This window comes from Mustela putorius, unplaced genomic scaffold (assembly GCF_011764305.1).
Source record: "Mustela putorius furo isolate JIRA1106 unplaced genomic scaffold, ASM1176430v1.1 tig00003845_pilon_pilon_pilon, whole genome shotgun sequence".
Classification (NCBI taxonomy): Eukaryota; Metazoa; Chordata; class Mammalia; order Carnivora; family Mustelidae; genus Mustela; species Mustela putorius.
The window spans coordinates 94,919,387-94,990,101 of record NW_025421998.1 but is presented as its reverse complement, the minus strand read 5'-3'; the positions used below and the strand labels follow the sequence as shown (position 1 = coordinate 94,990,101).

The 70,715-nt window shown below is 47.9% G+C and overlaps 2 protein-coding genes and 1 gene segment (V, D, J or C); all 3 read right to left on the bottom strand.

The window, feature by feature from the left end:
• Positions 1-27,644: 27,644 nt before the first annotated feature.
• On the bottom strand, positions 27,645-33,274 carry LOC101686008 (M1-specific T cell receptor beta chain). The gene is made up of 6 exons (XM_013050448.1): positions 33,265-33,274; positions 32,608-33,183; positions 28,962-29,351; positions 28,407-28,424; positions 28,151-28,257; positions 27,645-27,878 (listed from the first exon to the last, which is right to left on the bottom strand). The coding sequence occupies exons 1-6, from the start codon at positions 33,272-33,274 to the stop codon at positions 27,858-27,860; spliced, it is 1,122 nt and encodes a 373-aa protein (XP_012905902.1). The 3' UTR covers positions 27,645-27,857.
• A 3,341-nt stretch (positions 33,275-36,615) lies between these two features.
• Positions 36,616-41,247, bottom strand: LOC101684255. The segment is given in 5 exon segments: positions 36,616-36,881; positions 37,197-37,303; positions 37,453-37,470; positions 38,008-38,397; positions 40,803-41,247. Coding segments are annotated over 5 exon segments (561 nt in total).
• A 7,939-nt stretch (positions 41,248-49,186) lies between these two features.
• LOC101683959 (anionic trypsin) lies at positions 49,187-52,765 on the bottom strand. The gene is made up of 5 exons (XM_004781428.3): positions 52,657-52,765; positions 51,460-51,619; positions 50,158-50,411; positions 49,692-49,828; positions 49,187-49,392 (listed from the first exon to the last, which is right to left on the bottom strand). The coding sequence occupies exons 1-5, from the start codon at positions 52,694-52,696 to the stop codon at positions 49,240-49,242; spliced, it is 744 nt and encodes a 247-aa protein (XP_004781485.1). The 5' UTR covers positions 52,697-52,765; the 3' UTR covers positions 49,187-49,239.
• Between the last annotated feature and the right edge of the window lie 17,950 nt (positions 52,766-70,715).

The following is a 70,715-nucleotide window of genomic DNA, read 5'->3' as shown; positions in this document are numbered from 1 at the left end:
CTTCCTGAATGCAAGAGTAATCAAAATCCCAAAGCCTAGCCAGGACACAGGAAAGCAAGCAAATCATGTGCACAGCATCTGAGCTTGGGGGCGGGTGGTAGGACTGACCCATCACTGAAGAAGATCAAAGACCCCAACAAAGGATTGACCTCAGGCAATTTACTTCCCCTTGGCCAAGCATTCAGATTTCCTTTTGATTACAGATTTATCTGAGCATCTGTGTGTGGGCCATTTATCCACCAGACTGCCATTGTCTCCTCCCTGTGCTTCATTCCCGTGGCTAAGTGATTTTCTGCTCGCCCCCACTCCCACTGAGTCTTTATAGGAATATGACCCAGAGACCGGGAGAGGACACATTTCTGGTTCACTCAAGAGCTCTGGGGGTCTTGATAACAGTGGGCAGCAAGGAAGGGACAGAGTTTTGAAAAGAATAAAGAGGAGAGAACCAGCATAATAAACTGTGGGTATTTAAAGGGATAATCTCGGATATGGAAAGATAAATATAAAATTATTAGAAAGTTAGGTCCAGAACTTATACACCAAAGAGAATTTGGGTTGAACAGATGAAACAATTGACCAGATATACTTCTGCATTGAGCTTTTCTATAAATTTGGGGGTCTTTGGGATCACATATTGGCTACACGAAACATTTTACTTTTTTAAAGATTTTATTTATTTATTTATTTGACACAGAGAGAGAGATCGAAAGTAGGCAGAGAGGCAGGCAGAGAGAGGAGGAAGCAGGCTCCCTGCCGAGCAGAGAGCCTGATGTGGGGCTCCATCCCAGGACCCTGAGATCATGACCTGAGCCGAAGGCAGAGGCTTAACCCACTGAGCCACCCAGGTGCCCCAAAACATTTTATGTTAAAAGCCTTATTTCATCTTCTTATCTTCCCTCTCCCTGCGCTTTCCCTGCCCTGGAGTACACCCCACTCAATTAAATGAAACCATTGTCTTACATGGACCATCAGCTCTAAAGTATATTCGATTCGGAATGAATGTCACTAGACCCACTCACACAGTCTGTGTGTCCTGCTTTGCCTCCTACTTGTGTGCCCCCAAATCAGCTCAGCATCTTCCACGGTATCGCCTTGTGAAGTAAATGAGCCAGACAAGTGTCTAAAACAAGTGTGTCCTTTTGGAGTTTATATCAATCAGGTTATGCATTCTTCTGCAGGTAGGAGATATTAAATCACCATGGCTTAAACAAACAAAGAGTTGTTGTTTTCATTTACATAAAAGAAGCCCAGAGTGAGGCAGCAGAGAGCTAGTAAAAAGGCTGCAGAGTGGTTTGGGCAAGAAAGAAGTTTATTCTCTTTTGCATAAAAGCCTGACTAGCAGTCATTCAGGTAGGTTGTAGAAGCTACACACTGTCTAGGACCTGGAACAACTATCTGCTTTGTTCTCCCCAGAACATTAACAGTCCAAAGTTGAGTGAGGGCATTCCACTCAGGCACCAAGGAGCAGAATAAAGGAAGAACAAAATCAATGTATTAACTTCCTTTTGGGACTTCTAGTGAAAGTTGCTTACCACACTGGAGCTTACATCCCTAAGTCACATAAGCAAATCTGGAAGAAGTGCTTTTTCAATTTCAGAATTTCCATATGCCATTAATTCCAAATTTCCACTTTTTTTTTTTTTTTTAATTAGACTCCATATCCAGTGTGGAGCCCAATGCAGGACTTGAACTCACAAGTCTGAGATCAAGACCTGAGCTGAGGTCATGAACTGGGCGATTAACTGACTGAGGCACCCAGGCATCTCCTATATGCCTGACTAAATATAATTTTGGTTTATTAGAGTAGAAAAGTGGAGAACAGATACTGGGGGACAACTAGCACTTTTTGCCACGATAGAATAATTCACCTGGTAGACAGCATGGGAAAGTAAGTTGAAAATATGATAATTTGTCAACTAATTAAAAAAAAAAACCAGAATTCTAATTCCAGTAAAACCAACAAAAGTTATTCAAGAGAATAATTGCAATTATACCTGTATGACTTCAAAAAATAATTATTTGTGAAGTCATGATAATAGAAATACTATTTTAACTTTTCAGCTTTTAGAGTCAACATTATAGACAAAGCACTTAATACTCAGTCATGCTACAGAATAGAATGTAAATGGTGTCAACGTTGACATTGTATCAATAAAATCATAGATGACAAGTTGTGTTCATGGAAGGAAGGAAAAGAAACAAAGTTGAAATTGAGGACACCAATGACATCATTGGTATTATGGTGTATTGGTATTATGATGTACATTATGATGTAACCGTATGTAGTAAGGAATCAAGAGATGGTATGGATTTTTAAGGGATAAAGAAAGATGTAAGGATGTGTCAATTGTGAATATTGTTTGGAGGTACAGAAATAAATCATAGAGAATTTATATAAATAATAATATAATTATGTGGGAGTATTGGGGTCATTTAAGAGAAGGGATAAGAAAATTAAATATTCGGGGCACCTGGGTGGCTCAGTGGGTTGAGCCGCTGCCTTCGGCTCGGGTCGTGATCTCAGGGTCCTGGGATCGAGCCCCGCATCGGGATCTCTGCTCAGCAGGGAGTCTGCTTCCTCCTCTCTCTCTCTGCCTGCCTCTCTGCCTGCTTGTGATCTCTCTCTGTCAAATAAATAAATAAAATTTTAAAAAAAGAGAGAAAATTAAATATTCATCTGTGAAAACTATCCCACCACACTCTGCTTAGGTGTCCCTTCCCAAATGGTGATATTGTTTAATATGAGTGTGGGGGTGGCCCTTCTATGGACTGAGGAGAGAGACAAGAGGATGTCACTGCGATCTGAATGGGTAATATAAAAGTTATACACCAGATGAATGAATGAATGAGGGGTCCATAATGTAGGAAAATTCCTCTTGTTCAAGTAGAGGCACCCGACTAACCGAGTGGATACAATAAACCATTTGAGCCACCTGTACTCCCCATGTGACCTTCCAGTTATCACCTGCCTGCCTATAAGGCTTTCTCCCAAGGAAACTCTGTGCTGGCTAAGGAGCCTGTCCCCAGAACCTGCGATCATTTCTTTTATATTGAATTTTAATTTTAAATTTATAAATTTAATTTTATAACTTTTAAAAGTTTATAAATTTTAGTTTTAAGTTTATAAATTTTAAATTTATAAACTGGCATTCTAGTTCGCCGAGCAACCTTTGAACTTGGATAGACAATGAGAGACTGAGCTGCCTTTTCTCTGCTGGGATGAACTTACAAGGTTGGAAAACTTGGGATTGCAGCTGGGGCTCTGATGGCCTCATTAAGCAGTGGGGCACCACAGAGAAGCTGTTTGGTGGTCAACAAAGCAGATCTCCTGGAGATGTCCTTCCTCTATTCCTTCCTTCCTGTCATCTAACAAGCAGGACTTTTTAAGGAAGTTAAACCTTCACTCTCAGAAAACTGGGTAAAGCTGGCTTCTACCACTGACCAACTAACTGATCTCTCTCTCTGTACTTCTGGGACATTTTGTGGGTCCCTTCATAAGCCTCTTTGTAGCCAAAGATTCCTTCCAAAGAAAAGAGGAATCCTTTTCTTTTCTTGTTGACATCCACTCCTGTTCCAGCTCAGTCCGTGAAGGCTTGGGTTCAAGTCCCAGCTCCACCACGTACGAGCTATGGGTGTCAAGTGATGAAAATTACTGAAGAACTTTAGGACTCCTTATTTCCATCCAGAAATATAATGGATTAACCTTCATGAACTATGAGACCTCCCATTATGGGAATTAACGATCTATGGGCTCATAGGTGGACTTACCTAAACCAACAGTTCCCCATATAACCAACTAAAGAGAAGATTTTACTTTTACAGAATGACAGTAACTGTTTAGTGGATTTATCCTGGAAAGAAGAGTTGACACTTCGCGATGATTTCCCAGATTAGAAACCCAGTGCCCGCCCTCTTGTAAGCTCTGTTGACCCAGTTCACTCCTTTAATAAGATCCTCATAACCGCTCTTACTCCCCAGGCCTTCGCCTGCATGCCTGTGTCTGCTGCCCTGCCTTGAGTTGGAAGCTGCTCCTAAGGCCTTTCCCTCTGCCCTCTGCTGCTGTGGGCAGCCTCACTGGTACCTACTGCTTTTACGCTTCCTTCCTCCCCTCCCCCATCTCTTCTCTCTTCCCTTCTCTCTCTCCTTCTGTCCTTTTCCTTCCTTCCTTCCTTCCTTCCCGTTCCCCGCCCCCCCCCATCCCCTTCTATCTGTATTCGGCACACTCGGGCTACATTTTATCTAGTCGTATGTGTGTCAGAAGTCACTAACTTATTTATCTATATTGAGCACATCTTAAGAATACAGCCAAAGTCCCAGAAGCTCTTTCCCTCTACACTTAATTTCTTTACCTTCTTTATTTTCTCTCTGGTCTCTCTAACAGACTCTCATGTTCTTACATTAGATAGGTAATTTACAGTTATGTGCTACTTCTTAGTATGGCACAGGCACAGGACAAATATCTTTTAATTCCTTTCTTCTCGGTTTCTCATTCCAATGAAATCTTTGACCTCTAGGTAGACCAGCTGTTCTGTACCAGCTTCTTTGTCTTTGTCTTCTTATCCTTCACTTTCCTCGGACGTGGGGACATTGTTTGAAAGAAATATGGGAGTTCACCCGACCTAGACAAACCTCAGCTATTAGTGAAAATACCTCAATAGGAGCTGCTTCGGCGTCACGTTTGTCACTTCCTTAATTATAGTTTCATTAGGCCCAGAGGTAGTGGCCACACCTAGGGTTATTATGAATGGTGCAGAAGCCAGCTCTCCCTTTCTTTCTCAGGGTGTGCCTCTGTGTGTGTGTGTGTGTGTGTGTGTACACGTGCACACACGCATGTGTGCGTGTGTGTGTCCCACATGGTGACACAGCCTTCCAATGCAGAACTTGCTTTAGCTTCTTCACAAGGACCTGAGGGGTGGTGTGGACAAGAGCTGCAGTGGGGGAGGCGCTATCTCTGACAAGGACCTTATGCACCCGTGATGGGTCTTCTCTTCGCCTTAACTCCCTCTGCCTTTCAACCCCTTAGCGGAGGATGGAACATTGAACCTCCAAAGACCATACCCTTGCCATGCAGGAACTCCTAGGTTATTCATTGATCATCTTGCTTCCATCAATCATTGGGTCATATTAAATGTAATGTTCACATCCTTATGGGTAGAGAGATATTTGAAATATAAGCAAATATGCTTTGAATATAGAAATGTTCATGAGGGAGGCTCTGCAAACACACTTACCTACTATGCTTATTGTTTTTTTACTACTGTGATCAAATGAAGTAATGGTGTCATTAGGAGACTTCCAGCTGAAGAGAAACAGGTAGAGGAAGGTTCTTCTCGAAATGCATATCCCGAGGACCTACTGGGGCATTGGGTATATCTTTCACTGACTTCCAGCCGCATCTTACGCTTCCTTAAATAAGTACTCACTGCAGGTTTATTAGTGATAGTAGCAGTACTTTTGTAGTCTGATTTAACTCATTTGGGACTTTTTTCTCTTTCTCACATTTCCTGATCTCTTCACAACGGTCTTCCTTTGACATATTTGGCTTCTCTTGGAGACCCTTCGTTCAAAGATTCATTTCCTGAAATTCCCAATTTTTGTGAAATTCCCCTTGTCTTTCAAATATTTGAAATTCTTAACGCTGCAATTGCATACTCAAGAAAACTCCATCCTATCTTGTCTTTTGTTTGTTCAACACTCTTGGGAAGAGGAAAATTAAAAGTATTTAATCTCTTGCCTCCCCTCCGAGCTTCCCCCTGTAGCAAGCATTTACACTGACACAGTAGGGCAGACTGTCATCACTGGAGCTTTGGAGCCAGATGACCTCGGGTTGGCCTCTTGGCTCAAGTACTCGCTCATCTTGTGATGGTGGGCGAATGATGTAACTATTCTGTGCCTCAGCTTTCTTATCTGTGGAGTGGGGTTGATAATCAAAGCCCCTGAAACATAGGGTCTTTATGAGGATAGAGCTGTTAAACATTTCATCACTAACAGCAGTGCCTGGGGAAGCATAGACAGGGATAGATAGTCAGGGGGCCTAGGGCATGCCTCTGCACACCCATGACGTGAATCCCTGCTGTTCCCGCTCTCTGGTGAGGAATAATGTAGTGTAGTAGCTTAACCACATGAGCTCTGTACTCGGTCAGCATTAGACCGAACCCAGATGATGCCTGCCTTGTGTGACCTTGGACAAGTGATTTAGTCTCTCCAAGCCTCAACACCCTTGCAAGTTACATGGAACAGGGTGATGCAGCTTTACTTTAAGGGCAATGATACATGGAAACAACTAGATTGCACCTGAACACAGCAGGTGCCCATGCTATGTTCTCTGTTAGAAGAAAGAAACTGCCCATGCCTTCTATCTCTTTAATCCACTAATTTTAAAACTTGTTTTAGGAATTTCTTTGTCATTTCTTGTTTCTTTTTTTATATATATATTTTTTAAGATTTTATTTATTTATTTGACAGAGAGACACAGCGAGAGAGGGAACACAAGCAGAGGGAGTGGGAGAGGGAGAAGCAGGCTTCCCGCTGAGCAGGGAGCCTGAAGCGGGACAAGATCCCAGGACTCGGGGATCATGAACTGAGCTGAAGGCAGATGCTTGATGACTGAGCCACCCAGGTGCCCTGTCATTTCTTTTCAATTTACATATGTAGCTTATCGTTTGTCATAAGACGCTTTCTTCGGTAACTCTTTATTTTCCTGAAAATTTCCCCACTTGCTTCTGTTGCAACTTGCTCCAGCGAGAGACACTCCATCATAATGGAGGACCCACCTTCAAACCGAGCCCTGGAAGATTCTAAGCAGAGCTGCGAGCGAGGCTTTGTCATCTCCTCGCTGTAGTCGGGAGTCAACACCCCCGACAGGCCAGATCATCATCGCCGTTGATGTGACTCAGCCCTGGGCTCATTGCGTTGGAATCTTAGGGTGTGTGCAGGAGAGAAGGTGTGCAGTGTGTGTGCATGTACATTGGCTTCTCCCATCCAGAGCCTCATTTTCCGTCTTTGGGACACCTTGCTCTAGGAGTGACAGCAACTGGACGCCCCGGTTCTCCTTCTGACTTTCCCCCGAATGGTTATCCTTTTTACCACCTGCCAGGGTTTCCGTGATCCCAGGAGCCACACGGGGAGCTCAGTGCACCCACTTCCACCAATGCCACCCTTGTGACTTGGTCCCCACCCTCTATCCTCTTGGTAGCTATTGACTTTACAAAGCTCGTGTCTGCTCTGTGGTACAGTTTCCTTTTTTCTCAGCTTTTTTTTTCTTGAAATGGCACCTTTGCCCTGTCTAGTTCTCCTCTTTCCAATGCTGCTGCTCCTGCTTCTCTCTGCCGCTGGGAGCTCTCTGACACTGGCACGACCTGGGAAGGGCAGGAGAGGCTGGGAGGGTGGTGGCCGGACTGAGTGGGCTTGGGGCATTTCTCCTACCCTTCTTCTGCTCCTCATTATTCGAACTCCACACCCCTCTTGAAACAACTTAGGTTCCTCTGCGGACCTGTATCTCATCCTACAGTGATCCAGTAGCTGATCTATGCTCTTTTCTCCAGAGCCCCCCGCCCCACTCCACAACCAGGTAGGAGCGTAGTCTCTAGATTACGTAACCCTGCAAAGTCTTAGATGGCACCCCCCCTGGGGCCAAGCACTGAATGTGCCTTTATCTTACAAGATGGTTCATTCTCAGCATCTTTTCCTTCAGCATCTCCAATCCACATACTCTCTCTCTCTGTCTTGGATCATTCACTCATGCCATTCCTTGTTTCTTTCATGAACACATCTGCAGATGGGTCTCCCGACTTTCTGTGAGTCTGAAAGGTTCCGGCACCATTTTAGATGCTTTTCTCAACAGGCATTCAGCATGGACTGAAGAAAAGAAGATGGGGTTCAAACCTAATGACCTGAACTCATTTAGTTACCTGCTCAAGATAAGGGGAGCGAGACTTGGGTCAGTCAATGGTACTCAATACTGTTATATATATACATTTAGCTCCAAAAATACACACACTGCAAATCAGACAAAGGCTCTCTTGACATTTTTGCTGCTTTACTTTTCAGAAGTAACTATTAGTATCAATCGGGTGTTCATTTTTCTAGTCCCTTTTTTCTCTCTCTACATCCTTTCCTAAAATAAGCCATGCGAGAATGGTTAGCAGGCACTCCTCGAGGACGGGTGGAATGAATGAGGGTGCTTGGGCACACACGCGTACACGTAAACTGCTTTGTGTATGTGTTTGTGAATGTGTTTTGATACACATCGTACTGCTTTATACATATCATTTGGCCACTTGGTTTTTTTCTACTAAACAGCAGGTATCTTGGGAATATTTCCATGGTACCACAAGTTGCCTTATTTCATTCAACAATACCGCTGCCCAGTATGGTATGTTATCGATAGTTACTTTCCTCCCGTTTCCTGATGGGTAGGTATGCGTTTCCTACATTTATAAACAATGCTATTAACATAAATCCTAGCAAAATTGACTGCCCGCATGTACATGTATTTTTACGGAATTGTTTCTTAGAAGAGAATTGTTCAGTACATGTTACGTACATTTTTAATAAATATTCCCCAATTACCCTCCACAAAGACTGTTGCCACTCCCACTCCAGCTGTGTAAACTGAGTCTGCATTTCCCCACACACTCGCCCATGTCAGAGATTATTGATTCTTTTAATTTTGTCAATCTGATGAGTGAAAAGGTGTTTGTTTGTTGTTTTAAATTCGCCTTTCCTGGTCACGCGTGAGAGTCAACGCCTTTCAATAAGCCTCTTGGCTCTCCTCACTGCAGGTCTCTCCATGAGACATTTTTTAAAAACTTCTTTTCTCTTATTTCAGAGGAAGAAGCTCCCTTCCCTTGGTGCCTAAGAGTGAATCGCCTCCCGCTTCCCTTGTTTCTCAATTCCCTTCTCCTTCAGCCTCTTTCATTTTCCTGTCTTTGCAGATTTCCTCCTCTTGCCTTTCAAACACAAACCAGATTGCAATCGCCTTGGGAAAAAAAGACTTGCCTCAATGCTGCTGTCCCGCCTTAACTCCCCTCTGGCTCCCCACCCCACCCCCCACTTGTCACAGGAGCTCTCCACACCCGCAGCTTTCGAAGCCTCCCATCAAGGATACCAGTGATTTCACTCACTCTAGGTTTTATTGACCTTTTTATGACCTTTAAAATATTCTCACTCTCTCTTTCTGGTCACTCTCTCCTCTTAGCTCCCAGCTTCTGCCACCCCACTTCTCTTCTTATTTCTAGAACTACCTTCTTTCTTTTTCAAGCTTTTTTCCCTTCCTTTGCCAAAAAGTGTGTGGGTCTTCATCAGTTCTTGGCTTTGGACCCTGTTCTTTGTTCTTTTCCTTCGCTTTGGAGATCTCATCTGTTCCAAACATTTCTTTTTTTTTTTTTTAAATATTTTATTTATTTACTTGACAGAGCAATCACAAGTAGGCAGAGAGGCAGGCAGAGAGAGAGGCAGAGAGAGAGGAGGAAGCAGGCTCCCTGCTGAGCAGAGAGCCCGATGTGGGGCTTGATCCCAGGACCCTGGGATCATGACCTGAGCCAAAGGCAGAGGCTTTAACCCACTGAACCACCCAGGCGTCCCCTGTTCCAAACATTTCAACCTTTATGTCTCTGTCAAGGACTCCCAAATCAGGCCTGATACCTCATGAAACTTTAATCTTTTGCTTGGACTTTCCCTCGTTGAATTGGATCACTGTCAGGCAAGATCTGAGCCCTAAATTACACTTACCACCACCCAACCCAACAATCTTTGTAATTTTACCAATTTTTGTGGGTAAAGACAGGGAGAAGAATCTTATTTTCTAACTAACAGACTTCTCCCCAGATAGAGAGCTACTTTGTCTACTTTATGAGTCACTTTCAGTGAAGGGGCCGGGAGAGAGGGTGACCTCAGAAACAAAGACGCTTACGTAAAATGAGGTGATGATGAAACCGCCTTCCCAGCGGGGCTGATCCAGTTTGGTTTCGCTGGCTACGCTCCTCAAGACCTGAACGGTCTGGGACAGTAGGAGTGGCTGTGGGAAGAGGAGGAAAAAGGTAGTTGTCATCCTGAATGGAAGTTTGACATTTAAGAAAAATTCTATAAAGCTTTTCACTTGATATAGAATTATAGATAGACACCATTTTTCTATTACCCTCAAAGGGTTGCTTGACTGTCTTCCCACTTGCGTTGTGTTCGTCAAGAAAACTTCTGCCTCCTTAATCTTATTCTGCTGTACCAACTATGTCTTTATTCTCTGGCAGCGTTTAAGATCTCTCCAACAATAGTTTTGAGCAATATGATTACGGTATTCTTTGGGGTGTGTGCATGTATCAGTGTATGTGTGGTGCTTGGGTTTTGTCAAGATTCTTGGATCTGAGGATTTAGTTTTATCAAATGGGGAAATTTTTCAGTCATGATTTCCTCTAATATTTTTCCTTCTTTACACCCCTCTCCTTCTCCTGTGGGACTCCAACAAGAAGTATATTGGGCCATTTGAAGTTGTCCTATACCTCACTGATGATCTGTTTATTTTTCAAAAATTCCTTTTCCCTGTGGATTTCATTCTGGTTTGTTTTGAATGCTCTGCTTTTGAGTTCATGAATAGTTTTCTCCTGCCTTGTCTGATAGAGAATGGATCTAATCCAGAGCAATTTTTTTTTTCCATTTCAGACATTGTAGTTTTCCTCTCTAAAAGTTCAACTTGGGGCTTTTAAAAAATATATTCTGTGTTTGTATTTAACATCTTTCCTCTAGCCTCTTGGACATATGGGATACACTTATAATAATTGTGCTAAGGTCTTTGTCCTGTAATTCTCATATCTGTGTCAGTTCTGGGTTAGATTTGATGGATTCATTTTTCTCCCATTATGAATTGTATTTTTCGGCTTTTTTGCAAACCGCGTAATTTTTTTTAGGGCATGCCACACACTGAATTTTACTTTTGTTTTGGGATTTTTATACTCCTATAAATATTCTTGGGCTCTATTTTAAAGCACAGTTAACTTCCTTGGAAACAATCTGATCCTTTTGTGTCTGGCTTTAAATATTTGTTAGGTGGGACCAGACCGGCATTTAGGTGAGGAATAATTACCCTTTCCCTCTGAGGCAAAGCATTTCGAGTACTCTACACAATACTCTGTGAATTTTAAGGTTTTTTAGTCTGTCTGGTGAGAATACGCACTATTTCTGGCCCTATGTGAAATCCAGTCGCCGTTCTCTTTAATCCTTTTGGGTGGTGGTTTTTCCAACCTCAGATAGTTTCCTCACATCCGTGCTCTGATCAGCATTCTGCTAAACACTAAAGATCTAAAGATTTCTGAAATTCTCTTTGGACAGCTCTCTCCTCTCCCAGCTCAAGGGGTTTGCTGGTCTCTACCTGGGTTTCCCTCTGTGCGCCACAGCCTGGAAATTCTCTCAAAGGAGCAGCTTGGGCAATTATAAAACTCACCTGACTTTTCCTGTCCTTCCTTGCCTGATGTCTAACATCTTAACCACAATTATTTTGTGTATTTTGTCCCTCATTTCATTTTGGCTGGAAGTAGAAAATCAGCTATTTTGAAAAATATTTTAAAGATTAAAAATGTCATTTTTATATTTATCACATATTTACTATTGATATTCTATCAGTAATCTTCTGTAACTGGCTTATAGCAGCTTACAAGACCCAACTGTTAAATATTCAGAAATATCCTGACTTTGCTGTTAAACTGTTGACAGTTTGAATCTGGCCATGGAGGAAAGATTTATGTTCATGATGTTGGATGGTGCTATCCATCCAAGCTTTTCCCCCCTTTTTATATCATGGCCCCCCATGTCTCCCCAACAACTGCCTTACCAAGTCCCTCTGGACTTTTTAAAGAATTCCTGCCTGAAAGAGAATCTTTAACATTTCTCATAGTGTGTATCTCCTGGTAAGGAATTATTAAAGTTTTTCCAAGATTTTTGAAAGATCTTTTGAAAGATTTTTGAAAGATATTTTCACTGGACATAGGGTCCTTGCAGATCTAATTAGTTGGGTTAGGATGAGGTCATACTGGAGTCCCATGGACTCCTAATCCGATAGGACTGGTGTTCCTGCAGGAAGACAGCCATGTGAGGAGAGCACCATGTGACGACCGAGGCAGTACTGGAGTTCTGTAGCTATAAACCAAGGAGTGCCAAACACTGAGCGAGTCAACAAATGCAACAGATGAGGAAGGATTCCCCTCCAGGTTTCAGAGGGAGCATGGCCCTGCTGTCACCTTCATTTTGGACTTCTAGACTCCAGAACTGTGGGACAATAAATTTCTGTTGTTTTAAGCCACACAGGGTGCCATACTTTGTTACAAGGAAATGAAGACAGAGGACTAACTGGATACCAGTGTCTTCATCATGGCGGGAAGTGGAGGTTCCCATTCTCCTCTAGCCTTGCTATCTGAAAGATTTTCCCACCAATTGCTTTCCTCAATGGATAATAAGTTATTGGAAAGCAAGTATCACATCTTACTTATTTTTTGTGTTTTCCAAAGCTCCTACTTACCATTGGATTTAACATGCATGCCAGTTGCATATGAAATCTGTGGCTTCAGATATTGGGTAGGCAAAATAATTTTATTTTCTATAATTAGGATCATTTTGTTTTTTAAGTTCCCATTCTGTTGGGGTACACATGGTACATTCAGGGGTTTCTTAGACAGATTTGTGGGACAGTGCTTTTCTCCTTATCTTTCTTCCTGGGGGTAGCTAAGTTCTGGGGGTAGTTTACAAGGTGTCCAGGCAATGTCCGGGAGTGATTTTTGTCTTTGGTCATTGTTTATCTTTTCTTCAGAATTCTTATTCATACGCTTTTCACCTCTGTCCCCACTGACAGCTGCTGCCTCTTTGGTATGTCTGTCCTTCAGTCCCTGTTGATCTATGCGGGATACCCTATGTCTTTCATATTTCAACCAGGAGGTCTCTGCAGGCTTGATGGCTTCTCTCACTTCATCTGTTTTCACATGAATGAGAGCATGGGTATTCCAAATCTATCCTGAGTGCCTAGAAGGTCCCTAGAGAGTGTTTCTGGTATCTCTGTCAAGAAGCATGGTAGAGCCATGTGTTTGTTCTCAATTGTTGCTATAACAAATTACTACAAACTTAGAGGCTTAAAACAACACACATGTACTATCTTATGGTTCTATAATTCAGAAGTTTAACACAGACTTTGCTAAGGTGATGTCAAAGTGTCAGCTGGGCTGTGTTCCCTTCTAGAAGTTCTAGGAAAGAATCCATTTCTCTGCCTCTTGTAGCTGCTGGAGGTCATCCACACCCCTAGGCTCATGGCCCCTTCTGCCTTCAAATCCAGCATCTCTGTGACTCTGTTTCTGGCACCACACCTTTCTCCAACTCTGTTCTGTTGTCCCCTTCTATGGTTAAGGATTCTTGTGCTTACATTGAACACACCTGGATAATGCGAGATAGAGTCCTTATTTTAAACAAAATGTATTAGAGACCTTAATTCCATCTTCAGCTGTAATTCCCCTTTGCTATGTAACCAACAGGCTCACAGGTTCTGGGAATCAGGATGTTGATGATTTGGAAGGCGCACTATTCTGCTTACAAAAGCCATTTCTACTATACTGGTCTGTTGTGAGTGAGATGTATGGATGGACTCAGGAACCTGGTTCTCCTCACCCTGAAAATTAGCATAATCCTCCTCTTCAAGAACCTCTGAGCTTCTGATTCTACACCCACCTCTCATTTCTTTTCCTGATCAGTGTGGAGAGGCCAGGACACAGAGAAAGAGAGATTAGGGAAATGCAGGAACCCCTCCTTGGCTGACTCTCCTCTCTTTCCCCTAGTCAAAGTAATTTTTAGCTCACTCATAGAGGAATAGATCGACCCTGCAAGTGTCTTTTTCCAAATCCATCATTTAGGCACAGATTTCAGTATTAAAACTAAAAAGAGAAGAGTTAAATTTATTGTCAGTCTCTTCATGTATAAAGCTTTCTCCTGTCAGTAGTGATTCATTAAGAATCTAGTGGGGAGAGAGAAACCCAAAATGGTAACAAAAGGATTTGAGGGGAGGCTTGCCAGAGAGGCGGGCACCCACCTAAGAAAATTGCCCAGAAGGGCAAGGAGACAGCAGAGCATGGTTCAAGCCAGCCTTCAGTTCAGCTTGTCTGGCCGACACCTCCTCATCCGGGCCAGAGATCCGTCTGGTTCCTCTCTCAGCTGTAACAGAGTAGAGGAATCATATTCTCATCCACATTTCAGTATATGAATGACTTGAATGAATTGAATGAATAAGCGATATTACAGATGGGGATGGAGAGTGAGGAGCTATTTTCCTAAGGCATGAGCCATATGGAAGTTGCTCCAAGCTACTGAATTGTGACAATCATGAGAGAGTCAGGAGCCAGCTGGCTTCCCTGATCTGGCTGACATGTCTGTTCGCCCTCCAGTCTGTTGTGCCGTCTCTAGGGAGGAAGACCACGTCGCTCTCCATGCGTGGTGATGACACTGAGCCAATGCAGGCAACGAGTTACGTCAGCTCCCATGGGCTGGGCAGGACCCACACATCTCTAGCTGGTGTGAAAGCCTGCCAGCCAAACGGAGAGATGACGTGATCTCATCAACAAGAACGCTCCCTTCACCCTGTATCTAGCTGTGGTCACCCCCTGCCTCCCTCCCTTCACTCGCTCAATAAAAATTCCAGGGGCAGGCATGAAGGAGAACAGAAAGGGAAAGGAAAGGAGAAAAGAGGCTGTGTGTGTGCGCCTGTGGGCATGTGTCCCCCTCGGACTCACTCCCTCCAAACCTGACATGCATACCTTTGATATTGGGTTCCCTCAAAGGACTTTTGAAAACTGAGAGTGAACAACTAGTTGGCGATAGCAATTTTTCACATGTTCTAAATGTTCACAGAATGCACCCTAGGTTTAGCACTTGATTTACCATTATTTAAATATTATAAAAGTATTCATTAAACATGGAAAGGATAAAAAAACCACAATAGTCTCTCACAAATACAGTGTTGCACCTGATACTCTGTTAGAAACTAGAACCCCAACACTAACTTTGAACTGTGTTACTGAGGCATTGGCAATAATAACAAAGATATTATGTCATTAGACACCGATGAAATGGTGTTGGGTCCCAGATGCCTGATTTGCCTCAGGTTCCTTCTCCCTGTTAGGTCACTTCTACTACTTCCTTTCCTAGGTACTCACCTTAAAGTACTCCAACAGCCAACCCAAAGAGAATAATTTTTTTGAAAATGAATCCTTCAGAGGACATGGCATGGCAAAGGAAGAGGAAAGAGGAGGTTGGCGGGCCCGCGTTGGCTGTCCTCCAGGCATCGTGGGGTCTCATGGCTCATTTCAACACAAATGAGGTTCTACCAGCTGCTTAGCCAATCTTCATCCTCAGCTATTATGAACTGATGGCTTGGCAGTGCTTCTCATGTGTCATTCCTTCAGCCCCCACCCTCCATCCCGTCCCACTGTAAATCTCCCAGGCTGTGGCAGGCGCAGGCTCTCCCTCGAGTCCAAAAACCAGCCAACGCTTGTAAGTGTTGCCTGCACCAGGCAACATGCATCTTTCAAGCGTTTGGAGGTATTCTAATCCTTCTCTTAATCTTACAGATGAGAAAACTGAAGATCAGGGTTTCCTAAACCAGCAAGGAGTAGAACTGTGATTTGAACCCAGGTCCATTTGATTTTAAGTCCCCATGATGTTTCCTCTAACCCATGTTGCATTTGGAGCACAAATGAGATGTAGGGAGGTCATTAGAGGCACATGGAACCCAGAGTCCAACTTTGATTAGTTCAGTAGTTGACTCTGCCTGTCCAGGTCTCAGATCCTGTGTGCCAGGGATGAAGAGGATCTAGATGCCTTGGTTGGCTGTCAGAACAGCTTCCTTCCCGCAGAGCTGAGCCTTTTTTGCTTTGACTACCCCGAAGACCTAAATCTCTTGAGCTCTGATCCACTTTTATCTCCTTTCCAGCTACCCAGGTGACATGTCCTATAGCTGGTTTCTAGCTTCAGAGACCGAAATATCCCTTTTCATCAGCCAGCCGGTGTCACTTTCTCTGTTGGTTTCCATGACTCTCAGTGGTCTCCAGGGGGAGCCAGAGAGTCGTCTTTTGTTTACTGGTAAATAACAAGTCGTTGGATATATTTACATACTAGGACTTCCTCAGGATTTCAGCGGAGATAAGGCAGCAGGGTAAAGCTGGTTCCCAGGGAGGATGGAGTGATTCATCACAACTTAAGAAAGGACCAGCCTGCTTTCCTCCCCAGCTTGAGGGGAGATGATCCCTCCGCTCTGTGGCTGCAGATGTGAAGAGGCAGGAGGCCCGCAGCCACTGGCCCAGAGGAGAAGGTGTCAGCCCCACTGACTGAGCTGAGGTTGGCTTGAACTATGTCCTGCTGTCTCCTTGCGCTTCTCCTGGGCACTTTCGTAGTGGCTGCTCTTCTCTCTGGCAAGCCTCCCCTCAAGTCCTCCCCCTCGCGCCAACCCTACGAATCCCAGAGCCTCAGCCGGCTGGAATGACTCCCTTTAGTACAGTCCTTCCATTCTCTGGTATCATACAGGACTTGAATCCCAGTGGCTGGCATGCCGAGTCTTGGTTTCCTCTTACCTTCCGGGAAGGGGTTTGCTCTCTTGGTCTCCCCTTGCCCAGGGCCCTTCTGTATCCTTTGCCCTCTCAGTCTACTTCCTGCAATGGATCCCATATGCCTGAGCCGTGGAAGGACTTGAGCCACCCCCGGGTCAGGACGGAAGGCAAGCTTAACTGGGGTTCTTCACTCTAAATGGCCTTTTACCCTTCCCTCAGGTGTCAGAGCTCCAACCATCCACCAAGGGCCGCCTGTCAGCGTGCAGCCTATAGGCAGCCTGCTTGCCCTGGAATGCACTGTGAAGGGGACATCAGTCCCTTATCTGTATTGGTACCTGCGGTCCCCGGGAGGGACCCCAGCGTTGCTCTTCTCCTCTGTAAATGTTGACCAGATAGTTCGTGAGACACCGCAGAACTTCACAGCCCTCAGGCCCACGGATGGCCAGTTCATCCTGAATTCTGAGAAGCTCCTGCTCAGTGACTCCGGCTTCTATCTCCGCGCCTGGAGTGTCGCACAGAGGTGGGTGGGGCAGACATCTGTACAAAACCCCACCCTCTCCCGGAGCCCCGACTCTGGGGCTGGCTGGAGGATACTTGGGGGCCTGGTTATCAGCCCCTGTGAGAACAACAGAATCAAGCCAGACTCTTCCAGAAGAACTTTACTAAGTTCTCAGGGAGAACAAAAAGATATTTCGGCGCCGGACCTGTGAGTTGAGTAGACGTCGTCCAATTCCCAGTGCATGGACACGCTGTCCTGGGCTGTCACACTTAAACCCTCAAAGTGAGCTGGGCCTCGCCTCACACTCTCATCTCCCCAATTCCTATCTGTCCACACTGGAGAGGGAGAGAGGCGGGACAGGCCCCTGGCGGGAGGTGCTGTGGTGACAGACAGGTGGGCAAGGACGAGGATGCCAACTCGGGTGATTTCAGTGGCTAATCTTCCTCACCTGGAGAGTCTCCTTCTGTTGATCTTTCTGCAGAGACAGACGTCTTGGGGAAGCCTGGATGAGGCTTTTTGTCGGGGAAGGGGCAAGGTGTTCAAGTAGGCTCTTGCGGACTGAAAGTGAGCTCCTGTTAGTATCAGAAACCACACGTAGGGATTGTGATTCTTGTTTTGGATTTTAGGCTTTTTAATTCATATTCTACTGTGTCTCATCCCTTTTCTTGTAGCAAAAGGGAGCACAGAAGCAGATGGTGACCAAAGACATACAAAAGAGAGAACAAGATGAGGGCACACATGTATCACGGTAAAACCCTAAAAAAGAGAAATTACTTGGATGAGAATGAGGGAGAGGAAAAGGCTTCTGGGGGTGGCTGGGAAGAGATGCTTCGGTTCCCTTGGCAACCGAGTTTCCTTCCGCAACCCCCCCATCCTCTTTATTCCTAACAAGCTTTCTTTTCTAATGTCCTCTGTGCTCCACGAGGGGGCACAAGAATCTTAAAATACTCTGTTCTGGCATCACTTCGTCTAGGACAGTTCAGACATTTATTTATTTTCAGTACCTTACGATCTGCAGAGGGAAATCTGAGACACAGATGCCTGGTGATCAACACAGTGTTTACAAATGCCCAAGGGCTCCTGCTGTACCTTGAGGATCTGGTTCTGTATCAAGCAGCTCGCACTCACTGGGCACTCCGAGCCATTATAGGGACCAGCAAGAAAAACACAGGGCACTCAAGACGGTGCTGGGCGTAGTCGTCCCAGAGTGGCTTCCTCAAGGCACTTGGTTGGCTTTTTTCTCCCCCATGTGTGAAAATACTAATTTACGAAGGCAAGCAGTAGTGCTCCCATCACAAAAGCAAAGATGCGTTTGCAACTCAAGTTTGGTTCACGCTTAAAAGTAAACAACGTTTCAGGCTGACGTTTGTTCGCTGATCGTGGAACATTAGCAGAGTCAGAGCTCTCCCTCAAACAGTGCTGCCGGACTCCTTTCAGTTCGTGGACTTCAGGATTTAGAAGAGGCTTCGAGTCACATCAACACTGAGCGGGCGGATAGCGGAGCCGGTCCTCACATTTGTCCCTCTGTCCCCCCGGTTGCCGGTTATTAACCTCTGACACTGGTGTGGCACCTTTGTTACTTTTCAGGCTGTACCTGTCAGTGGTTTTTGACAAAGAGACCAGTGTCCTGTGAGCGATTCTACTGGCCCACATGTCCTGTGCTTCCCTTAATCACTTCTCTCCTCATTCCCTGACCTTTTCTGTCTGTATTTTTATTTTTTATTTTTTTAAAGATTTTATTTATTTATTTGACAGACAGAGATCACAAGCAGGCAGAGAGGCAGACAGAGAGAGAGGAGGAAGCAGGCTCCCCACTGAGCAGAGAGCCCGACGGGGCTCGATCCCAGGACCCTGAGATCATGACCTGAGCCGAAGGCAGCGGCTTAACCCACTGAGCCACCCAGGCGCCCCATCTGTCTGTATTTTTAAAGCACCTTGGTTTTTGAGTCTAAATTTACCAGTTGGTTTAAGCCTTGGGCTAATTATCTCATCTCTCTTTTTCCTCACCTGTCAAACTTCCCTCACTGGATTCAGTGTATTAAATGAGATGTTGGTGTTTGAAAGCCCTATCACAGGGTCCAATTTTCAACAGACATTGTATTCCTCTCTTAGCTTACAAAGATATTTCGGTCCCAACTCACCCAAAAGAAAGACTTATTAAAAAAAAAACACATGAAATTTTAGGCTATGTACCAAATATTTAAAAATGCTGAATATTCTTGGATGGCAAGCTGGTGAAACTTGTACCCTGTGTGGTACGCATTCACATGCTAGTGGCTTCTGGAGGGGTTTGATGCAGCTTCAGAATCCTTCACAGGGAGCTATTCCTGGTAATCCCTACTCGTCAAGGGGTAGGAGAGGTAAGACAGGTTTTCATTCCCATAAGATATTCAGAAGTTCTGGAAAACTTCACAAAAGAGAGGTTTTAGTGATGGTTAGCTTTTCAGGAGGCTAGCGTTTAGACAAGCAAAATGACATTCTCAGCTGGAGAATCTGTTTGAAGAGAAACGTGGGGTGCCCCGTGAATATTGTGAGTTCTAGAAAAGCAGAGAGTGGACACCCTGATCATTGCACAGAGTGGAGTGACAGAGAGACAGGAGGGCATTAATAGGTAAGGGGAGACTTGTCAAGGAGAGGCTTGAAAGCCATCCAAGTTCATCAAAACAAGTTAACATCCTCCATGTTATCTGTCCTTATTCATGAATAAGAGTCCTCAGTCCCTAACGGTTTCCCTATGTCTCAGGACTCAGAAATCTGCCATCACCTTAATTGCAGGGACAAAGGGAACCAGCTCAGGATGGCAGATGCTGCCAGGAATTCATCAATCTCACTTGTGCCTGGAGCAGATGAATCTGGCTCCTTTATAGGAGAGCTTCCAGGACCCCATTCTTGGCTGACTTTGGAGGCCTGCCAGGATCACAGTCCCATGCATGTTATTCCTAGGCCACTGCCACGTGGAAGATCCAGAAGCCACGTGCTGGGGGCCAAAGGAGCTCCTCTCAAGTTGTTTTGCCTAGATCTCAGGCACTCATGGGATTGATAGGGAATGAGCCAGGAGCTCTCAACAGCTGAGGAAGACAGGAAGGGCCGGTGTTGGAGAGCTGGTGGTGCTGAAAATGGGCTGCTTCCTATTTTTGTCCAGGATGATATGCTTTGCGTTGAGTATAGTGTAGCCCAAGCACCCTTAGCCTGTGACATAGCCTGTCATTTCCCACTCCCTTCTTCAGGGGATTCTCTCTGTCTGGTTTTCTGTTCTCTCTGCAGTATGTTCTCCCTCCTCCTCTTGGCCAGCTGGGATAGGAAATACCCATCACACAGTTCTCGCAGGCCTCAGCGGGACTCTCGGGGAGTCCAGCACACAGACACCAGCTCAGATACCCAGGGACTGCCCATGTTCAGTCTGTTGATTATCTGGGCTGCATTTCCTGTGACTCATTAGCACCTCTCATTAGATGAATGGAAGGAAGTAGGAGGGCGCAATCGGGGAGGGGGGAGGTGGTGGGGGTGTACATTGTGGGAGCAGGTGGGAGGAAGGAGTTGCTCAAGTGATGTGGAGCCAAGAGGGACCCCAAGTGGGTCAGAGCGGTTTGCAGCTGTTTTCATTCTTCACTATCTCCATGGTGCCTGCTGCAGCCTCTGATCTCGGGGTCACCTCCAGCAGGTGCAGATGTGGAGTTGGGGGTGGGGTGGTCTGCACGGGGAGCTGAGGTGCCCGGATCCCCCTCTAAAGGGCCTTTCCTCTCCCTCTGTGGTTCTCTTTCCACTGCCCCAGTGCTCACGGGAGGCTCAGCAGAAAGAGTGGCAGGGAAGGGGTTGGGGCAGGATGTGGTGAGTGGTTTTCATTATGCTCAGAAGGGGGGTGAGGGGGAGGGCTTTCACAGGCCCCCCCAGATGCAGGACCTACTAAATGTCAAACCGCATCCTGTTGTGAGCTCTTGAGATGAGCTACGGGCAGCTGGGAAGCTGTTGTGATGTTGCTCAGAGATAAAGAGCTCAGCTGCCAGCCCTGGGCTCGAACATCCCCAAACCTGCCCCAGTTGTCTCCTAAAAGACCCCAACCTGCACCTTTTTACTTCCCGCCTTGGATTCAAGGCCTCTGTCCTTCAAACACTATTTTCCTCTCCCCATTCACAGTCCAGCCCTGCCTCCTTCCTGCAGGAACAGGTTTCAGGGTTCCAGGAGCCTTAACAGTGGGGTTCCACGGTCCACACCAGCCTCCTCCCCCAAGAGACAGCCCCTGAGGCTATGTCACTGTGTGAATAATGTGCATCTGGGGAGAACTTGGATTCCCGGAGTTTTCTTCCTCACGGTGATTTGGGACCTGCAGACTTTGAATCACTGAATCTAAAGTAGAGTTTGCAGACTTTTTAGGCCTCCTTTTACCCATCTCCTCCCTTCACAGACAAGGTGATAGAAGCCCCAGGAAGCAAAAAGAGAAAAGGGGCCATGCAGCTGGGGACAGAGCAGGACCAGAAGCTAATTCTCTGTGTTTGAGCAGCTCCTGGATCTCAGACCAAGCTTAGAGGAACATGGGCTCCATATTGAGCTGTGGTCTTGCTGTGCATGTTATGAGCCGCTTGTGGAGGAGTCCCTCCAGGTGCAGCCCCCAGACCTGAGTGGCATCAGGATGGAGGGGTCGATACCATGACGCGCAGAATTAGACTCTTCAGAAACCAGACAGGTTGGAGAGATGAGCTGAAGAACTGTGATAAGGCTAAACAAGTATTCCCTGTCTCCCCTCATCTCCAAGCCCCCCAAAAGAGAAAAACAACTGTTTGCACCCAGGAAGGGTAGCAAGTGGATGGCTCACAGCAGGGCCTGTGAGAAAGACCCAGGGTCTGAGTCAAAGTGAGTGGTGTGAGTGGGTACAGGATGTTGAAAATTGCCCAAAGGGACTCAGTGTAGACAATACCAAGACTAAGGACGTAAGCTCTCCCTCTACTCTCTGTGGGTCAGAAGCCACCTGGACCTGTATTCCGTTCTGAACAGCACGCTCTTAGAAAAGCAGAAGAGTGAAAACAAACATAGATGTTTCTTGAAGAGAGTGGTTGAGCTGTGGAGTGTTGGAAGTGCTCAGAACTGGGCCCTATGAGAAAAACATTGAGAGAGAACTAGAACTATTTAGCCAGAAAATAAACTTTAGGCTGATAATAATTTTTGTAATAGTAGCTAATATTTATCGAGGCTATAAGAGCAGCTTTGCGTGTTGTGTGCCTTCATAAGATGAAACCACCTAATGAAGTTGGTCTTGTGATTCAGCCCATTGCATAGGAAGGGAAGCTGAGGCTCAGAGGTGGTCACAAAGCTGATGAGTGCGGATCTAAGGCTTCAACCGGGTTCTCTCTGGCTTACGAGTGCATATTCTTTGTTACCATAATGTGCTGTCTCTGTTCTAGGCTTTTCCTCCTCTGCAGACTCCAGCTTTTAAAGGTGTTTTTTCTGTCTCTCATAGATGTGTAGACTCGGCTGGGGTGAGCTTGCTAGCTAGCACAGGACGTGCTCTCCTGGGAGTATGGTGATGGCCAATGTGGGGTGTGACAGCTAGGACAGTGAGACCGATGGATCCGGAAACAGGACAGAATTCTTCGTGAGAGCCATCCAGTGATGAAACGGTGACTCAGGCAGAGAGAGCGCTCTCTGTTCCCAGGACAGGTCAGACGTAACTTGGGGGGGGATACAAGAACCCTTACCAGCAAGAGTGTGTGTAATTCCCAAACCCCATCAAGAGGAAGTCTCGCCATGGGAATGAGGGTGCAGAGGACCCAGCTGTAATTGCTGGAGTGGCCCAGGACTTGGGCAGAAAGGGTCAAGCCCAGGACCACCCTCAAGTCACTATTCTATTATTTTATTTTATTTTTAAGATTTTATTTATTTATTTGACAGACAGAGATCCCAAGTAGGCAGAGAGATAGGTGGGGCTGGGGTGGGGGAAGCAGGCTCCCCGCTGAGCAGAGAGCCTGATGTGGGGCCCGATCCAAGGACCCTGAGATCATGACCTGAACCAAAGGCAGAGGCTTAACCCACTGAGCCACCCAGGTGCCCCTCAAGCCACCATTTTAAAAAGCCACTTCCTTCCGACAGCGAGTCTGTTCAGGAAGAGTAGGCGCTAGGCCCACAGAAAGCCCCAGAGGGGAGTCTCCTGTGAAGACCACCCCTCAGACTCAAAGAGGACATACTTAGAGCTGGCTGAGGACGCCCCTGGGGCGGTAGTCATGGCTGTGGGCTCTTGTTGACACACAGACCCACTCTCTTGTCCCTGTGACCCCATCCTCCCCATGGAGGGAACCTTTTTAGGACTTCAGGTACAATGAAAGTCAGGACAGTGGACAGAAATGGGGGACAGTCCCCATGTAGCCGGGACTGTGGGTGTGTGGTGAGCAGAGACTAAGTCCTCTGTTGCAGGGCGATGATTCAGGATGTGGCCAGGTGCCATAAATCCTCAGGAAAAGCAGAGAGGAATGGTGTGTTAAGGAACCTGGGGACCTCCGATCCATAAGCACAGCTTGAGAACAGAAAGTCTCCAAGATGGAGGGGAGGATATCCAGCCCTACACTGAGGCAGGAAATTCTGTGTGTTTGGGGCCCAGATGGGGTGGATAACATTTCAGATTATGGGGTGTTAAGACCCAGAAATTACCATTCCAGTAACTTCAGGAGACTGCCACAAACAATGGGAATGAGTTGTAATTAAAACTGTTGCCTGGGCTCGGTGGCCTTCCATACCATGAGTCTTCTTATATGGGCATAGAGTGATTTCATGGACAGGGTAAAAGTGAACTTGGTCATGAAGGTTGAGAAGAAGTCAGTGGGTGAGCAGAAGAGCAATTCATCCATAGGTCCGTAGAGGTGCTAAGAATTGACCTGGGGGTTTTAGCCATTCCTGATCCCCGCTAGCATCTCCTAGCACCCGGACATGAAAATACGTAGGCTTGAGTGTGTTTTTGGTTTCAAGTTCCAACCCTCTGTTCCCACATCCGTCCCTAAGTAGTGACCTCATGATTTCCTCCTACACAGGACGTTTAGGGCTGTGTGTCACACTGATTGTTAGAGGCTGAGATCAGTCAGGCTGCCCTTCCCTGGGTCCCTATGGAAGAGGAAAAATAGGGAAATGCCTCAGGGCAGGAAATGGAGATATTAATATTTACCAGGATCCATTGCTCATTTTCCATCGTTTCTTGTTCTAAAATCCTTTTTGTTTTGTTTTCTTTCCCTCCTTCTTCCCTAATCACTTACTTAAGAGAAAAAAAGTCTTTGCCTCTTGGATGGTCCCAGCACCTTCTGCCCCATCCCCACTGCCCAGCCTGTGTAGCCTGGCCATGAGCCCTGCAGGAGGAAGGCATGTGAGTCTTTCACAGATACGTAGTGCTGATAGGAAAATTTTTCTGGGCAAGCGACTGTGGCTTGAGCAGACCTTCCCCACAGGAACCTCACTCCCTACCAGGATGATCTCCTGACAATGTGACCAGTTGGAGGCTCACCTTTGCTTCTTAGTTTCTAAGTAAATCTCTAAGGGTCACAGGGTTGAGGTTCCTCTCCTAGAGTCTGCCCAAGGTGAGTCCCCAAGGTGGGGAATGGTGAGAACTTGGGGACCCCAGGCGTCGTCCTAGAGAAAGCTGGCTTCTAGGTCTCATCAGTCAAGAAGCATGCCTTGCCCGGTACTGGTCTCACTTGTGGAGCTGCCCCTGGGCTACCTTCTGCCCACAGGTTTCTTGGATGATATGAAGTTTAGATGAGCCTTGAGACTAGAACAGGCAGACAGGCTTAGGCCCATGAGGGATCGCTTCGGTGCTTCCCATTCTCTGGACCCAGAAATTCTTTGGAATTTGGAATTTGGAATCTTTAATTGGAATGGGAGTGTGTCCCAGTTTGTTGGGACAATCCTGATTCACTTCTTCTTTTTCTTTTTAAAGATTTTATTAATTTATTTGAGAGACCGAGTACATGCATGAGCGAGGGGGAGGGGCAGAGGGAGAAGCAGACTCCCCACTGAGCAGGGAGCCCTACACGGGGCTCAATTCCAGGACCCTGAGATCATGACCTGAGCTAAAGGCAGCTGCTCAACCTACTGAGCCACCCAGGCACCTGCTAATTCCCTTCTTTTGTCCCAGAATCCTATCTCTCACCCTCAGTAGTGTCTCTATTTGTGCTCTAAATGATATGATCACCTTGCATCTAACCTGCCGTTGCTCACTTTCACCTGGGGAAGGATGGACAGATGCCCAGAATTGGTCCAGAAGGACCTACTTGGATTCCAGAGAGAGGGGCAGAGGCAGAAGAGGTTAACATCCTAATGCTGTGAGTTGAATATTGGGGAGGCTGGGGCTTGCTGTCGGAGGGAGACAAGCCGACAGATGTAAGGTTATGGGGAAGGGGACTCTCCTTGGGTCAAACAGGGTGTGCAGTGGGGCCCAGATGATGTTTGTAACTTTCTCCAGCTCCGTTCTGTATCCAGGAGCAGGAGGGTGGGGGGTCATTCATCCGCCTGAGGACATTCCTTCATCCTTCATGTCCCTCCCGTTGGCAAACCCCGGGTGCCCACAGGCATGTCCGCTCACATCCACCCAGCTGCTAATGCACACCCCAGGGAGGATCACCCAGCCTGTAGAGCCCGTTTTCCTCCTGTGTGGGGTATCTTCTCCTCCATCTCTGTCCTGCTCCTGCTCACCCTCCTCACTGCTCTGGACCCACAAACACCTGTCGCAGGCCACCCCCTCTGGTCCCTACAACGCCCTCTTTTCTCTGAGGAGCTTACTTGTCCTTTCAGTTGTCCCTCTCCTAGCCCCAGCCTCGTGAGGAGACACCACGTGTGTCTAAAGCACGAGAGGCATGGCTCTTGCAGGTGCTGGTCTAGCGCCTAAACTCTGTCCCCTGTTTTGGGGCTTTTAAGTCATAAAAACAAATAAGCAACAAGAAAAAAACTGAGCTGCAGTGTGAGACCTGTAGAAATAATTATGACTGATGGGAAGCTACAGGCATGTGACGGGTTCCCCAGGCCACCTCCGCCCTGGGCTGTGTCCTTTCCTGGCCTGTGGGAGCTGGGTCTGGAGAATCCCTCCCCTCGAGTTCCTGGACACTCGGTGCTTTCAGATGAATAGTAGTGTCCCCCGAGACTTCCTGCCCACCCGGAACCTCAGAAGCAAGGTCTTCGCAGGTGCACGTGTCAAAGATCCCAGGATGAAATCCTTCTGAATTCAGGGTGTGTCCTAAATCCAATGACTCCCATCTTGATATGAAAAAATAAGGGAGAAATCCAGGCACAGGGACATGGGAAGGTGATGTGGAAGCAGGCACAAGGTCGGAGAGATGCCACCACAGCCAAGGACTACCAAGATGCCAGAGGTGGGGAGAAACAGAGAAGATTCTCCCCTAGACCTGTTGAAGGGAGTGCGTTCCTATGGGCACCTTGAATTTGCACTTGTGGCTTCCAGAACTGGGAGAGAATAAATTCCTACTGCTTTAAACCATCAAGTTTGTGATCCTTTGTTACTGCACTGCTAAGAAACAAACACACCCTTTGGTCTGTTCCTGGGGTCCTGCACTGGAAATGGGGTGAGGCTACTCCACGGTCACCTGGGGACAGTCACACCATTCTGGCCATTACTTGAAGCAAACTTCCTGGATTTCCACCTTCAAGAAAATGTGCCACGTGTCCCTGCTTACCAGTCATCCGATCTACGAACTGTGGCTTCTTCACCCGCGGAGGAGGGAGGACCCCTGCTTCCAGGGACATGTTGGGGATGAATGCGGACAACACTGGTGCCAATGCCCAGCCCCAAACTGGGAACAAAGCAGGCCACCAGTAAGGGACTCCAGCTTCCCCCTCCCTTCCTGGCCCCTCTCACCGGTCTGTGGGTCTGTGTCTTCTTTCCCTGATTGCATCCATTCTCCACCCCCTCTACCCCCAGTGCAGGGTTCTACTGCAGTGAATGGGACTGGATTGGAGAGCTTACCCCAGTAACGTGACTGTCACTGCCCCCGGCGGGTGTGCCTGACATGCTGCATTTGGGGTGGCCTGCTCTCTACCCCATCAAGGGAAGGGCTGCTCAGGTACAACCCCTCAGCCCCTTCCCCATGCCTCCCCCAGGGCAGGAAGGGATGCTCCGCTTCTGTGAAACCTCACTGGGCTTCACTTACCGGTAGCTCCCACTCTGTGCCTTCTTAAGGATTCTAACCTAGGGATGCAGAATAGAGCTGTATCTTCTGCTGAAATCTCAAAACAAGACAAGATGGGGGCATTCACAACAGACACAGATAAAACCCAAACACATGACAAATGAAACTGGAGTCTGGAATTGAAAAATGACCAAGCATTCAACCCAGAGGCTGCCCTATCCTGGGCCCTGTCCTGAGGTGGGGCTAGGGCTCGCCTCTGCCCATCCTTACATGGGTGTCCCCTGCTCCTTGCCCTTTGGACCAACCCTACACTCCAGGAGCCCAGAATGCCTGGGTATGGATGGTGGAGCCCATCCTCAAGCAGGATGAACAGGAGCCAGAAGCCTTGCTTCGAAAGAAGATTCAGGGGCGGGGCCTTCCTTAAATCTTTGAAGGACAGAACTTCATAGATACCCCGGAGACACAGCATGGTCTGGCAGGACACTTTTATTGTTTCAGTCTATTTCCGTTTCAGGGTGGAGGAGCTCAGTCTGCAGGAAAGCGGAGAGAAGGGACAGATCTCCCAGCAGGAAGGAGATAAGAGGTGGAGAGAGAATAACTTCTAGAAACGCAGACTGGAGCACGTTAGGGAGATCTCGGGGAGGAGGACCAGCGATTCAGGGTGTATTTTCTGAGCTGGTCTCAGGAACCCTTTCTCTTGATCTGAGGAAGAAAGAGCATGATTAAATTCCCAAGGGCCATGAACAGCCGGAGGGGGCTCAGGGGGCCTGACTCTCGAGCTGATTTTGGTACAGCTGGTTGACTCTCCCCATCGTCTGGTGCAGCATCCCATAACGATCCCCATACTTGCTCTGACCGTCCCGTTAGAATTTCCTTGAGATATAGGATACATCAGGGCTGAGTGAGCTCTGAGATCCCCTCATCTTCCATGTGTGATGTTCAACGTGCCTGTCCCATCCTGCCCGCCTCCTTACCTTGGCCATCAGCACCAGGGCACCGACCAGCAGGGCGTACAGGGTGGCCTTCCCCAGCAGGATCTCATAGAGGATGGTGGCAGACAGGATGCCCTGCTGATAGGACACTGCGGGTAGGAAAGGAGAGCACACAGGGACCTGTGAGCACGTGTCTCGGGCCTCTCCACCCCCACCCCAGGGGCTATGGTTCTCCGTGCTCGGCTTCCGGGACAAAACCATGGGAGACGCAGAGCAAGCAGAGGAGACGGTCACTTACCCGAAGTGAAGCCACAGTCTGAAAGAGAGAAGGGGGAGGGAATGGGTGAGAGACCCCATCTTCTAAAGCAGATGGAAAGTCGCCACGCTGGGCGCACCTGACGCTAATGCAAAACTATTTGGAAGCTGTGCTTCCTTTAAGAACGAGCCAGACACAAATGCTAATGCAGCAAGTCAGCCTTCTGGTCAGCACGGACCCCAGGCTCCGACTGGGCTTCTCACAGAAGAGACTAGACACAGAAGAGACTAGACTAGACACCTAGATTGTCTTTCTGGTGCTGTGCCCGTGGAACCATGCCATCCTGGAACTCTGTGGAACGTGGTGGCACAGAGGGGCTGGGGGCACCCCCATCGGTGCTGAGCCACACAGGCTCATACAGTGAAGGGGGCCCAGCTGCAGGGCTCTGCTGGGCTGAGGATCTGGGGGAGGACTTAGCCCCGGGGTGCCCATTCACCCTCATGCTGGGCTTTGGTCTTCCTGCCCTGTCCCGTGTCTGCCTGGGCACTGCCTTTCTGTGCTCAGCTCACTGTCTGCCCAGCCCCCAGACCCGCTCACCTGCTCTGCCCCAGGCCTCGGCACTGATGTTCTGGGTGACGGGTTTGGTCCGTTGGCTGTTCTGCCACTCGTCATTGTCCCCGAGCCCGTGGAACTGGACTTGGCAGCGAAAGTGGTTGCGAGGGTTGTGCCAGAAGGCAGAGGACACCCTCAGCCGGCTGCTCAGGCAGTAGCTGGAGTCATTCTCATCCAGCCGCTCCTTGTAGGGCTGAGGGTCCGTGCTGACCCCATTCTGGACTTCCTTCCCATTCACCCACCAGCTCAGCTCCACGTGGTCGGGGTAAAAGCCGGTGGCCAGGCACACGAGTGTGGCCTTCTGGGTTCGGGAGGTCTCTGCTTCTGACGGTTCAAACACTGTGACCGTGGGAGGTTTGACCTTTTCCAGATTCTCTGCAAGGGGAAAGGATTTGGGACAGGACTGGTCTGACAGCTGTCTGGGGTTGGTGTGTGTGTGTGTATGTGAGAGAGACAGCGACAGAAATAACGAAAGACAGAGAGACAGAGAGAGGGCTGGAAATGGAGTCATCCTAAAGCAAAAGTATATAGTAGGTCCTGTGTGTTTGGGCATCACCGTCCCCACTCCTCTGTAATTTTTCTTCTGTCTGCCTGTTCTTTGTACTCACCCTATAGACATTCTGAGTAATGTCCCCTCATTGATGTTATTTGATGTCTTTTCTATCAGTAAGCGCTTACCTATGTTTCACCCTATTATGTAGTAGTTATTAAGTGGCGTGAGCACAGGATTGGAATCAGAATGGTAGGATCTAAATCTTAAAACTGACTTTGCCCATGAATGTGACTTTGGGACAGTGTCTTAATTTCTCTGCATCATTTTTCCTGCTGGTGAAGGGAAAATCTTGCCTCCGACTTTCCAGAGTGGCCGTGGACATTAAGTGACATCAGCTTTCAGACAGCCCCTGTCCTCAGCCTGGGAACTGCTTTGAAATCAAAGAGGCCGAGGAGTTAAGGGGAATTGGGGGTCATGGGGTCATCTGATGGCTGGGGACCCTCCTACTCCGACGAATCTACAGATGGCATATTGTTGCGGACTCAGGGGAAGGTACCCTTTTGTTTTATGGTGCACTCATGAGAATGTGAGATTTTCTGACTTTGTTTTGTGGGTATGAGGTCCTCGCTACCCATTCCTCCACCTCCTGAGGCTCCTCAGCCCCGAGAGCAATCTCTCCTTAGGTCAAATTCAGGGATTCGTCAACTTTCTTTCTGCCTTTGCTTCCAAATGTTATACTTTTTTCTACCAGTCAGCTTCCTAAATAAGCATCTGAGATCATCAGAGTTACGTCTTGCTAGCAGCTGCCCTGATACAATTTTTGTCCAAGGCCTCTCCTCTGCAGAGTCTTGGGTGAAGGCCCAGACCACCGTCTCAGCCAGTGAGGCTGGCTCACTTCTAGGTCTGCTCTCCATTCATTCGATCCTTCTCCTTTGCTTTCTACTGATTTGGGGGGTTCATTTCTTAGCAATTCTGTTAAGGTGAAATACCTCCTTACGAGAATCTAATTTAGCCTGGAAGATGGAGAAAATGTCCTTCTAACAGACACGTCATGTTTCTCTGGATGGGACCCTGCTTCCATGGGCAGCTGCATGAGTGTGTGACCCATGGACAGGACCCCATGCTTACAAAGACCCTTGGCTTAAGGGCCACTGTCACTATCTTGAAATCCTAAATAATTCTTAACAAGAGCCTTGCTTTTTCATTTTTAGCTGATCGGGTTTCCCAACCTGTCAGCTTCCCCTCCCTGCAACTCCTTCTTGCTAACTCCTACAATGTCTCTAGGTCTTTGCTTTACCAGAGGCGGTAACAGGCTCATAGCCACGCGGCCCAGCTCCCCCAATCTCTCTGCTCAGCCTGGTGTCTTCACTCTTGTCTCAAAGAACCTGGCTCTGAAGCTGTAGCCGCTCTCCCGGGGCACTACGGAGTGTACTCCTCTGACCCCCACCCAGTTAACAAAGTCCTTTGAGTCATGCGTGATGCTCCCCACAATGTTTACTGATGTAATGGGCAGGACAAACAGGACGCTCTGAAGCCCTTGTCTACACAGCTCTGTGCCAGGGCAAGGTTGGGTTATCCTTCCTTGTTTGTGAGTCCCTGTGAGGTGTGGGTGAGCTTTCAGTGTGGGTGTTAAGTGTATATACTGGGGAGCTTCTGTTTGTATATGCTGTTTGTGGGTTGGACGGGTCTCGGGCAGAATTGTGAAGTTTCTCTCAGGTTCCCAGTCCACCACGAGCATCTACGCAGCCCTCCCCTCCATGATCCACATTCCAAACTCCTGTTCCTCCTCAGGCACTGGTCTCACCCTCTCCCCTCACTCCCCAGCGACCACCTAGGGGAAGGGTGGAGAAGAGAAGGGTCGACGAACTGTAACAATACACCTTCCCTGGATACTGTACATGTAAGGGTCTCCTGTTCGTCACCCTCACAGCAATGGCAAGTGGTGGGTATTGCTGATAACCTTGTGTAGTGGAAGGGACTGACCTTCCCACAGATTCATTTGCGCAAGGTCATCGGATCATTAGCAATCCAGGGATTGGGATCAGGTTTATCTGGCTCTAAAGTCTGGTCTTTTCCCCACCCCTGCTCATCACAGGACTCTGGCACTGCCCCTGGACAAAGTCTAGCTGAGCCCCATCGGATCCAGCGTAATGACACTCTAACAACAAATGGGGCTCATTGTTGTCGAAGAACCCAGGTTAATGTACCAGTATCACGAGTTTCTTCCCCTCTCTGGCCTCAACATTCTTGTCACCAGGTGATGTCTGAGGCTCCTTTCCAAATCTAGGCGCTTAGGATTGTCCTGGGAGTTTTCCTCACCTCACAAAACGAAATATCTGCATTTTAATATATGTTTGCCACAACTGAACCCCCTCCACCACTGGGCTGTTGAGGCTGAAGTACTTAGTGTGAGGTCCCAGATTTCAGGCTGGGGGGCAGAGGGAGGCATGGGGGGTGGGGATGCCTCCCAGTGGCTGAGGGTCCAGTCCAGTCCGCGGGCAGGAATGGGTGCTGTAGACACCCCTCAGGGGGCTCTCCGGCTTAGGAGAGAAAGGCAAGGGTTTTCAATATGATTTTAAATGCTAAGCAGTAAATCAACTAACTCTTCTTGTTTTGGCTTTTCTCTCCACTGACGCACATTGATCTGATTTCTCTGGCCTCCCCAGTCCTCTCTTGTTTCTCCTTCCTTTTCTCCTCTGTTCAACGGCCTGCCTTCCATCTACCTCTCCCAGGAGCCGGCTGGGCTGCGTGCCCGCCAGTCCCATGCTTGTCCCTGCTTTGCTCCTGCCCCTCCCGCTCGGCCGGTCCCCCTTCTCCGTAGCAGCTACACCCCTCCTACGCCCCCTCCCCCAGGCCCAGGTTTCCCTTCTCAGTCGCGTCCCCCAGTCCAGCGGCTCTGAGTCCTCATCAATGCTCTAGTCCCCCACGCACTCGGCCCCTAAGTATCTCAAACGCGGAGAAAGAGCCCCACAGCTCCCCGACCCTCCACCCGTGTGCCGGGCTTGGGAGGACCCGGCCCCCGCCCCGCGCAGGGCTGACCCCGCGGACAGCGGACTGCGCGTCCCTGCCTGGCCGACCCCACTGTCTCCCGGGTCCGCGGAGCTGCGGCGCGCACGCGGAGAGACGCCCAAATCTCACCTATGACCGTGAGCCTGGTGCCGGAGCCGAAATACTGCTCGTAGGAACACAGAGGCCCAGACCCGCGCGCAAACCCCCGCAGCGCCCCAGCCGCTTCCCGCTCGCGCTCGCAGCCCGGCCCCAGCGCCGGGAGCCCTCCGGGGGGCCGGGCCAGGAAGGGCCCTGGGGTCGCCGCCTTCCCTTCCGACCCCGCCGCCCTCGTGTCGGGTCCCGCGGCCACCCACCCAGGACGGTCAGCCGGCTGCCGGCCCCGAAGGACAGGGCAGAGGCTGCAAAGCAGGGCCCCGGGCCCCCTCTCCGAGAGACCCCGGCCGCGCCGCGCGCCGCGCTCACCTAGAACCGTCAGCCGGGTCCCCGCGCCGAAGTACTGGGTATTTTGGCTCACAGCCCCCTGGCTCAGCACAAAAACAGGCCCGCCATCCCCTGCCCCACCGCCCGCCCCGGCGCCCCCGGGGCACCCTCGCTTACCTAGCACCGTCAGCCGGGTGCCCCTGCCGAAATACTGAGTTTCTCCACTCACGGCCCGGAGCCCCAGCACAAGAATCTGGCGCTGCCCTCTCCCGCCCGCCCCGCTCCCTCGAAGAACCCGGGATCAAGGCCCAGGCGCTGAGCCCCGCCTCTGAGCACAGCCCCTCACGGAGCCGGGCAGCTGCCCACCTGGGTCCATCCCGTCCCGCGGAGAACTTGACCCCAGCTAACCTCCTTACCCAGAACCGTCAGCTTGGAACCGGCCCCAAAGTACAGCTGTCCTGTGTTTGCACAGCTCTGGGGAGCCAGGCACAAACCCGCCTTCCCGGACTAGGGACCTGGAAGGGGCGAGCACCCACTCCTCTAGGGCCAGGGTCCCGAGGGTGGTCCAGGCTGGGCACCCCACCCGCCTTCCCACCGGGAGAGGCTTTCTTACCTAGTACTGTGAGCCGGGTCCCTGGCCCAAAGTGCTGCTCGCTGTATGAGCACAGTGGTCAGGGGCTGCCAAGAATTTCTGCTCCTCCCTGCTTCTCTTGGCGCAAGCTGGGGATGCTCTGTCCGTCTCCTTCCTGGGCTTCTGTCCCCCCACCGTCAGAGCTAGCTGGACATAGTCATCTAGATGCTACAGGAGGTCATCTCCAGTGTGCCGAGGAGAATCAGCTTGGCTTGGGGACAGTACAGTGGAGGCGTAAAATGAACTGAGCTTGGTGCTGGGGGTTGGGGCTGGAGTTGGGACGTGTTCCAGGAAGGACCCTGTCTCTTACTACTTACGGGACCTGCAACTTTTCTGGCCTTCTTTCCTTCATCTGAAAAAGGGGGTACTACGTTTTGTGCAATGTTGTTGTGAGTTCTTAATAAATAACGCACGTGTAAGTACTTTTGTCAAGGGCAGGTTTTTCTGAAGAGTGCTGGATGATGACCCCGATTTGATGTGTGGGCCCTTCACATTCCTGGGAAGCTGTCTGGAGCTGGGAGATGCAGAGATGTTCACCCAGTCCAGGTCCCTGCGAGAGCATATCAGGGACCAGCTCTAGAGACACCTCCTAGCCACTCCCCATCCAGGAGCTGTGTTCCCAGGGCAAGGTGGAGGTATTTTCTGAGGCAGAGCTTTTTGTAAAAGCACCCCCTCTACCTGAGTCATCGTGCCCCCCCCCAGCTCCCACAATGTTACAACAGGATACAAAAATGTTTCCTTCCCTCTGGTCCCCTCCCCCCAACCACTGGGCACAGACAGGAAGTGCAGGTGACAGAGGTTAGACTGAGTGGGGCTGGGAGCCAACTCAGAGTACATTTAAAGTGGGGAGGGGTTGGGGAAGGTCATGGTGCTGGTGAAGGGGGTGGGCAGAGAGGCCCTGTGGCAGAACATACACCACTGTGAGGAGACCCTCTGTGTCACAAGGTCTCCCCTCTGGGACTCACGGTGCCCACCTGCACAGAACGGCATTTATAGTGACGCGGGGCGGGAGGAGCGAGGGGTGGACTCCAAAAAGCAGGTGACGGCAGCTTGTGGCTTGGGGACAAGCAGACTCTGTAATTCCCCACTGCTCCCCGAAGAGAGTCCAAGCTCCTTATGCTTCATGTATCCCACACCCTGCATGAACACCTCCTATGTGCCCGGCCCCAGGCTGATGGCAAGGAGCCGAGTTCACCTCTGAGGCGACCGCATCAGCCTGCCTAACATCTCTTCCCTCCTGTCTCTGAACCTCGTCGCCGTCCCCGGCTAAGCACCTTCAAGTACCTGACCCTGTGGTTTCAGCTCTGGTTCATGTCTCTGACTGTCACGACCACCTTCCCACAGGGTTGATTAGACCAATTCTTTCTGCGGAAGAGTTTGCCACATTCTCAGACACTCCCCTGATGATCCCAGTAGGAAATTGAGTACTAGCCTCTGACTGCATTTCAGACAGCTCCCATTTCTATCGGAAAGTGCCACTTTGTATTTTGACTGTTTCTAATCCTGAATGATCCCCTCCAGAACAGGTAGGTTCCCTAGGGTCTATGACTTGGATCTCTTTATTTTCTTGAAGGTGAATAGCAGGACATTGCAATGATGTGTGCTTGAATGGGTTCGTGCACAGGCACATGTATGTAAATACATGTACACATACATATGTGTTATAGAAGTGTGCACACTCATGTGAATGCCTCATGCATTGCAATGGAGAGAGAAAGTCATGCGTTCCAGTCCTGTGAGCAAGAGAGTAGATGGCTAATTCAGGTAAAGAAGCACCTGAGAAGGCTTCTTACAGGGGATGATGTTGGGGCTAAATCTTCAAGAGTAAGTAGGAGTTGGAGTACTACTATGTGCCTCCAGGTGATGGAGTGCAGGTGGCTCCAGGACGCAGGGTGAGAGGAGTGGGGTATGCACGGAGTGAGGTAGCAGAGGACTACTGCCTAGATGCCATCCCCAGGACCGTGCGTCACCACAGTGACCATGAGACAACAAAGAGCTCTTAGAGGATTCCTCGAAATAGCAATAGGGCAGACTCTTGGTTTCGGGGACCTTTATTTTCTATCCTTCCAGGAGTGATCAGGGCACGTTTTTACACCCATGTAATTCACTAGAGAGAAACTCATCAACAGATTTGTAATGTAAACTGGAAGACACATGTGCTACTTGAGATTCCAACTCCAAGTCAGTGCCTTCTTTTCTTGGCCGGGAAGCCTGCTTGGTGACAAGAGAAGACGGTAGCGTACTCAGGGAGACAGTTGAAAGGAACATGGGTGATAGGTATGAAGGCAAGCTTCTTAGCCACAAGTAAGTGAACAGTTGTTGGGGGATATACCTGTGGAAGTAGACTCTTCCTTAGAGCAGCTTGGTCCAGGTAGTACAGGAAATTCTTTATAAATTTTTTTTAAGATTTTATTTATTTATCAGAGTGAGAGAGGGGAAGAGAGCGAGCACAGGCAGACAGAATGGCAGGCAGAGGCAGAGGGAGAAGCAGGCTCCCCGCTGAGCAAGGAGCCCGATGTGGGACTCGATCCCAGGACGTTGGGATCATGACCCGAGCCGAAGGCAGCTGCTCAACCAACTGAGCCACCCAGGTGTCCTTATAGAAAATGTCACTGTTTTTCTGGGCTGTTTTTGAGTAAGCCTCCTCAGTCCCATCACCCCCATATACGTTTACTCAAGTTCTCCTGACAGGGAGGGGCAGGGTAGCCTCAGACTCAGTCGCTCAGCCCTGGTACTAGAGGGACCTGCTCTTTCCTTTAATACCTCTTCTTTCCTTTTTTTTTTTTTTTTCCCTCTAAGATTTTTATTTATTTATTTGACAGAGACACAGTGAGAGAGGGAACACAAGCAGGGGCAGTGGGAGAGGGAGAAGTAGGCTCCTGCTGAGCAGGGAGCCCGATGCAGAACTCAATCCCAGGACCCCAGGATCATGATTGAGCCGAAGGCAGATGCTTAACGACTGAGCCACCCAGGTGTCCAATACCTTTTATTTCTAAAAGGTATTCACATGGAGGAGTCACATGGGAGGAGTCACATGGGAGGCCCGATATGGGCAGAAGATGTATCAAGACACTCATAAGGCGGAGTCAAGCCAGAACACATCATTTTTATTGATTCAGTCAACAGTCAATTTAGTCACACTAGGGGTCCCCCTGGGTTAGGGAGATTTGGGTCATCAGCATCCAGGTGTTCAGGAACATAGTGGGTAATTATTGGGGTGAACGGAGAGATGAAAACAGCTCTTGAGAAGCACTGGCTAGAAGTCGAAAAAGGAGAATCCATACTGGGGAATAGCAAGCTGGAAGCTCCCGCCTCTGCCTCTGAGGTAGTTTCAGGAACCCTTTCTCCTGACCTGAAGAAGAGAAGGTTTCAGGGGTTACCAGGAGTGACGGGAACTGAGAGGAAGTAGGATGGTCTGCTGACAGGGTGAATGGTAGAGCTCTTTACAATGTTCATTGGGTTCTCAGGTGACCTCAGCTTCTCCCTCTCTGCCTGGTTTTCCCACTGTGATCCCGGAGGTACAATACATCTGCTGAGGCATGTGGGTGGACCTCTGTCTTCTTCTCCTGATACCACTGACTGCCTGCGGGATCTCTGACTACTCACAGCTCTGAGTTGCTGTGTTTCAAGTGTCACCTCCAGAGTCCCATCCTGCCCGCCTCCTTACCTTGGCCATCAGCACCAGGGCACCGACCAGCACAGCGTACAGGGTGGCCTTCCCCAGCAGGATCTCATAGAGGATGGTGGCAGACAGGATGCCCTGCTGATAGGACACTGCGGGTAGGAAAGGAGAGCACACAGGGACCTGTGAGCATGTGTCTCGGGCCTCTCCACCCCCACCCCAGGGGCCATGGTTCTCCGTGCTCGGCTTCCGGGACAAAACCATGGGAGACGCAGAGCAAGCAGAGGAGACGGTCACTTACCCGAAGTGAAGCCACAGTCTGAAAGAGAGAAGGGGGAGGGAATGGGTGAGAGACCCCATCTTCTAAAGCAGACGGAAAGTCGCCACGCTGGGCACACCTGAAGCTAATGCAAAACTATTTGGAAGCTGTGCTTCCTTTAAGAACGAGCCAGACACAAATGCTAATGCAGCAAGTCAGCCTTCTGGTCAGCACGGACCCCAGGCTCCGACTGGGCTTCTCACAGAAGAGACTAGACACAGAAGAGACTAGACTAGACACCTAGATTGTCTTTCTGGTGCTGTGCCCGTGGAGCCATGCCATCCTGGAACTCTGTGGAACGTGGTGGCACAGAGGGGCTGGGGGCACCCCCATCGGTGCTGAGCCACACAGGCTCATACAGTGAAGGGGGCCCAGCTGCAGGGCTCTGCTGGGCTGAGGATCTGGGGGAGGACTTAGCCCCGGGGTGCCCATTCACCCTCATGCTGGGCTTTGGTCTTCCTGCCCTGTCCCGTGTCTGCCTGGGCACTGCCTTTCTGTGCTCAGCTCACTGTCTGCCCAGCCCCCAGACCCGCTCACCTGCTCTGCCCCAGGCCTCGGCACTGATGTTCTGGGTGACGGGTTTGGTCCGTTGGCTGTTCTGCCACTCGTCATTGTCCCCGAGCCCGTGGAACTGGACTTGGCAGCGAAAGTGGTTGCGAGGGTTGTGCCAGAAGGCAGAGGACACCCTCAGCCGGCTGCTCAGGCAGTAGCTGGAGTCATTCTCATCCAGCCGCTCCTTGTAGGGCTGAGGGTCCGTGCTGACCCCATTCTGGACTTCCTTCCCATTCACCCACCAGCTCAGCTCCACGTGATCGGGGTAAAAGCCGGTGGCCAGGCACACGAGTGTGGCCTTCTGGGTTCGGGAGGTCTCTGCTTCTGACGGTTCAAACACTGTGACCGTGGGAGGTTTGACCTTTTCCAGATTCTCTGCAAGGGGAAAGGATTTGGGACAGGACTGGTCTGACAGCTGTCTGGGGTTGGGACAGTGACAGAAATAAAGAGAGACAGAGAGAGCTGGAAATGGAGTCATCCTAAAGCCAAATTATATAGTAGTAGGTCCTGTCTCGTTCTGTTCTCACTCAGCTTTGCCCCTCGTCCTGGTTACCCCATGGAGGCATCCTGCCGACTGCGTCTTCCAGCCCCTAAGGTAGCAGTGTGTCCTGATTTCCTTGGCTTTCTTGACAGAGTCTCTTTCTCAAGGCCTTGTTCCATTTCGATCATGAGAGTCTATCTGTTTCTCTCCCTTGCTTAGAGCCCTCTTCAGTGGGTGACTATCGGTTCTTCCTATGGTACAGCTGAATGAGCTTGGGATTTGAGGCTGATGATTCTCTCCAGCAACACGATCCCAGGAACCAAATCAACTTTTTCTAATTATCACTTTCCTTTTGTACAAAGTGTCTGCGTGTCTGTTCTTGCGATAGCACGTAAGAGAACTAGCTTTTGCTGCCTGGAGGAGACACTGCCCGGTTGTATCTGACTATACTTTGTTCTAAATGCTTTTCCCAACTCACTTTTTTTTCCTTTTCTTTCCCATGTGTGTGTATGTGTAAGTTAAACATGTAACCTGCTTTGAGGAGCCTAGAATCCGCTGGGTATAATGTATCCGATGTTTCACCTTTATTCCATTTACACTAGGACACGCGGGGTGTGCGGTAGCTTGCCCAGGGTGGCTATAATCCCATAAAAGACACTGTCCATGGGTCCAACCCTTTTTTCCTTCCAGTGCCCAGCAAGCTTCCCTGCCAGCTTTGGAAATCCTGGTTCAGGTCATATTTGCTGGGTATGAACGAATTTCAAAGTCTAAGGGCCGTGTCGTCAGAGAGCTCATGTTGTGAAGCCCTGGGCCCTTTTCCTGTGTGATACAGGGGAGAATTTCTGGAATTGTTGGAAGGCAGGGCCCCTGGGAAGACACCGAGGGATGAGAGAAAGCACACCTCTTTCCCATGTTCCCGTCTTTTTGCCAGAATGGACTGTGTCCTCTCTTTGGCTCCATATTGACCAGAGCAATGGCTTTTTGGAGCAGAGGTATGGGAAACCCAGATGTCTTCACTTTAACCACATTTTGGGACGTGGTTCGAATGCGAAGATTGAGACGCAGTTTTGGAAAAAGGTCAAAGGCTGGGACAGTGCTGATAAATGACACGGATGGAAAGAATGGCCCCAGTAAGCCGAGCCTTTTACAAAGGTTTCCGTAGAAGTTAGCCCCTAACAATTTAACACCCTCAGGGGCTGGCGCTAGTACCCCATTTTCTGCATCTCAGAGATTCTGAGATTTCCACTTTCCAGTTGCTCGAGCATCCCCCAGCCTGTCCCACGAGCCCCAAGATTCCGGGTATTACAAACCCCAGAAATTTGTATTTTCTCATTGTGAGAAAATACACTTGCTGGCCTGAGCCTCCATCTGCAGGACAAACTCTGCTCCAGCTAGCCAGTCTGGTAGGACCAGGTCCCCCATGCCTCTGGCCTTGTCTCTATGCCCAGCGCAGATCCGTCTCACCACTCCCCGCCCTCCACCTGTCCGCTTCCTCCCCAAGCACACTCAGGCTGTGTTAGTGTTTTGTGATCGGCTCCTTCCTCTACCAGCCCAGCATGGATCCTGAGGTTTGAGAAAATGGGGCCTTCTGCCTATTTTCTCTTCTTTATACCTTATTTATTATCTATTACTAAGATGGCATAAGTTTCCAGTTGTATCTCCTCTGATCTTGCCTAGCACTGTGTCCCCCAGACGCCCACCGCAGCCCTCGCTATACTGTGACACGGACTTCTACCCTCGGGGCTCAGAAACACCCCTCAAATCAGCCCAGTCTCACCAGTCTGGCCCCCTGCTGCCTCCGGAGCCCTAGATCACTTCAGGAAGACGCATATGGATCTTGGGAGGCCAGTCGAGACGGAGAAGGAGGAAGACAAAGGCTAGCACAGAGTTCTGAGCGGGTGGTAGATATTAGAAGGACTTTAACATAGAAGACAGAACAACTCACCAAAATGGAGTCAACGGTGAAGAGATAGAATAGGAGGGAAAATGGAGAAGATCCAAATAAAAAAAAGAGAGAGAGAGAGAGAGAGAGAGAGACAATGAGAGAAAAGTTAAACAACACACCCTTAAAATAGGAGAGATGAGAGGAGTCCCAGAGAATAAAGAGAAGCAGAGTGAGAACACAACAAGCCCAAAGAGTTAATCTGGAGCCGTAAACCTGAGGGTCTGCGAAGCTCCAGGAGGGAAGGGGTGACTCTGAGCCCTGCCTTTACACCCCTGTTCCCTGCCGCCTGCACTTCTGGACTGATCAGTCACACACAGACAACCCCAGTTGGGCCCCAGGAGTGCGGCCCCATACCTGTCACGGTGAGCCTGGTGCCCATCCCAAAGTAGAGCGGCGAGTTATAGGAACACAGCTGCAGGCAGCCGTGGTAAAACCCATGGAGGGCTCCTGCCAGAGGGCAAGTCCTCGCTCCCAAGGACCAAGCTCCACCATGGCTCTGGACCTGAGGGGTCCGTTAGGAGAAAGGTCCAAGCATACTATGGGGAAAGAGGAGCAGGCTTAGAATGGACACACACGCGCGCTCACACACATGAGAAGGAAGGATGAACCAAGGAAAGAGTAAGGAGCGAATATTAAGGACTGGAGACTCAGGGAAGAGGAATAGAGGGACCCTCCAAGCCGCACCAAGAGGAGTGGCCGCCACAGCTCTTTGGAAGCTCCCCAGGGACAAGAGAGTTGACTTGACCCCCAGCAACCAGGGCTGGGAGGAGAAACGGGGACCCTACGTCCAAGGGACAACAGCCCTAAACCCCTGTCCTGCTCCTTACCGAGGACCAAGAGTTGAGTACCATCTCCAAAGTGCTGGGCCTGGTTGCTCCACAGCACAGCGAGGGTGTGACAAACCCCAGAATTGCTCTCGGGGGCCTTTCCTTCCAGAAGCTAGCGTCCGCCAGAACTTCCAGCACCTCCTCTGCTCGTCCACACTCCCGGAGCCTTTTCCCTGCTGTGTCCCGGGAGTCCTCCTGGGACTTCACTCTTGCAACACCCTGCCCCCCAGGAAGCCTCTTACTTACCCAGGACGGACAGCTTGGTTCCACTTGCAAAATACAGTTTTTCATTGTTACACAACACTGCAGCCCGGTAGGAAAACTTCCCTTGGCTGCATCCAATTCCTGCCCTCCCAAGTACACCTGCCTGCTCTCCTCTCCCTTTCCTTAGCAGAATTTTGCTCTGGGAGGTGTGAAGGGGGGACCAGTGCGCAGTGTGCAATGCCACGTCAGAGGACCGATTCGGGTGTGTGACCCCGAGCCCTTTCTCCCCGTCCCTCTCCTTTCTGAGCCGGGGAGGAAACAGCAGGAGTAAGGCAGCTCTGAGGCGAGAGGCTTCCCATTTACAAGGCCATGACTGGGCATCCTCCAAGGAGACAGGAGATGGACAAGGGGACCCCAAGAGGAGACTACCTGCCTCCCAGTAGGGGAACACAGACCTAGCATAGCCTGTCCAAGAGATTCCTGGAGAGGGGGGCCGTCCCCGCCTGCCCGCATCAAGACAAGAATTCAGAGCTTGCTGATAAAATGTGCTTTAACCTAAACCTCCAAGAGGGATGCTCCACCCGGACCCCTGTCCCTCCTTGTGGGTTCCCAGCCCTCTGCCCTGATGCACTTACCTACAACAGTGAGCCGGGTCCCCTCCCCAAAATGGAGGGTGTCTCAAGAGCACAGCCTCCCAGATCCACTTCAGAACCTCCCCCGTCTGCCGAGTTCAGCCGGGATTTGGGGACAGATGGGTGCCTTCGTGGATCTCTTTCCCTCCCAGAGCCGCCGGCCCTGCTTCATATTCTCCCCCACTCCCTTCCAGAGCTTGCCCAGGTCCCTGGACAGTCAGAAACAAGGAGCCACAGTGTGGTCTCCTACGAAGTTCTGAGCAAGGAAAGATATGAAGCCCCTACAGAGAGCGCAAGTCGGTGAAGGAGACAGACCAGAGTCAACACTCATTCATTTACTTCTGGGCTAGCTCTAGGCTTCCCTCTGTTAGGTAACTACTCAGAGAGGCAGTAGCATCTCCTTTCGCTCCTCTGCCTTAACCACTGAGGCTCAGTTTTGAGTTTACAGAAGACCCTCCATCCCCGGTGGCTGGGTGGATTTGCCTAGACTAGGACCCTCCTGGTTACTGGTTCCCAAAGATGGAGATGACATCTCTAGACATCTTGGGATGACATCTTGGGACCAGGACCCAAGACCTGGGGGATCCCTTCCTTTGCCCATTTCCCAGGATAGAATCATCCCCATCACACCCTGCCTGGAGAGCCCCCAACCTTACCGACAACCGTCAGCTTGGTCCCTGGGCCGAAGGTAAAATCATAGCACATCAGCATACGGCCACTCTCAAATGGACACTTGGGACCTGCTTTCACCTACAAGGGACCTGGAAAGACCCAGAGCATGTCTTACCTATAACTGTGAGCCTGGTGCCTTCTCCAAAGAAAAGTTCAGTGTTCACACAGTGATGTGGGGCAGGGAAACAAACAAATCTGAGGCATGGAAAGAAGATGGGGCCCTGGATAGTGTCTGGAGGACTCTGGTATAAGAAAGCCCCTCCAACTGCACAGAACATTTCCAGCTGACTCTTGGGGCCACAGAACATGGCCAGGGCCTATCCAATGGGCCCCACACTACCTTCTCGACTCCTTCTGAGGGTCCACCCAAAGGACGTGTATCTGGAAAGGAGGGCAGGGTCCTGGAGCCAGTGGCCAGATCCATGAAGGGCCGGGATATTTCTGGCTTCTTCCTCTATAGGATGCGTCACCTCCCATGCACCTTCCCACTGACCTTGCCCTGAGTTCTGTGGGGTTTGGGATGAAGGAGTTTCCCGGAGTCCTTCACCGGCGGTGCCAGGGAGGCGTCTTCTTCCATCTGGGCTCTCTGGCTGCAAGCTTCAGTCCTGATCCAAGCCTGTCCTTGTTCATGGTGTTGGCTTGACCGGGGAACAGGGGTGGGGTGGAGCGCTCTGACTCACACCACCCTCAGGCTCATGACCCAGGAGAAAAGTGGAGAAATTGGGTTGGCGACAGGCAGAAAGGTTTTTGTAAAGCTTTCCCATAGAGTTGAATCACCGTGGCCCCCTGTCCCCACAATGTTACATCTTTGTACAAAAAACGACCCTCCCACGGTTCTGCGCATCAGAGCCTGGAAGAAACCACGCGAGCAGGTGCTCCTTCCCAGGCATTGGAGGGCAGGTCGGTGACATCACTCCCCATGTTGCAAGGTGGTGACAGGGAACAGACGAAGCTGGGAGGGGGAGACCCCTCCTCACCCCCATGCCCTTTCTTCAGGACGCTCTTGGCTCCCCAGAGCTGTGTGTCTTTGTGAGGCTGCTGCCACAGGGGTTGGTTTCCCCAGCACCCGCCCTCCTGTAAACTCGTCACTCATTGTGGGGAGACACCCTCCCAAGGAGCACCAGCCCCCTTTCTACCCAGGGCCTGCCCCTGAGACTGTCACCCAGAGACCACATCTTTCATCTGGGAATGGGATCCTTCCATACTCAGACCGTCCCTCTGGCCAACTCTGAACCTCTAGCGTGGTCTGGAGAGGCACTGACATGAGCTATCCGGGAGTAGGGCTCCTTAGGCAGAGACAAAACGACAGCTGAGAGCTCAGAGTATTTCCAAGCGGGTGCTGGTGTGGGAGCACTGGTGTGTTGTCAGCCTGTCTCTCTGCTTGGGGACTTCAGACATCAAGGTTAGGAACAGGGAGCTGGGGAAGTAGACGTGGAGAGCTGCATACATCAAGTCACAGGCAGGTTGAAATGTGACTGTAGTCACGGCCTTCCCCTCTTTTCCCTGAGGGGCAGGTACACTTAAGTTGCTGTCAGTGTTGTATTTTCCTGCACAAGATGACCCTGAAATGTAACCTCCAGTTGAGTGGCCTAGATCTCATTTACTCGATAGTGCTTCCTTTTACTGCCTTTCAAACTATGACTTAAAATCTAGGAGGGGAAAAAAAAAAAAAAGACAAACTTCGTTACATAATGATGACACACTTTCACGGAAAAATATACACAGACTCAAAAGAGAAATGACAATATGGAAAGAACATCTGTAATCCTCATCATGAGGGCTGATCTCCCCGGTATATGATGAACTCCTAGAAATCAGGAAGAAAATAATGCAGCAGCACAATGAAAGTGACAAAGAACAGATGGTTCAGAGAAAAAGAAATGCAAATGATGTTGCACCATAGGCAAAAAATCTTGCAGATGAAAACTGCATCGAAATACCGCTGTTCACCAATGTGACTGACAACATTGAATTAAAGAAGACCATTAGCTAGTGTGTAGTGAAATATACACTTTACAAAAAATGACAACAACCCGAGTGGAGAATAACTTGGAAATATCTATGAAAATTACACATGTATTTACTTTTTCACGTGGAAATCCCTCATCTGGGTGTTTATCCTATAATTATTATATTATATAATATATTTTATTTTATTATATTATATTATTGTATAATTATAATCATTCTTGCATACAAATAAAACATGTTTGTAAAATACTTGCATTATTTAGGGTAGCAAGAAGATCAGGAAAACTCAAATGCCCATCAGGAAGGGTCTGGATAAATAACCTGGGATACATCCACAAAATGGAATACTATTCAATGCTAAAAAAGAATACAAATGTTTTCCTGCTCTAGAAAGCTAAGATATATACTGTTAACTGGGGGGGGGGGGGGAAGCAAGTTGCCTGTCAGCATTTCCATATACCATCTTTTGTCCAGTAAACCCTTTTACTGGAGAACTAACATGAGAATTATGCATTTGTTTGCTTGGTTCTGTACAAAGACACACTAGAAGGGTACAAAAGAACTTAATCAAAATGATTGCTTACTAAGACTGAGTGGAGGAGGTAGAAAGAAGGCGGAAGTAAAAATAGTTTTAGTCTCTATTGTATTGTTTCAATTTTTGAGCCATATATGATCTATTTAAAATTAAACTTAAGTTAATAAAAATTTTCAAGAAAATACCAACAAAGTGTTGTTTGAAATAATACTTTGAAATGTGTGATTTAAAAAATCTACTTGTTTAATTCACAAAGTCATTATTTTTCGATGTGTTATATGGTCCTGACTTTGCTTATCTGGTCTCCAATCACTCAGGAAGCTTGTGAAAAATGCATATTTCTGAGTAGTCCTCAAGATCTTTTGCGTTAAAAATCTCTAGTAGTGGGTTTATTGATAAGCATTTAAATAAATAATCAAGCACAACATTACCCTGGGTATTTGCATTTCCACGCGGGACGCACTGCTTGCCATCCCCTCACCCCCCAACAGGTGTCAGCCGCGGGGAACGTCAGAGCGCCCTCTGGTGGTGTCACGAGTTGGGTGCAACAACGTGGCTCTTAGAATTTAGGGAAAAAAGAAAACATCTGTGCATTTTACTCAGGAATAGTGGGGATCCTCCAACAATCTGCCATTGCTGAGATCGAGGGTCATCAATTGCTTTCACCAACTGGAAAGTGACAAGCTTGCTCTTTTGTCCATTCCCACCTTGAGGAACACTTTCTTCAATGTAATGATTTATTTTGATCTGTTTGCATATATTTTCCTGTAGCATTTACCCCTTTGTTTATCAGTAATTTGCTCTCTAAGTGAGTTTCCTTTTGGCCATCTGGCTGGGGACCCTCAGCCCAGCTGGCCTTAAAAGAATACCACTCTGTTTTAGTGTCACAGCTTCTTTCTTTCCCTTTTCTTTTCCTTCTTTCTTTCTTTCTTTTTTTAAGATTTTATTTATTTATTTATTTATTTGACAGAGAGAGAGAGAGCGAGAGAGAGATCACAAGTAGAGAGGCAGGGGGAGGGGCGGTGGAGGGAGGGGAAGCAGGCTCCCCGCTGAGCAGAGAGCCCGATGCAGGGCTCCATCCCAGGACCCTGAGATCATGACCTGAGCCGAAGGCAGAGGCTCAACCCACTGAGCCACCGAGGCGCCCCTTGGTGCCACAGCTACTTTCAATCCTGATGGAGTTTTGGGGTTTGTGCTATCTTTGCTACTCACACCGTCCATGTGCCCAGGAGCACACACAGCTCTTCTCTTCTACCGTGTAGGAGCTGGGCAGGTGTGGGGTGGGAATCATTCATCATCTTCATTCAATATCTTCGTCATCTTGGGCAGCAGGGGGCAGCCTTTCCTAACTTATTTTAGACCTAAATTGTTGCCATCTGGGGGGGGGGGGTGTCACTTGAAGGCGTGAGAGAATGTGGTTGGTGCTGGAGGGAACCTTTCCCAGCCCCCCCACATCTCTCACCCCCCCCACACACACATCCCCACACCCCCACCCCCGCCCCGCCTCCCTCCGCAGGGGTGAGTGTGTTACCTGCCTGCCTTTCCCGAGGCTGAGACGTGGGAAGGATATACACAAATTGCATCTCACATGTCTGTAATTCTTGCTATTTTTTTAAAAGATGTTAAAATTTATTTGAGAGAGCGAGAATGTGGATGTGGCGGGGAGGGGCAGAGGGGAAGCCGACTCTCCACTGAGCGTGGAGCCCCACGCCGGCTCCATCTCTGGATCCTGAGATCATGACCTGAGTGAAACCACCAGTCGGAGACTTAACCAAGACCCTCAGGTGCCCCTTCTTGAAACTTTTGGAGCACATTCCTCGATTCATTTAAACCCCAAATTTGTCTCCTAGTTTCCTCAGATGAAACCGCAACCTGAAGAAGCTGGTTGTCCCGGTCACGAGTGAGGAGGTGACAGAGCTGGAACCAGTACCTGGCCCTTGGTGTTTAAGTCGGGGGCTCTACTGGGGTCCCCGAGTCCCACCTCCCAGAGCCAGACTGCCGGGTCCTCCAGTCCAGTCAGTGAGGCCCAGGGCAAGCTGCTATGCTCCTTTAATAACAAAACCGCCTACCTTAGGGGGTTATTGAGAGATCTAAATTAGAGAGTCCACAGGAAGCTTCATTGTGGTGCCTGCAAACAAGGAAAATGTGAGCGGCTGCTGCTTCCACAGAGAGCGCTGCCGAGGGTCGCGCCCACTGCAATGGCTCTCGTTTCCCTGTGCATCAGAATGATGTGGAATTCTTGGAAAATGCAAGTGGCATTTTCATCAGAATTTCTGATTCAGTAGGTCTGGGAGGGGCGCCGGAATTGGCACCGCTCCTAAATTCCCAGGTGATTCTGGTGTCCCCCCCCGGGCCAGGGTCCACACTTGGAGAACCGGTGTTCCGGAAGGTACTTTCTGTCTTCCATACATTTCCCCTCCGGTCCTAGCTCATACTTTAATAATTCAATCATGGCACTACTGCCCATTATATTGTAGGCATTGTTTAATCACTAGCTATGCCAGGATGAGCAAGACAAGATTTCTTGCCTAAGGAGCTCAGCATTGCACGCCAGGTAGATGCATCCGTAGTTACGCGGCAGCAGGAGCAGGACTGTGGCAGCGGCAAGCACCCTCAAGAGGAGGGCTCCTCACTCGGACCACGGGGTCAACAGGGCCAGCATGGGGGTGGGCAGGAGGAGCCCAGGGCAGAAGGAATCAGAAATGACTCTTCTGAAGAGGCTGAAGGAGCAGGTGGGAAGGGGGTCAAGCCAGATGGACCAGTAATGCCCAGGGCTACAGGTGTGAGGTTCATGGCTGGTTGGAGGAGCCCCTGGGATTTCCAAGCACTGGAGCAGAGACAGAGAGGGGAGGACCGCAGAGAAGGAAGAGCCTTTCATCTGCGGATCAGGAGCTCAGGTTCTGTTCTGGGAGTTGTGGGAGGTCAGGCAAAGTATTAATCAGGAATTGATGAAACGTGGAGCATCTGTCTGAGGACAGAGCTGGAAGATGACCAGGGAGCAGAGCCCGCATGAACTGCAGGGAGGCAGAGAATGGCCTGGAGAGCCATAGAGGAGCAGAGCTGAAGGCTGGGCAGCATCTCCAACCACTGCTGCAGCAGGAGGGATGGGGGGTGGGCGAAGAGGTTGCCGGCTTGGGGGGTCAGGCTAGTGAACAGCCAGACCGCAGGTTTACTGTCCGCTGGATGAGGGATCTGGTAAGCTAACTGCCTTCTCTGAGCCTCTGCTTCCTTGCCTGTACCGCTGGAATAGTAACCATTTCAGAGGGTGAAGGAACTAAATGTGAAAACGTCTGGAAAGTGCTCAGTGTGGTAGACACACTGATATCATTATATGGGATGAATAAGAGGCAGATTTCAAAGGAGTATAACGGATAGAGACCAGGTTGCTGGGTTGTCCCCCTCGGACATATGAGCAGGTTGTGGGAAAGAGGGCGCAGGGCAGGCTGCTGGGGGCAAGTACACACTGGGCTAGAAAGAGTACGTGTACAGGGGGGCTCAGCAGAGGCCAAGGTGATCAGCATGAGTCTCTCCAAAATGATTAAGCCCAGGGTGGCAGCCATAGGAGATGATGAGGTCATGCAAGCTGTGCCTTGAGTGGGCACACATGGGCACTGCACTCCAGACCCCAGGGAAGTTCCAACGTCAAGGAAACTTTTTAATGCAGCCTTCTAAAATGTCTTTTTTTTTTTTTTTCCTGAAAATAGTCTCCATGAACCCCTGCTTGTTATTTTTTTGGATTACATCTCTTCACACACTGCTAATCTAGTATTCCATGGGATACATTTTGGGAGCTGGGGCACTCTATTCATCTTTGAGGGATAGAGCGCTGTCTGACCTCAGCTGGGAGGATGTTCCCAGGGGGTAGTGGCTGAAGGAAGCAGGCACAGACGCAGACAGTTGTAACAGGAACATTTAATTAGCATAGTGATGGCAGAAGGACTGGGGGGGCTTTAGCTGTTGGCAGCTATGGTCGTCTTAATCCAGTCTACAAAGTTGCACACCTTGGTGTAAACTCCAGGTTTGTTCTTCTGGGCACAGCCATAGCCCCAGGAGACAATGCCCTGGAGCTCTCCATTGCAGACCACAGGGCCACCAGAGTCACCCTGGGAAGGAAGAAGGTGGGACAAGTTTTATAAAGAAGGCAAAAGGGCAAACAGAACCCTATATCATCTGAACTTTTAAAGATTGCATTGTGCTCAGCTCTGTGGCTCTGGAGGTCTCCCATGGTGGCTCATTCTCATGAAGGGGGTGACTGCCACGCAGCCTAGCCTTCCTCGCTTCTGTAGAAGGCCATGGCCTGAAGCCCTCCTGCACCAGCCCCACAGCCCTGGGTGTTCAAATCCTGCTCCCCAGGAGGCCATGTGTATGGGCAGGGGTCTCAGCATGGGAGGAGTCAAGTCACCTGGCAGGAGTCCTTGCCTCCCTCGAGGAAGCCAGCGCAAACCATGTTCTCCGTGATCTGGCCGGGGTAGGAGGCTTCGCACTGGGCCTGACTCAGGAGTGGGGCGTCCAGGCACTGCAGCAGCTCAGGGTAGTTGACTTTGAGGAGCAGGGAGAGAGGGAGGAAAGGAGAAATGGCAGTCAGGCCAGCGTGGGGGACAGCGACCCAGGGCTGAACACCGAGGACACCAAGAACGTACAAGCTTCAGCAAGGAACTATGGGTTTTGTTTCCAGACTGATTCCTGCTGAGCCCCTCCCTAGATGGGACAATAACAGGTGTTGTATTTGTCCCCTACTTGGATTCTAGGGGGTTAACTCCTTAAAGCTTTGCCTCCCTCGAGGACCCAGGCCTGCATGTAGTGGGGTTCAAGCTGGTTCTGGGAGAGGTGGGAAAGTTGGAGGATGAGTTGTGGAGGGTTCCACTCACTGCCAGAGCTCAGGGTGTTGCCCCAGCCGGAGATGAGGCACTGGGTGCCAGCGGCTGCACAGGCGGAGGGCAGAGATATGGTGGACACGCGTGCATTGAGGACAGCAGGCGAGGACAGCTTGATGAGCATGATGTCATTGTCCAGGGACCAGCTGCTATATTTGGGGTGGCGGATGACCTTGGCCGAGTTGATGAACTGCTCATTCCCCTCATTGACCTCGATGTTGTGCTCTCCGAGCCTCACCTGGATGCGGCTGTTGGGAAGACAAGCATGGGGAGACCCTTTTTTTCTATATGCCCGCTTTTCTCTAGGGTTCTCGAGCACCCTACTCACAAGTGGGAGTGTGGCAGAATCACCTGGCAGGAGAGGGGTAGTGGGTCAGTACAGGGGTGAGACCAACAACTTTCTCTTTCAGAGGTAGGTGGTCATCGAGGGAGAGGACATGGGGCTTGCTCCTCAACCTGGTTTTCCAGCTGCCTTCCCTACAACCCCTCCCCCAACCCCTGCACCTGGTGCCACAGGCATAAATGACCACCTTGAAGTTCCCCATATATTCCTCATCCTCTGTAGTTTGCCTAGAAACATGCAGAGACTTCTCCTCCCGCCCGTCTGGGTCTGGTGAGTGCCATCATCCTGTATGATCTAGTCCAGTGGTTCTCAAGGTCTTGCCCTGGGACCTGCAGCCTCAGCGCCCTCCAGGAACTTGTTAGATGTACGAAGTCTTAGTTCTCACTCCAGACCTGCTGAATCAGAGGTTCTGGTGGGGGCCCCAGTGGTCTGCAGTTTAGCAAGACTTGCAGGTGATTCTGATGCCCACTCAGGTTTGAGAACCCTTGGTCTAGGCAGTGAGTCTCAGCTCTGCTACAGAGTCCAGTCACCAGAGGTGGAAAGCATTAAAAACTCACCAGTAGTCAGACCCCTCTTCCTGAAAATTCTAAGTGCCCTGGGATAGAAGCCAGGCAACAGTATTTCTTTTTAACCTATCTTACATAGTTTCGGTGTGTATCCAGCTGGCAAGGTTACCCGCGTGAGGTCCTTGCTGCTTTCCTTTTTGGACCTCACCACCCCAAAAGAGTCCCTACTTGCTTTTCTGACCCTTTTCTGAAACAGCCTTTGCTGTTTCATCTCTTGAGTTTTGGATGCGAGCGGCTTTCTGTCGAATGCCCCTCTTGGCGCCTTCATTCCTGTAAGCCGGGTGGCCGGAGACAAATTCGTGTCCCCACCCAGCCATTCTCTCCAACCTCTGCACCCCCGGGCTGACCCCAGCTCTCAGAGAGGGCTCCAGAGGACACGGCACTTACGACTTGTAGCAGTGAGCTGCGGACACCACCCACTGGTCACTGATGAGGGAGCCGCCGCAGAAGTGGTAGCCCGAGTTCAGGGACACCTGGTAGGGGATGGAATGCTCCTCGCAGGTGTAGCCACCGACGATCTTGTCATCCTCATCAGTGGGGAAAGCAACTTGAATGGAGACAGGAAGGGAAAAGCCAGTTCAGCGGGTATGGGTGGGTGGAGCCCGGAGTCCCCTGGCTGGAGCACGTGGGTTAGACGTCTTCAATAAGCACAGAGACGACAGACGGTCTGGCAGGGAGCATTCCATCCCCAGCAGGGTCACAGCACAGAGCGCTCCTGAGTCTCTTGGTATGTCTGCAGGCCACATGGCCACGTGCCCCCTGGGGCTCACGCACAGACCTCTACTGGTGGCTCCAGGGCGAGGACACAGACAATGCCCTCACAGTGCACTCAGTGTGACATGGGTCCGAATGTGGTTTTGTCATCCACTCAGTGCTTCTCTTTTTCCACTGGTGTGCTCCTCGTGGCTATTTGAACCCCAGATCGTCAGGATGGATTGGCCTAGCTAGGAAAATCTGGCTAAGTAGCCCTGGCTGTACCCAGCTTTTCCAATCACTAAAAATCTGCAGGGCGAGCCTGGGGACAGGAGCCCCCAGACCCATTAGGCAGGACAAAGGTAAGCCAACTCATGGGCCAAAGGAATGGTGATTCGCAACCTTGGCTGCCCACGTGGGGATCCTAAAATCATTTGGGGAACTTAAAAATTCAATGCACTGGTCACACCCCAGGCCGATGAAATCAGGATTTCTAGGGCTAGGACTCCAGCATAAGTGTTCTTTCAGCTTCCCTAGGTGTACCTGGGGTTGAGAACACCTCTAGGGGAGCTATCCCAGCCCTGCTGGAACTGAACCTCAAGACCCCTGGTTCATTTCACGGACCGCCTGCACCTGCTCTCCCTTTATAGCCTCTCCCAACAACGTCTCAAAATAAATGGATGAATGTCGGGGTCGGGAACGGGGTCAGCACAAAGTGGGAGGAGTGAGGCTTACAGAGAGCCCAGGAATGGGAAGGAAGGCTGCCGGACAGGAGAGACAGACTCTCAGAGCCCAGGTAAACGCAGAAGAGCAGCAAGAGTGGACCAGGGATCTCGGTCGGGGCTGGGGGGGCGGTGGTCAAGGGTGGTCCAAAGTCATGCATGAACTTACCAGCAGCTCCCACAAAAGCAAGAATCAGGAGTGGATTCATGATGGCAGAAGTGTAGAAGTTGAGTGGCTGGTGGAGAGCCTTTATAGCTCCCAAGGTGAGGGAGAGGGTGAACGTGAGGGTGGAGAGTCACGGTTCCTCCCAGGCAAATACACCTGTCGCTTTCCCTTCCCTCAGCCTTGTATCAGCTCTGCTGTGTTTGGTCGTCTATGGAGTCGTGACCCACCGGTGATAAGAAAACGTGCCTTGTGAGAGCAGAGAGGAAGACCAACGGACCCCTGGGAGGACTCTGGGGTGTGGGGGGAAAAGCTAAGCCCCCGTATGTCGCAGCTGGACCTTCTTGGCCTGAGACGAGAAGAGGAGGCACAGCCTGGCCCTTCTGACATGATTTATTTAACTCACTCTAAGTAAGGGCTTAGAACTTGGCTGCTCTCCCACGAAGGGAGAGAAGTCTTACATCTGTAAGCATGACGACCCTTCTCCCAAGTAGAAACCACTGGGCAAGAAGGTCACATCTAAGGCTTTGGGGAACCAGGACCCCACTGTCAACAGGTGACAAGAAGGGAGAAGCAGAGTTTCATGGGAGTCTGGGCTTTCAGCTGGCTTTCCTTCCCACCAGCTCTTGCAGACAGGAGCCCTTGGAAAAAGAAGTTAAGTGGACATTTACCTGATACATTAGGAGGTTGGAAGCCCCCAAACCATATCCTTCCTCTCTATGAGGGTATTCATCTTTCTCGTCACTCGCACGGTTCTGGATTCTTTTTTGTTTTAAAGACTTTATTTACTCATATGACAGAGAGATCACAAGTAGGCAGAGAGGCAGGCAGAGAGAGAGGGGGAAGCAGGCTCCCCGCTGAGCAGAGAGCCTGACGCAGGGCTCGATCCCAGGACCCTGAGATCGTGACCCGAGCTGAAGGCAGAGGCTTAACCCACTGAGCCATGTTCTGGGTTCTTTTTGAGCAGCTTCCTTGTTGCCCTGGGAGTCTGCACCAGTGGTGATTCAATTGCCCCCACCTGCTAAGCGCTGACAGCCCGAGCTCTGATTGTATGCTCCAGACCACATATTAGAAAGGGTCTGGAAAATGGAAAATTTAGGTTCTGATCAGAGAATCAGCCGTAAGTAGAGAGACTAGCACATAGTGAAAGTGTGGAGTATTTGGTGATCGTTCAGAACAATAAAAGGGGGGAGTTCTGGAATTTTCTATTTTAGGTGCAGTAAGACTATTGTGCTGGGCTCAGTACAGAGTTAATCTTCCCAGAAATGACCTTAATTTGGGACCCGCCAAGACACAACCCTGTAATTTATTGAGGGATGACTGGGCCAGAGGGAAACAGAGGTGGAGCGAGTGTCTATGTCTTGCTTCTCCTTCCCAGCTCCTCTGAGTTCCAGGGTGGTGAAGGGCCAGAGGGGGCACAGTCTACCTTTGAATTCTCTGAAAGGTAGAAATGAGTACATGTTCTGGAGGTGATGAACAAAGCGAAAAAGGCTCAGAAGTCTGGCTATGAGACAGGAAGTAAGCTGGGTGAATGAAGTAATGGAAACTAGCAGAAGCTGGGGAAAATGCCACTGTGGGGCTCACGGGGTTGGGAGGGGCCCAACCCTCTTCCAGTGCCTGGCATGGCTGGAGGCTGGCGTCCTCACAACAGAACAGCTACTGCTCAGAGCTCTGGCCTCTCCAATGGCACCTCCTCTCATCCTGATGGGCTCACACCTCCGGGGGAAGGTGCTATATTTGTACCGTGCCTGACAGCTTTTAACGAGCCTTCACACACACAAACAGTGGTATGCATGCTGATCTTCATTGGCATTGAGTTTCGAATTTGACTGTTCACAAGTGTTTTAATTGTGAGACATGCAGAACCAAATTATTTCCATTTATAGAGGAAGAGACTGAGAACCAGCAAGGTTCTGTCTTGGTCACGAATACAGATCTAAAAATAGCAGAGGTGGCCTCAAGGCTACCAGAAGACATGGACAGCATTGGAAGTTTGGGAATTGGTACAGGTGCCATATAAGGGAAGGTTTATTTGGGATCAAGCCAGAGGTTCCCAGAGAACAAAATGTACCTCCTGGTCCCTCCTGATGCTTGGCCCCCTGGCAGAATAGAAGATGGAATGAATCTTCCACTTGGTATCTGGTCTCAGAACATGACTTTGCCCTGTTCTACTTTGGCCCTGTTCTACTCTAGGCTACAACCAAGGAACAGATGACATGTCTTTCTGTACTCAGGGGTAGCTGACTCAGGTTGTAGAGTCTTCATAATAGAGGCGTTCCCTGTAATGTCACTAGATATGTACTTAGATTTGCCCCATTGTCATGGGGTAGTCCTAGGAAGTCCTGTGGTAGCAGATGAGAGGAACACATAGCAGAGTTCCCTGGGCAGTTACCCTGGGAGCATATGACGAGGTGATCCTTGGTAGAAGATAGGAAATTGGGGAATAGGGAGGAAATTTTTGGATAGGTGTTTGTGGCTTTGACTCTGACTAAAAGGGAACATCCAAGAGCTTGAGGGTTTTCTGTGTCTCAAACCTGAAGACTAGCTCTGGCCTGAAATTCTGTGCTTCTCCTCAGAACAAACTATGATACCCACAACATAGTGTGAAGTCAGTTTTCTTGACGGCAGCAGGAATCACTTTAGAGGCCGAGAAAATAGCTCTAAGTGAGATGATGACGTCGTGTTTTAGGCTCAGACATGTAGGGTGGATTCAGGTCTACCTTTTCCCAAGTTCAACAGGGTTAGTCTCTGCAGCTCTTATGATCATCATTCTGAACCATTTCTCAAGACATTCTCGTAGTTCATTAAAAATTAGCCTATCAAACCACTGGGTTTTAAAAATATATTTATTTATTTATTTACTTATTTATTTATTTGAAAGTGAGTGAGAGAGAGAGAGAGAGAGAGAGGAGGGGCTGAAGGAGAGGGAGCAGACACTTTCACTGAGAGCAGAGCCAGACTCGGGGCTCAATCCCGACACTCTGAGATCATGAGCTGAAATCCAGAGTTGGCTGCTCTTCCAGCTTAATGGACTGAGCCACCCAGGCGCCCCACCACTGTTTTTTATTTATGATAAATGCTTACTATACCGAACATTGCTAAGTCTTTCATGGATCTTTTTTCACTTTATTTTAACAATCACCCATGAGGTTGTCCATTTCACAGATGACAAAATGAGCCTTGTAGAGATGGAGTATCTTGCTCAAGGTCTCATAACCAGTAAGTAGTAGAGATGGGATTTCAGCATGATCATTGACTCTAGAGCCTGCCTGCTTTCTATCAGAGAACACTCGGCTTCTCTTCTTCTGTTGGATCCCCAGAGCAGCCCCATGAGGGAGGCAGCAGACCCTGCTATCTCAGGCTTTTGTGATGAGCATGGTGTGTTGTACATAAGTGAGAAATCACTAAATTCTACTCCTGAAACCAGTATTATCCTACTATGTTAACTAACTAGAATGTAAATAAAAACTTGAAGCAAGCAAAGAAAGATTCTGAAGCTCAGAGGTTAAGTAACTTCTCCCGGGTCACCTGGCTGACGAACGTGGAGTTCACATCAGACCCTTTCCGTACTCAAGCTAAGTTCATTCCCCACCGTATTGCTCCACACGGGGGGCTTTTGGACCTCTCAGTGGTCTAAAAAGTACATTTTGGTCAGATTCCAAATTACTTGTCTTTTTTTTTTTAAACAATTTTTCCCCAAACCCCCACTCCACTCCACGCCACCCCCAGGTCTATTTCTCCTTCGCTCACAGTCAACTCCACTTTGGGCCCCCATGTTCTTCACTGCTTTTCAACCACGTTGTCAAATTCCAAGCTTTCTTTTCTCCAAACTTCCAGCTTCTTTCCTCCATTATTTTTTTTTTCCCCTAAACCACATGTTTTCCCCATGGTACAATTTCTTCTTGTCTAGTAGGAACTGCTTTCTTGTCTATCTGAGCCTGGGAGTCACTGACTCTGAATAGTGAAGGTTGGATTTGTGTGGTCCAAAACCTACAAACACTGAGACAGAGGTGGGGGCATGTAGCTGGACCATGGCTGGTTGACTAAATGGTGGCATCTGCCCTTGCTCGCCCCGTCGTCCTGCTCCCCAGCTTGAAGTAAAAGAAGACAGGCAATTTTGTGCCCAGTGAAAAGTTCCATTTGCACATTTTATCTATGCCTCAGACTTGAGGAGAGAGTGGGAAGTGTCTGGCAATAGAAGCTTTAACACTCTCTGACGAAAGACTGGTTCTCGTAATGCAACGGTCTTTCTGTTCACATCTCCATCACTCCTTGTCCCATTCCCTGGGCCTATTAGATCTGCTTAAGTGGCCCCAGGATCTTCTGGAGGGTAGTTAGTGGAAGAAAGGCAGGAGAGAGTCCAAGAGCAATATCCATGTGGTATTATTGTAGTAGCCCTGACTTATTCCATGATACTCAGAGCTTAATAAATGACATGTGTATTTATTTTTCTTAAATCATATTAGATCCAGATTGAGCTCCATAAGCCAAGTTCAGTAATAAGTCCAATTAGTCCACTGGCCTCTCTCCACTCATTTGGCTTCTACAAACTCTAGAATGTGTTGTCCATATGGAAGGCAGCCATGGGTTAGTCCAATTCCTATTGGCCAACCTGTCCCGGAGGATCTCCAGATGGCTTCCAAGCCTCCGCATTGAATGCTCAGTCTACACAAGTACCAATATCATTCCAATTTGAGGACCCTCCATGGCAGGGCCACTGTGTTTGAGCAGGTTATGGGCTTAGGTCCCTAGAACCCATAACATCTGTTCTCTTCCCCAGCCATGGGAATGTAGCAGAGGGAGCTGGCACATTTTTGGGCCACCTTTCTATTCAAGCATAAGTCAAAGCACCTGTTCTGACCCTGTTAGGACAATTCAGTTCATTTGGTTATGGGCTTACTTTGTTTAAAGTCAAATATTTTGTTGACTTTTTCTCCAAGGAAATCTATACTGCTTGGCAAATTTTCCTCTTTTCTTTTGAATCATATTTATTTACTCAATGTACTAGTTTGCTGGTGTTACCATAACAAAGTAACACAGGCCAGGTGTCTTAAGCAACAGAAATCGACTTTCTCTGGTTCTGAGAGCTAGAGCTCTACGATCAAGGTGTCACCAGGGTTGGTGTCTCCTGAAGACTCTCTCCTTGGCTTGCAATGGCCTTCTCACGCTGTCCTCATGTGGCTTTTCCTCTGTGGGCACAGCCCTGGTGGCTTTTCTAGGATGTCCTCCTCTTTTCTGAAAAGAATACTGACCAGTTTGGAGTAGGGCCACTCTAATGACCTTGTTTTTCAGTTAATTAGATCTTTAAAGCCCAAATCTCCAAATACAATGACATCTTAAAATAGTAGGACTTATGACTGTAATTGTATGAGATTTGGTAGAGTGCAATTCAGTCTGTAATCCTCGGTAAATACTGGCTGAATTCCTGTAATGTCTCTACAGGATCTCTAGGCTTTAAGGAAACAGCAATGAAGAAGATAGGAAATGTCCTTGCTTTCATGGTACTTATATGTATCTGCGTGTGTATCTACACACATATGAGGAGGCATAGTGACAGGAAGCAGACAATAAATAAGAATATATATATTATGTATATATATTTGTATCAGACTGTAGTGGTTAGGTATTATTAAAATAGGATACAATGATAATATGTGTGAGTGACTGCAGTGTTGACAAGTGCTCTATTAGCTAAGATATAAGGAAAGATCTCTTTGGGGAGATGGTTTCCAAGCTGAGACCTAGCTGAGAAGGGGCCAGTCGTGTAAAGAGAGGGCTTTCATATTCCCTGCTGAGTCTGTAACAGAAATAAATCAACACATACGCCATTGCTTTTAAATTAAACAACCCTGTCATCTAACATATAATATTTACCTTGCTTTTAGTTTTGATAGTAAAATTCATAAAAAGGATACTCATCAATATATTGAAATAGTCATAAAAGTTAAAGTATATATTTAAAATATATTTTGTTAAAGATGTAATTTATTTGAGAGAGAGAGAGTGTGTGTGTGAGAGCAGGGGTAGAGGAGCAGAGGCAGAGGGAGAAGCAGACGCCCCGCTGAGCAGGGAGCCCGACGCGGGGCTGCAGCGTGACACAACGCTTGATCCCAGGACCCTGGGATCATGACCTGAGCTGAAGGCAGACATTTAACAGACTGAGACATTCAGGCAGCCATAAAGTACATTTTTTACATGAAATGGTATTTATGAAATATTCTCAGGTTGAGAGAATAAAAAATGATAAAACAGTATGTGTCATATGATCTAACTTTATTTAAATGAATGATCTCAATTTTTACAATAATACGCATTGATTTTATAATTAAAATAGCTGAAAGAAAGAGAAACAATGGCAATAATAAATGAAATTTTCCCAGAGAGGGCAATACCGCGCCTTGAGGAAGAAATTGCTAGTGATAAAATTTCATATATTACAGTGAGAAAGAAATTTAGGCAGTATTAAACTAATTGTGTGTTCTGTCTGCGGTACAGTTGTATGTGCCTTATGTGGATGCTTTCATCTCATCCTTAAAACAATTTCTCTTTCCTCATTTTTTATTTCACGATTATCCTCATTTTACATATGAGAATAAATGTAATGAATCTGTTCAGCTTGTTTATGGTGACACCCAGTGGTAAAACACTAGAGCGGAGGTTTGTTTTTCATTGATGTTGTTGTTTTTAAAGATTTATTTATTTGAGAAAGAGAGAGAGAGAACGGGGGGGAGGGAGAGGAAGAGAGAGCATCCTCAAGCAGATTTCTTGCTGAACTCAGAGTTGGACTTGAGGTCAGTCCCAGGACCCTGAGATCATGACGTGAGCTGAAACCAAGAGCTGGCCACTTAACCAACTGAGCCACCCAAGCGCCCCAGCAGAGCCGACTTTTAAACTTAGGTCTGCCAGATAACAGAGACCAAGTTCCTCCCACAATACTTTACTGGTTCTTAAGAGACCATTTCTCTGCAATATCAGAGGCTGGCAAGCTGAGGCTTATCTGTAGGTGAATCTGCAGGCTTCTCAGGGAAATGGGAAGGTGAGGCAGGAAGGTAAGCTAGCCCAGGCCCCGTGGATTACTGGATCCCTGTGGTCAAGAGAATCAGGGAATCAGAGAATCTGGGCAGTAGCCACCTGACCTTGTAGAGGACCAGGAGTGAGATGGGCATAAGAAGCCAGAACACAGGAAGAGTTATATACTTAATGAATGGGCAAATTAAAAAAAAAATCCCATAGTCAGTTAACAAGGAGTATTATTTATCTAGGTCTTAGCTTTGGGAGGAGGATCAAAAAAAAACTTTTCTCTGAATATTCATGGGCACTGAATAAGTCGTTCCTTTGGCACGTTTTCCAAATTTGGGACAGACGCTGTATTTGAGGTTTGGGACAGACACTATATTGATAAGATATATAATGAGAATTAGAAAATAAAACCCTCTGGTGGGGAGGTCACCTGGTGTCTCAGTTGGTTAAGCAACTGCCTTCATCTAAGGTCATGATCCCAGGGCCCTGGGATTGAGCCCCGAGTCACCAGGCTCCCTCTCAGAGGGGAGTCTATTTCTCCCTCTCTCTTTGCCTGCTGCTCTGTTTGCTTATGCTCTCTCTCTCTCTGTGTCAAATAAATAAAACCTTAAAAAAAAAAAAACAACCCATATTGGATCTGTTGTAACCCAATTGCTTGACAGAAACAAAAGTAAATATTTCCTGGAAAACCTCCCTTTTGCCCAGGTTTTAAGGAATTCCCAAAGATGAATTATATAATGCACAACATCAAATTATATAATACATAGAAAAAAAAAACTACTCTGAGTGACAGCCAGCAGAAACTACAAACAAACAAACGACACAAAACATCATCAAATTTTGGCATTAACAGATAAAAATTCTAAGCAGATTCTTAATATCCTTAAAGAAAATAATTTAAAAGTACACAAGGAGCAAGATGCTTTCTAAAACGACTGCCCATATTTGTAAAAGAGCCAAATAGATTTACCAGAAATGAAAATATAATTTAAATGAACAAAGTTGATTAAAGCATTGAATGGCTTATTGGAACTGAGGTGAATGAGGCAACTGGCCTACAGTTCCAAAGAAAGGACCCAGCATGCAGCACAGAAGCAAAGAGGAGGAAAATGTGAGCGAACAGTCTCGATGACTGTGTGACAGACGTCTAGAGGACCCCAGACCATCTTCCTTCATATAAAATGTGGACATCCAGAGTCACAGACTGAAGTTGTAGCCCGTGAGATGATTTCCTTCACCATTCCCTTTCAAAACCACACTTGTGTTAGACTCTATGGATGATTCCAGAATAACATGCGACCCGACCCAGAAAACAAGCTGGTGCTTTTTCACCTGGAAATAGGAAATCCCCATGCACCCTTGGGTATGGATTGACAGTAAAGCTCTGTGGGTCTAAGCATGTACCATGAGACTCTCACTTGCTCTTGAAATGGAATAGTGCCTTCCTCCCACTGTGCTTGAGTCTGGGCTTACATATTTACCAATTAATAACAGAATTATCTGTGCAAGACCAGCTTTATAGATCTGAGGGTCAGCTAACACACAGTCCTGAATGCCACCATGAGGCTTTAAATCAAGACCTAGGGGCCGCTCTTCAAAGGAAATAAAGTTGTTGACAGAGGAGTGTGGCTTTGCACTAAAACTCTTTGCATATGCTTAGTGCTTCTCTTACTAGGGAATGTCGGGCTCCCTAGAGATCCCCATCAGCCACAGGCACTTGGAGAGCCCCTGGACGTCTTGGTGCATGGCCCAGGGCAGCTTTAATTATGCCTTGTTCTGCTACGGAACCCCCTTTCACAGTTCCCTAGCCTTAGAGATGACACATAAAATGGACCACAGCGTAGTGTGTGTTAACTCCAAAGTCCAGAAAGCTCACTAAGCCATTGCAGCTCTTTCTCCTTGGCAGATGGTGTAAAGTTCAGCAGCTCATCTCTCACTTTAGGAGGTTTAATCCAATCTGTCCCAGATCTTAGGCTACTCAAAAGCTCATCGATGTGGCAGCTCCCTGCAGACTTTCCACTGGTCTGGCATGCATACATCACACTGAGGTATCACAACTGCTATTTCCTGCTCCCTGAGAACATCCAGCATAATGCCATCGGTGTAATGGACTAATATGATATCAAAGTGACCAAGAGCCTTCTGAACTATACTGATGGAAAGCAAGCTAAATAGAACCTTGAGATAAAATAGTTAAAGGTCATTCCTGACCCTGCCACTTAAAGGCAAACTACATCCAATGGTCTTTACCAAGTACTTCTCAACACTCTGGTGGAAGAAATTTTATTGTCAGCCTCCTGGTGGCCACCCTTCCTGTAGTTCATCCTGCAGTCTGTCCTGCAGTCTCTCTTCCCGTGGCTAGTGGACCCATTCACACCCAGGCCACGGACAATCACACGAACAGCTGGAGCTGTGGTTTCCCCCACCACCCTGCCTAGTCTGGGGCCTTGGGCTCATCTGGGTGGGAGCTGGGGAGCAGGGAGCTAGCTGAGGTTCTTGCTCAGATCTTTGATCTGTGCCGGGGACTGTGTCTTCAGCACTGCAGAGGTAAAAGCTGCTATCTTCGAAGCTCATGTTGTTCACGGTCAGACTGGAGAACGTTAAGGTTGGGCGGCTGATGGGAAATTTCTCTTTGGTAAATCCACTTTCATAAGTGGCCTCCATGCCCTGGTTTGCAGTTGCAATCAGTATCAGGCTCTGTCCTGGGAGCTGACGGTACCAGTACATTAAGGAGACTTGGGTATCAGTCTCACACTGGATCGTCATGGAGGTCCCGCACTGACAGATGTCCCTGCGTGGCTCTTGAGAGAGGAGAGTGCTGAACACAGAGCCTGGTTTCAGAGAGAGACAGAGAGAGAGAGAGAGAGAGAGCAAGAGCTCGCTAGCTGATAATAGCTGATAAGCTTGTCCCCCATGCAGGAAGGTCTCTTCACTCTTTGCTTCGGTGTCACCTCGGATCCCAAAGAACCCCTGACACGGCTTCCATTTTGTTTTTCCAACTGGTATTGGGTGAGAATCTACTAATTCATTTCCCTCATCCTCTGATGGATGGCCTCAGACCCTCCGCTCCTCCGCTCAACAACATTAACCCCAAACTTCCGCATGGGATTAGCCTCATACCTTGTCCCAGGAGAAGTAGCAGGCAAGGCAGCATCATTAGGTGATAGCCCCTCACCTTCCTTGAGAAAAAAGCACGAAGAAGGCAAACCCAAGTTCCTCTTTCCTCCCTGTACTTCCTTCCCTAATGCATTTCTGTTCTCCTCCCTTAGCAGGAAGACGAGCTTCTGCAGAATGTGGAGAAAAAGTCACCTGCCCCCTAGTGGAGCTGTGTGGCCCTTCCCTTAGGATGGATCTTTGTTCACAAGGCATCACAAGCTAGCAACTTCCTTGTGTCTGCCATTTATCTGTCATCTCCCCATCTATCATTGAGCACGCTCTGCGTGTGCTACGCTTTGGGCCAATTGCCAATGAGGAGGCCTGAAAGATCATGCATAGGCTTCAACCAGATCCCGCCACCTCTTTGAACCTTTGCATTTCAAATGCATTTTAGAATACACTTTCTAGTTTCTAAAAAAAAAAAAAAAAAAAAAAAAATTAATAATGATAATAATCTAATTGAGACAAAAATTGGGATTTTATTAAATCTATAGATCAATTTGGGGAGAATACTTATTTTAACAATATTCACTCTTCCAGTTCATAAACATGACCCATATCTCCACTTGGTAAATTTATCTTCCATTTCTTAGTATCACTTTGTAGTCTTCAACTTATAGCTCTCGCATGTGTTTTGTTAAATTTGTTCAGATATTTTGGGTTTCTTGCATTCTTTCAAAGGCAAGTTTTAAAATTTAATTATCCCATTGTTTGCCAAAGTATATAAGATATATAATCGATTTTTGCATGTTAACATTATAACCCATGCTCTTAAGAAATTCAGTTATTAATTTTATAATTTTATAGGTTTCTTTTGATATATAATTGTAAACAGTGATTTCATCTTTTAAAAGGTTTCACTTTATCATTTACTTTTCAGACTTTTCATCTTTTTCTTGTCTTAATGTGCTGCATAGCACCTCCAATAATGTGGAATAGAAGTGATGTGAGAGAACGTTATCGACTTGTTTATCATCTTAGAGCCAAAATATTTAATATTTCTGCCATTAAGTATGATGTTAGCTGTTGGATTCTTGCAGATGCCTTTCACTAGACTGACGAAGTTCTGTTCTGTTCCCAATTCTCTGAGTGTTTTTAACGTCAATGGGTATGGAATTTTGTTAAATGTTTTTTCTATCTCTAATATTAAGTGTATAGTTTTTACACATGTGTTAGTGAGGTAAATTATAATGACTGATTTTTGAATGTCAGACCAAACTTGTTCCTGGGATAGACGCTGTATAATTGTTTGAAAAAAAAATTTTTGTTTCTAGTTTCTTGTTAACTCTTGACACTTTAGATAGACCTCTTTAATTATTTTAGTGATTTCTCTAAAAATTATCATATTCATTTAAGCCCTTTTACAGTTTACTTATAATTCATATGGAAAAGAATCATTTAAGATATAGAACTTTGCAACTAAATGGGTCTATTTTCTTCACCCTTATCCTTAACATTATTATTGTCATCTTTATTGTGCATTTCTGCTACATGACGTACAAGACAGTGTTGAAATTTTTCTTTCACTAGTCCTACATATTACAAAGAATTTACGAAAAAATCTAATATCAATCCACATTTCATCATTTTTGTGCTCTTCATTTCCACCTCAAAACTCGTTTCTTTTTTTTTTTAAGATTTATTTATTTATTTGAGAGAGAAAGAGAGAAAAGAGCACAAATGTGAGCAAGGGGAGGGACGGAAGGAGAGGAGAGAGAGAATCTTAAGTAGGCCCCACATGGGGCTTCTATCATGGAGCTCCATCTCACCACCCCTGAGATCATGACCTAAGCTGAAACCAAGAGTTGGATGCTTAACCGACTGAGCCACCCAGGCACCCCTCAAAATCCAAGTTTCTTCTTCTTCTTCTTTTTTAAAATCTCATTTATTTGCAAGAGAGAGAGAGACAGCATGTACAGCGGAGAGGTAGAGAGAGCGGGAAAAGCAGACTTCTCCTTGAGCAAGGAACCTGACATGAGGCTCTACCCCAGGACCTAGAATTCATGACCTGAGCCAAGGAGTTTCTCATTTAGCATATCACAGTCTATGTTTGTGACAATATTTGACACTATGCCCTGGAATCTCCCTGCTTTCATCTGGACTGATTGCTAACCAGTTCTGCCCAGTTCTTATCTTGGGGCTTTTCTTTGTTGTTATTCTGAATTGGATTCCCTATTTCCTGAATCCTATGATTTCTTCTCTTTGTGGTGTATTCCTGAAGTTTGTTGAGACACATATTCCAGACACTTCCTAAATAAATGGAAATTTATTTAGGTTTCAGATCCTCACAAAAATGAAAATTGCATTTTTTTTTTTTTTTGGATAGCTTGGGTTAGTTGAGAAATGCAGGCTGAAAACTATTTTCTATCAGGATTTCGTACTTATTTTTTACACCATTGTTTTCTGGCATTCAGTGTTGCTACTGAGAAATGAGAGCCATTCTGTTTCTCATTTCTTTATTTATAGCTTGTTTTTGTATTTAACATTTTTCTTTGCCTTGCATCACTTTAAGATCATTTTATCCACACTGTTCTGAAATTGAATGAAAATATGCCTTAGTTTCAGTTGATTTTTGTTCCTGCAAAACACAACTGGCATTTTTTATGACTGTCTCTACTTGTCCATGGATAGAATGATACCATTTCTTCCCTTAACACTTCTTCGTTCTACCTCAAGAGGGAAATATTGAAAGTTTATGCTACATCAGGAAAAAATGTCTTTGGTTCTGGATATGCTGCTGGCACAGAGATAACAGACCCAAATCTCTGGTTGTATAAATTATATCTTTATACTAATGGTTGGTTTTGAGACCCACTCAGCTGAGCATGGAAATTTACCCATCTTGAACTCGGTTATCTGATCGTTGCAGAAACTGTATAGAAGCAATGACTTCTGCCATTAACTTACCAACTATAGCACTTTGGGCAAGCTATTTAAATTTAGGTTCCTGCACCAGGGTTCTTTCTTTTCTTTTTTATTTTTTTAAGATTTTATTTATTTATCTGACAGAGAGAGAGAGAGAGAGAGAGAGAGATCACAAGTAGGCAGAGAGGCCGGCAGAGAGAGAAGGGAAAGCAGGCTTCCTGCCGAGCAGAGAGCCCAATGTAGGACCCGATCCCAGGACCCCAAGACCACAGTGCGAGCCGAAGGCAGAAGCCTAACCCACCGAGCCACCCAGGCGCCCCACCAGGGTTATTTCACTCAGCATAATCTCCTCCTGTCCCGTCCATGTTGATACAAAAGCTGGGGAGTCATCCTTTCTGATGGAGGCATAATGCTCCATAGTGTATATGGACCACATCTTCTTTATCCATTCATCCGTTTAAGGGCATCTTGGTTCTTTCCACAGTTTGGCAACTGTGGCCATTGCTGCTATAAACATTGGGGTACAGATGGCCCTTCTTTTCACTACATCTGTATCTTTGGGGTAAATACCCAGTAGTGCAATTCTAGGATCAAAGGGTAGCTCTATTTTTAATGTCTTAAGGAATCTCCAAACTGTTTTCCAAAGTGGCTGCACCAACTTGCATTTCCACCAACAGTGTAAGAGGGTTCCCCTTTCTCCACATCCTCTCCAACACTTGTTGTTTCCTTTCTTGTTAATTTTTGCCATTCTAACTGATGTAAGGTGGTATCTCAATATGGTTTTGATTTGAACCTCCCTGATGGTTAATGATGATGAACATTTTTTTTCATGTGTCTGTTAGCCATTTGTAGGTCTTCTTTGGAGAAGTGTCTGTTCATGTCTTCTGTCCATTTTTTGATGTGATTATCTGTTTTTTGAGTGTTGAGTTTGAGGAGTTCTTTATAGATCTTGGATATCGGCCCTTACTCTGTAGTGTCATTTGCAAATATCTTCTCCCATTCCGTGGGTTGGTGGGTATTAAGGAGGGCACTTATTGCATGGAGCACTGGATGTGATACATAAACAATGAATTTTGGAAAACTGAAAAAATAACATAAAATAAACAAATAAATAAATAAAACAAAACAAAATAAATAAATAAATTTAAGTTCTTCATTTATAATTGGTAGATAATAATCCTTGTATGTCACAAGTGTATGTTAAGATAAATTACTCGGGGAGATCTCACCCTTGTCTAAAAAAGGGAGAGATGTTTCTCTTCTTAGCATTGACCTTGTGTATTATTTCAGTTCTCTTCTAAAAAAAAAGGAAATATTCTTTCCTTCTCTTTCACTGCCCCTGTTTCTTAAGAAAGAAACTCCTCTTCCCCATCATGTCTGAGTAAAGCCTGTTTATATTTTCATTTAACTCAGAAGAATTTGTTATATTTACTGTAGTGACAGAATTTTAAGCCTTGCTTTCTTGAAGATTTAGGATAGCATTTTTTCCTTCTATGAATTTTTCAGTATCCTAATGTGATGTCTCTTTATCCAAAATAATGGTTTACATTTTCTGAATGTTGCCTTGTACTCTTATGGTAAACATTAGTTAATATTTTATGTGCTTTCGAGAGCATATTCTGTGAACTTTCCTTAGAACACTTATTATTATCCAATTTATTTCTAAACTCAAGCCTCCTACCCCAATCTACAATCCTTTCCACCTCTTTAGATGTCTTGTATAATTCATTGGATCTATGATATTCAGTCTCTGTGCATTTTCCACTTAGTTCACGTGTTCCACCTCTCTGCTCAGGCAACAGCTCTTTAGTAGTGCCACTGTGTTAGGACAAAAACTGGGTCTGGGGTTGGCTCTCTGTCTACAGGGATCTCCACTGAGGTGGGAAATGGTCCCAGGAAGCACTAGGAGTGAAGCCACAGGGCTTGTAACAGTTCTCCTCTCTTGAGGTTCATCTTCTGAGGTGGTAAAACGCTTGTGGTGGGAAATAAAAACCTTATTGGAAATCACAGGACTCCTAGACACCCTGAGAGCCCACTGAAAATAGATGTTTGTAGATGTGTTCTGTCATTTAACATTATTCTGGGAAGGTGCATTTTCTCTGTTCTAGATGTTGGCCTCAGCTGGGAGACCTATGATCCCTGCTTTTTCTCAGAGAAAGAATTCACTTTTTCATTCCAGTGGGATCTCTCACAAAAACATTGCAGGATATTTCTTTCTTTTGACACTTCCTCTTGCCTTTATTTTGTTCTAAAATCAGCTCAAGTCCTATGTCTCATGTGAATTTAATCCTGACTATTGTAATACACCGTGATTTACTCTTTTCTCTGAATTCTACGACATAAAAAATAGCACTCAATCAAAGCATCTTATATAACTGTTTTGTCTCATTACTACTTTTGCAAATTCCCCGACATTTGGGATTTCCCAATGTCCTTTACATTTCTTTTGTATTCCCAAAGCAGAATAGGCTCAATTAATATTTACTGACAGAATAGTGTATGTCTGTCTCATTCCTAAAATAAACAAACCGATACTTTCTCCAGATGCTTGTGATTACGGGTATAGCCCGACTCATTCTTACCACCTTCTGTGTCACAGTGTGCTCCTTTCCTTATCGTAATGTTCCAGTAAAACATTATTGACCATTTTGAGGATCTCAGAAAGGTTTGTTTTTATTGGTGTTTTTCTCTTTTTCAGTGGAATGAACAGAATTCAAACTCCACAAACTTTCTCTTGAATCAGCACGTGGATGATAAAACTGATCTAAAGGAAGAGTTTAGAATGTGCGAGTGCCCTCTAGCAAAATGTCAGCCAAGAGCAAAGACGGGGGCAAAGTAGCGAACAGAAGGACGAGGATAGAATTGGAGAGGAAAGATGGATCAACATCGTGGAGCAGGGAGTGCCCAATGTGAATACATAAGAGACGTCTCCTCGTTGGGGTGAGGGCTCATGAATTTAGGCTTGGGATGACACGGAAGTTTGGGTGGGTTCAGTTGAGAAGGGCCCCTGACTCGGAGAGGGGAGTGGGGTCTGAAAAATATCCATGCTCTCTTGGCCGAGCTGTGTGCCTGTAGCCTTATTTCCTCCTTGGAGGCGGCCTTCTAACTGTCACAAATGTGCCATAGGAACCGGCACAGCTCAGCCCTGAGTTAGGGTCACTCCCCCCTTATACCTGCCCTTTTTGTGCAGAGAGGATGTGGCTGTGCACAGCTGTGGCTAACTGCTGGGGCAGAAGTACACAGATGTCTGGTTGGTGCTGGCCGATTCCAAGGTCAGGGGGAAGGCCTCCTTCTTCTTCCTAGAGACCTTGTACCTAAAAGGGATGTCTCCTTGCTGAATATTGTCAACACCGTATGACCAGTGGAGCAGCTGCAGCCCCAGATCTGGGTCTTGTGGATACCAGAACATTCTTCCATGGTCCTTTTTCAGGGAACATGCCATCAGAACTTTCACTCCCACTTGTTTGATGAGATGTCTTGGGGTTTAGTTTACTTGTGCATTCACAATATGGACTATGAGAGAAAGACAGCTGAGCTGAAACCAGAGGCCAGGAAGCCTGAGGAGGGAGAAGCCCCATAGCAGGTCCTAGAGATAACAGCACTGGGGTTTGCTGCTAACTCCGGGACTCACCTGCTCCCAGGAAGCAAGCAGCCACACTGCAGAGGACTCTGATCCCCATGGTGGGCTGGGGCAGGAGTGGTTCTTCTCTCAGGCTTGGCTAGAAGCTGCTTGTCTGTGATGTCACTGTCCCTGCCCACGCTCATAACCCCTTAGTCATCCTCTAGAGTCTAGAGAGTTTAGAGTTGCCAGAGTGAAAGCCATTCTATTCTACACGTCAGAGTGTGTGTGTGTATCTGTGTGTGTGCATGCGCGCGTTTGCACACGTGTGCGTGCGCATGTGTGTATGTGTGCCCATGTGTGTGTGCATGTGTAGAAAACAGATAACACAGTAGACCCGAAGTGACTATCCTCAGGAACTGGCTCTGGCAATGTAGGCTCTCGGCTGGCATCTGGGAATCTGGATTTGGGGAGTGTTCCCACCATTGAGTAACTGGTAAGTGCAGTTCATTTTGTCTAGACTCCTAGCACAATGTATTGTATGATAAATAATCCTTTACTTCTTCAAGTCTGGAATTCGGGTATATGTGAAGCAGAGAGTGCCTGTGGGATCAGTTCTGTGGCTTTCCTGGAGCTGCCATAATGCACTACAGACTGCGTAGCTAATACAACAGAAATCCAAGCTAAAAGTCCAAAATCAAGGTTGCTTGTAGGCAGCCTTCTTCTCCTTCTGTCTTCACACAGTCTTGCCTCTGTGTGTGTCTATGTCCTAATCCCTTCTTCTCATAAGGACACCAGTCATATTGGGAAGGGCCACCCCTTCAACATGAATTATCTCTTTAAAGAACTCACCCTACTAAGAGGTAGGACTTTTAACGTATGAATCTTGAGGGGGCACAATTCAACCCATCATACTAGCTGCCGGAAATGGCTGGGATGCTGAGTCTGTAACAGGCTCACTGCACAGGGCCATGGCACGCAGGCTCTGCATTTTCCTTGATGGGGAAGGCATGCGTCCTCAAGACAGGGAGAGAACATAAGGGTGTCTCGGTTGTTTTTCAATGAATTCAAATCAGCAAAACTGAAAGCACCCTAGATGTGCCCTCTTCGGCAGCATGGACAGTAAACTATGGTTTATTACCAAGTGTCCTATACCATTCCTGTTGTCCCTTCTTTAAGCTTCCTGATACTTCTGTAATAGGGACCTCACCCAGATAGCATCAGATCCTACTCACCCACTTGGAAGGAAAAGCTACAAAGTCCGGTGTAATTTTGATTCTGAAGAGATCATTGATCTCTTTCCTCTGAATTCCTGGTGGAGCTCATAACCACAAGCAGTCAGAAAAAATATTCCTGACTTTATGTTCTGGCTCAAAGTCTGTCTTCCTGTTGTGCTGGTCTCTGCTTTTGAAATGATTAGCTTTAGCATTTAGGGGATTTTTAAAGATTGTTGTAACCCCTGCCA

Bases quoted from the DNA above. Each gene is read 5' to 3' on its own strand.
- LOC101686008 (XM_013050448.1), bottom strand. The intron at 29,352-32,607 runs GTGAGATTTGGG...TTCCCCTTGCAG, and splicing joins CACCAGGCTCACGGTCATAG to AGAATCTGGAAAAGGTCAAA. The intron at 27,879-28,150 runs GTAAGGAGGCGG...TTTCTTCCTCAG, and splicing joins CCCTGGTGCTGATGGCCAAG to ATCAAGAGAAAGGGTTCCTG.
- LOC101683959 (XM_004781428.3), bottom strand. From the start codon at position 52,696: ATGAATCCACTCCTGATTCTTGCTTTTGTGGGAGCTGCTG. The intron at 51,620-52,656 runs GTAAGTTCATGC...TCTCCATTCAAG, and splicing joins TGCTTTTGTGGGAGCTGCTG to TTGCTTTCCCCACTGATGAG. The intron at 49,829-50,157 runs GTGAGTGGAACC...TGCTCCTCAAAG, and splicing joins CAACACCCTGAGCTCTGGCA to TCAACTACCCTGAGCTGCTG.